At 38.1% G+C, this 72,089-nt stretch overlaps 1 protein-coding gene and 1 long non-coding RNA gene across 2 annotated transcripts; one reads left to right on the top strand and one right to left on the bottom strand.

The window, feature by feature from the left end:
- Positions 1-33,506: 33,506 nt before the first annotated feature.
- On the bottom strand, positions 33,507-35,201 carry LOC144652360 (uncharacterized). Its single transcript, XR_013570503.1, has 2 exons — positions 34,982-35,201; positions 33,507-33,703 (listed from the first exon to the last, which is right to left on the bottom strand). It is a non-coding gene; the product is annotated as an uncharacterized LOC144652360 (long non-coding RNA).
- A 10,852-nt stretch (positions 35,202-46,053) lies between these two features.
- LOC144652415 (uncharacterized) lies at positions 46,054-47,260 on the top strand. Its single transcript, XM_078512429.1, has 2 exons — positions 46,054-46,152; positions 46,245-47,260. The coding sequence occupies exons 1-2, from the start codon at positions 46,054-46,056 to the stop codon at positions 47,175-47,177; spliced, it is 1,032 nt and encodes a 343-aa protein (XP_078368555.1). The 3' UTR covers positions 47,178-47,260.
- The last annotated feature ends 24,829 nt before the right edge of the window (positions 47,261-72,089 follow it).

The raw sequence follows: 72,089 nt of genomic DNA, 5'->3' as shown, positions 1-72,089 counted from the left end.
GATGTATTGGAAACACGGATGCTTTTTCTTATGGTGGTAATATTAACTAATTTTACAAACATAGTCGACTCAGAACTGTGTACAAGACAACTAGCTAGTGGCCCATAGACAATTATAGGGTTACAGTAAACAGTAAACATTGAAAAATTGGTCAATTAACAGCAAACACTAAACCCCATTCAGACCATCTAAAGTGTTTCTTTACCTCAGACCCTGACATATAAGGCATGATTAGATTCAGATAGTAAAGACTAGCTGGCTTGAGTCATACAAAATTTTGAAGAATTACATGTATCTGCAGCAATTCATCTTTGTGTTCAGTACTTTACAAAAAGTTTCATTTTGGTAAAAACTAATAAAAGGATATATATTTTGATTTTGATTTTTTAATATCAATACAGGGTCCATCTGGCAAGTACAGAAAAAACATGCGAAACATCAGCACCAACAGAGCCAATAAGATTCCTGAAGTACCCAGTTAATTGACCTCTTCTCAAGAAAAGGTTTGATCTTCTCTGTTCATGACCCAAGGCTTTTGAAGGCAAAAGAAATCTTGGATTATCTAAAGGACTGGAAAGCCAAGGCTGAATCCCCCAAAGTGTTTCTATCAGATCAATAATTGTGGTTTGATGTTGTTGAATCCCAATGGTGAGACTTCTTCCACCAGAATGAATTTGACGACAACGAGGAGTCTTCAATTATCAACACACCGGAAGAAAAAGACATTGAATTCTGGTGCACAAGTTAAAGCTGGTTGTACTGCGGCACTTGCAATAAACTTGTACCAAGAAACCTTTTGCCATCGTACAGAAGACGTATGCCAATGAAGTCACAGACCAAATGTAAATGCACTTCCAGACCATACTGTGTGCCAGACGTGGATGATGTGCTGCTGTTTGTCAGAAAATGACATCAGAATACTGTGCCCCTTTGAGATTCAGTGGTGATTACACACGCCAATTCGATGGGTTTTGTCAACGGACCGGCCCCTTCTGCGTCACCTAGTGCGAGCAGTGGGTTGAGGAGAAAATCTACAACATCAGCAGATGTCAGAGGCTCAGCCAGGTGTACTTATTCCTTATGGCAAAGTCTGATTCGTTGCTCCTCTACATGAGATCCTCTGATTCGTTGCTCAAACAATTACCAGTGCATATTTCTTTCTAAGTTTTGCAAGAATTCAATTTTGCAAAAAGTGAAGTGCCATATTTCATGATTATTAAATTTTGCTTTTTTTAAAGGAAACTAGAATTGGAAATTAGGATTTTGTGGATTTGTCCAGCAATCATACCAGATACAGAGTAAAAACTAAAAGGCAATTGCAAAGAAACCAACAGATGGAAAGTTTGACAACTACACAAGTGAGATTTTAAAGAACTTAGCAGCAGTAATCATAATCATAAGTCATTGTATACTTCTGTCTAATAAAATGTTATATTGTAACCATTTTTTCTTTCTGAAGACATATCCTGTTTCCAAATTTCCAAATTAATTTTCTACAATTTAGTTATAATTTTTCCATTTTTGTGCTTATTTTTAGCTGTTGCAATCCACAAAGGCCTTTGGAAAATTTGAATACACTTTTTCCTCTCCTGGATAAACACTGTCCAAGCATTAAGGCTGTTGTCAATTAGTGTCTAGGTGGGGAAACTACCCAAACAAGTTAGGCCACTGCTGATGGCTTTAGCGAAACCATCTCCTGTCTGTGCCCTTGCTCCACCAAAAGATGGTGCCGAAGTTCTCTTCATGACCCTTAAATGTTAATGTGTTGTTTCAGAAAAACCCACACCCCTCATTTATACTTTACGCACAAGAAAGCATTGGAGCGATCCAAGGCATGTGACATGACCTTTGCATGGGACGATCCTCAACAGAGGATGTTAAGTTTAAAGAGCAAGCACAGGTCAGTTACAAGAAAACATTTGGCTACATTTTAATTTAGCAAAAACCCAAACCTTGAGTGCATTACAAAACTTACACTCGCTTTTATAAATAAGAATACCATAATATAGGTTTTCAAGGGCGGTTAAAGCTCTTCTACTCTTATTAGCAGCTCTTGCTGCAACGTTTCAGTGCTGTGGCTCTTTATTATCACTTTTAATGATGCAAAGCCTCCATCAAAGGAAGTTAGTTGTTTAGGCTACACAACAGTACAATGCTGATGTCGAGGCAGAATGTGGAGAAATGCGGGGAGGGCAGAACAGTGGTAGCTCAACTTGTACAACAGATTTTGCTGGAAAGAGAATGGAAGGAAATTTAAGGATGAATGGTGTGGTATTGATGTCTGTAGCAGACAAATTGCGATCCTTTCTTTCACCTGAAGGAGTCCAATAGGGCTTGCTGTACTGTCAGTTGAAAACCAACTCACTATGACTTTATTCTTTTTAAAGGATCAAGGTTCCTGTGTGGCCAACCAATACTTTCATGTGTACCTCGTTCTATAAATGATTGAGGAAATTACATGCTATTCATTTCCGCGCCTTACAAACACTGACAAACATGCTGTCACATGGATGGGGAGCATATGTTATGAAAGGAAATGTAAACGTTACTTAAGTTGGCCAATACTACATGCTCTACAAGTCATTAATTTTATCGTGAAGATTAAAACTTGACTAAAAACAAACAGAACCCTTTGGCCTCCAGAAAAGATTTTTTGCTTTGGTCCCCTGAAATTTCAGCTCATTTTCAATTGCATAATCATCAGTAACAACGACTAATGTCGCAGGAGACAACCAATAACTGGTGCCTCCGTGAGGACTGAAATGGAGATCCTGGTAATGAGGCTCGTGCCCATTTCTCCAGAGTAAACATGTGTTTAAAAGGTTGTTAGTTACGTTGAAGAGATGTTGTCGAACTTGTTTACTGGAATATCTGATTTCAGTACAATATACAGAAGTCTTTTCTTCCCAAACGCTGTATCAAACATGTTGCCTGACTTTACACAGAACCAGTTAAGTTTTGCCATTCCGGGAAGAAAGTGGAAGAGTGATGAAGAAAGTCAAGGAGAGGAAGCCATTAGCGATGGTGCGGCCAGCTTGTCAAATTTGAGCTCAAATTTGGGGATGTTATTTCCTAGCGTGAAACAAAGGGAACATGAACTCTGGAGGGAACTACATGATGTTTATTTACGTGCAAATAAACATCCCCTTGGGGCAGTGTACGTGTTTCAGAAAACGCAGTGTCATTTGTGCAAAAAGCCATTGGCAATCAAGGCGTTGAGAATATCAGAGGTGGTCATGTATGATGAAATAAAAGGAACATTCCTGGCCTCAAAAATCCCCAAAAGTGTGCAGTGACAGAAAGTGAAATGTCACACAATTCTATGGGTATTACACAGTTGGCCTTGACAGGTAATACGGCGAGGACTGGGCTGATAATGAGTATTTTTATCTTCGACACTAAGTGGTTTTAGTATTAGCCTATTGGAGAAGTTTGAGATTGAGGTTGTTTTTTGCAAAGATCAGTTTAAAAGAAAAGGCTGACATCTATAACGAAATCCATGTGTGCAACAGTAGACCAGAGCAAGCAGCTGATGCAGTTGAATCATCTTTAAGGTATTTATACCTTAACAAAGGTCAAGGCCAGTCGATCATAAAAGAACAGAAAATAGATTTTCCTTAATATTTTGCCAATTGGTAAATTATCTTAAAACAACACTGTGACATTAGCTTCCTCAAATCACCAACTAGTTTTCAAGCTGGAGAGCGCAAGAAACCAACACTTCTGGACTTTGCATTTTGAGACCAGGAAGAGTGGGGTAGGACTAGAAAACTGTACAGTGGGGCATTGTACAAGGCAAGTGATAACATGACTGTGATGAAAGAAGCATTGGATCTCGTAGGTTAACTAGCATCAGAGGATTTTAGTTTGTCATGCCTTTATACCTACATGATGAATTTTAAGCAAGGACCCGCCCAAGAAAAGAAACATCACCGTGGAACTAATATTAATGCTAAAATATCTTTACACACTGCTTCATCGACAGGCGAAATAAGGAAACCTGTAAATGCACACTGGACAAATTGAAACCTAACTGCAATGTTGCACATCAGAACTCAAACAGTTATCTCATTGATTCCAGAGATGCAAAGTGTACTGTTGTCGGCTACATACCTCCTGTGCTAAAACGAGGTCAGCTGTGGAAAAAGTATATCCTGATCACACATTTCATTAGTAAAGAAATAATGTGACACCAGTTTCACATCATTTTGTTAAAACCACGATAGCAACACCTCCGCCTTTGCCTGAAGGGTGCTTTAGTGTCTCTAATACCTCTGCCTCAATTCTTGTAACCCACAACAAAAAGGCAGTATCTTTTACAAGCCTGAATCAGTTCCTTGAGTATTTAACCATATTTTCCTGTTTATGAGTCACAGCGAGTTGACAGACTTCTTTAAAAATCCTACAATTTGCAAGTTCAGATGGTATTGATTTTCGGCTTTTGAAGTTTCTCAATCTGGACAAAGCTACACAAAGATCTTTTGCAGAGTACTTGAGCAAAAGAAAACTTGTAGAGAGAGTGCATGCCGTGGAGAATACTGGTTTTTTTAAACATGGAGTGTTCAATGCACAGGAAAACCACAAGCACGCAGATCCTGGAGGCGATGGCTGAAGATGTTGTTGACTGTTTCAAAAAAGTACTTTTGGGGGCAATCCATTTATCCCGAGAGAATCTGGAAATGAAGAAATGTAGTGTATTGAATTTGCCGATTATTTTCTTTTTACCATGTAATTTAATATTTTTCTTATACTGACAATTTCTTGACAATGTTCTTCTTGCTCAAGAAGAACTGTATCAGATGTTGAGTAAACGTAATGATGATTGTGACAAGGCTTTGGTAAAGCAATAGGGTTTTATATTCACGTTGGGGAAATTGGAATGGCTACACTAGTTCTAACAATTTAATTTTGGTGTTGATTTTTAGTGTAATAATTATAATTTCTTTTGGAAACCAAATGCAGCATTGCATCCAAGCGAAGTCATATTGCACTGTTCCTCTGTGCACTACCCAGAGATCAGTGACTGCTTGTTTTTTATTATTATTATTGTTATTATTATTTTTATTATTTATTTCAATAGAAAAAATACACACAAATAACGTATAAATATACAAATCCAATAATTCAAAAAAAAGTATAAATAAGCACACTAGCACACTAGATCAAAAATTACAATACAACTTTAAAAAAAATGATTTTCCTAACGTTATTTCTCATCCTACAACACACTCTTATTTCTAATAATTCGCTTCAACTACATTTAAATTTTTCGAAGTTGTATTTAAATTTTACATTGGCTAAGAATTCATTTAATGACAATTCTCCATTCAATAATTTATGATTGTATAGATAATATTTCGCATATAAAAAGGTGAATTTTAACTTTCTTATAATATCTATTTCTTTGTTTATGTTATCCTTGTCCTTACCAAAAACTAATTCAGTTCGAGAAAGGGTGAGAGAGGTGGCATTTTCTTTAGTAAACCTTTTTATAACCTCTGTAAAAAATAATTGGCTCCAATTACAGTTGTAGAAAGTGTGAATTATGGAGTCATTCAATTCACAATATGGACACTTTACGTCCTCTGCCGCACCAAAAAGAAATAGTTCCTTTTTGGTGACTACTGTTCTGTAAAAGAGTTTGAAGTAAAATTCCCTAACCTTATTATCTCTTCATTCGTTTCTTTTCCTTCTTTTCTTTTCCTTTGTTCTTTTTCTTTTTTTGGGTTTTTTTTTTTCTTTTGGTTAGTTGTGGGGTCTCTGGGGAGGGTGAAACATAGTGCTAGACAACAGACCTGCTCTGTCTATGGGGTATGACATAGTACAATCTAAAAGATGCCTGGGAATTGCAGAAACTACTTGAAAATAAATGAGAAAGTTGCATCTAAGATCATATTTCTGAACAAATTCTGTGTAAGAAAGGAATTTTCCATCTGATTTAAGAAGGTCTCGCACGAGATAAATTCCTCGATAAAACCAGATATGCTCGTTAGAGCAAAAATATAAAAGGTTCTCAAATGTTTAACACCGGTAGAGATTGTGCGACCTGTCACGCCTTGCTACCTCCTACTGATTTTGTTTTCCAGACAGAGCCCTATTCTACCAGTGAAACCACTTAATTAACACAGTCAAAATGTTGTACTGTACAACCCTTCTACGGCTAAGTACATGCAAACTATAATACACATTTCTCCAATCTTTGAAAGAATGCATAGAACAGAAATATGCCTGTCCATTCTAACAGGATGCCATTTTACACATAATTTTTTTTAAATTAGAAACTTTTAGAAAACACCACACAAGCTTTGAAACCAAACAGATCGAACCTACAGTAACCTGATTGGACTGGCAAGGACCAATCAGAACGCACCATTTTCGATCCATCTAACGGGGTCATAGGTGGATATAAAAACTCGAACTTGTCCAAAAAACTACGGAATGGTACAGAGCTTAAACCTCTACCATTCCACAAATAGCAACTGACGAGAATCGTAAGATTCGAAACCTAGGTCTTGCTTGAAATCTTACAACGCAACATATCGTTGATCTAAATGGAAAGCCTAATGGAGGACCAGTACCATGCAGAACTCTCTCCAAGCGTCCTTGGAAAAAGTTCGCTGAATACATCATACGACCAGCCTGGCTGTTCAAAAGAATTACAAAGCAACAAAGAGGAAGATGCGTATGAAATTCCCATTTTCCAGCCTCGAAAAGAGGACACCAAACCCAGTAGTGGGAACAAGAAGACAACCAAGAAAGCAGATAAACGGAAGGCCACTGAAGCACTCCCTACCACAGAAGCTAAGATCAAAAAGACGGAAATTTCCATCAGGAAAAAAAATTGCATTTAGAAAAAAAGACTTGTCCAAAGACATTAAGATATTCTGCACGGGCCAATATTTCGGCAGACAAAGATTTTAAACAAGATATAAAGACAGTCAAAGAGAAAGCAGAGCAAGGATTTATCTGTGCTCTAACAAGGTTTCACTACCGCCGTCTAGAAAAACAAAAAAAAAGCAAACAAAGGGAGGTGGTGCTGAAGTTCCCTTGAGGACATTTGTAATGACTGTTAATTTCTCCTGGGCTGCGGACATGAGGAAGAATAACTTTAAACTATTTTCTTATTACATGTATATCATTATTATATTATTATACTGTCCTTTTTTTCAAATCACAAAGCCCTCAAATGGTCATTGTTACACTAACATCGACTAATTTTAAATTGAAGTATGACCTGAAAAAAACCTACAACTTTTGAAAGCAAACATGCAAAGCAGGGGTCGCCATATTCGTTTTGGAGCATATTCGTATTACACCACAAAATTCCTTAATAATTCCCTTGCGAGTACTGCAACAAAATTTAAATAGTGTAGTTGATAGCTTAGAAAACTGAAACAACAGGGGTTAGGTCTACAGAGTTAAATGTTAATGTGTTGTTTCAGAAAAACCTGTACCCCTCATTTAGACTTTACTCACAAGAAAGCATTGGAGCGATCCAAGGCAGGTGGCATGCCCTCTGCACGGGACGATCCAACATCACCAGAAGACGTGAAGTTTATAGAGGAAGAACTTTTTAATCAGTTATTATAACAACCCCCCCCCCCCAAACAACAACAAAAATATAACATAGAAAAACCAGTTACAAGAAAATATTGACTACATTTTAATTTAGCAAAAACCCAAACCCTGAGTGCATTAAAAAACTCATACACTCACTTTTATATATAAGAATATCATAATATCAATTTTAGACTGGAAAAGATACAGTGCATTCCACTGGTTTTTCTTGGTGTCCACCAATTATTAGTGCAAATTTTGGTTACGCTAATGATAAAAGGTACAATTCATCTTCCCATTTGTAGTTTTAACATTTTTGTTTCTAATTGCATTTTTACAATTCACCATATTCTTTGCTAAAGTTATGCATTGACTTTATAATGATGATCAAGGTGGACTGAAGCCACCAACTTAAAAATAAGATCGGATGAATCATTCTAGTTATAATAACCAACTTTTTTTGCGTTAATCCTTTTATGTTGCAAAGTTTCACTGTATACATAATCTAATAGCAAGTAACTATTGAAGTTATTATAATGTTATATGTAAGCAAGCCTTATGATGCCACAAACCCCTAACCCCGAAAGATAAGCCAACCACACGCTATCTACAATATGTAAGCTTAAACTAATAAACTGTGATACTGCACAGTGTTTCCCATTAGTCCGGCGGCTTAGCTCGAAATTTTAGTTGAATTGTGCACTTTTTGATACAAGCATGAAACTTGGCACAATGAAAGTGGTCACCAACAGAAATTTTTTCAGATATAGTGCCAAGCCCGAAAAACACCGGTTTCCATGGAAACCTTAATTTATTAACCCTATTCAGACCGGGCTTTTTTGGATCTTTTCAGACCTCCGTAACTTCACGAATATTTAAGCAATCACAATGAAACTTAGGGAATATATAGTATGTCCAAACACCTATCTTTTGGTATACGTCACGTGGGAAGATGACGTCACATGACGTGACAATTACATCATAATGTCAAAACAGCCGCCATCTTGGATTTCGAATTTTTTTCCAAAAACGTCATAAAACCGCCCAAAATTACTGCAAAGTACTCAAAATCAATAAAACTGTGCTTAAAAACCGTAAAAGGATGAAAATAATTGCATTAAAATTATTGTTCATTAATAGAAACACGAAAATTACAAAATTGGGAAACATGCCTGTCAAAATGCCGTTGCCATGGTGACGTCAAGCTCCTGATACAACAACTTACCCTACCAAATTATTTCCAGATAAATTTTAGATAAACTCGCAAAGTTTGGTAGCGTTTGGTTGAATTTTGAAAAAGTTATAAGCGTTCAAAGTCAGCGCAGGCACTTTCCGCCCCTCCCGGTCTGGATAGGGTTAAAATCAATGAAATTTCGTGAAATATTTGTTTGTCCTGGCTTATAGACAAATACTATTATGCCAGGTAGTGATACCAAGTCGCACGTACAAAATTTAGAATGAAATGCTGTTATTTAGACTGTTCACAGCCCTATATGTTCCTATTTTTTTTCTGAAAGCGAACGGTTCACCGATCGCGAGAGACCTGGACGCTAGCTCAAAACGAAAGACGCGAGGGAGCAGAGGGCGGGGAACGAAAAATCTTTTCCCATGCAATAATTTCCTATTAAATTATTGGTATCAAACAGATGGTAAAAAATAACAATTGTAAGCCTAATTAAAAGCATTCATATCTGTATTTATGAATAAAAATCAACAAAAGGTTTATAAAAGTACAGGAAGAAATGACTTTGGGGGGAAGGGGCAGGGGAACCTCTCGGCTGAAAATGTCATTGCTGTTTACCAGCTGAAAATAGGAAATTGGCGTTGGCACTATATCAAGAATTGATTAGTATGCGAATGCTTGTAATCCTGCAAAGTTTGGTGCTTGTATCAAAAATCGCACAATTCAGGAGCTAAGCCGCCGGACTACATGACATACTGGAGATGAAGTTAAACCGAGATTTGGGAATCACCGGCACATTTCTTGACTGGCTAAAGAGCTACTTATGTGGAAGACAACAATTTACTGTATTAAATGGAGTCAAGTCGCAACACTCACAGGTTTCCTTCAGCATTTCTTGAGCACATTATGAGCGTTGTTTACGCTCAAATAAGTCAGCGTCAGAATTTATAAAGAGTATTAATGTCAACTCCTGACTGTAATTTTGGTATTTTTAGTTTTTTGTTAGTTTATTGAAATCATCTAGTATAGTAACAGTTGTAGTTAGTAATTAATTAATTAATTTTACTGTTAATATAAGAATTGTAATTTTAGATATTTAATTGTTATTTTAATCTTAGCATAGGTAATTTTAAATACACAACCCCACAAGCTTTTAGCTTTTATTATTATCGTGTTAAAATAAAGTTTTATCTATCTATCTAGAAACTACCCGTATTTTACATCGGAAAAAAGGAATATCATTGATACTGAATAATATTTTATCTTATTTTATTTTCAGGATTTCATTTCCAGCGAGGTCGCTGTCACATGCCACATATTCCATCCCTGGGCTACTCTCATTGCGAAGTAATTCGACTCAAACCATATGTGTTCTCTGGGCTACTCTCATTGCGAAGTAATTCAACTCAAACCATACGTGTTCTCTGGGATACTCTCATTGCGAAGTAATTCGACTCAAACCCTACGTGTTCTATCCTGACAAACCTCTTGAAGTTCTTTTCTACAACAAATCAATATACAGCATAGGAGCCAGGCGCGGAAAACATTGTTCAGTCGTTTTTATTTGTAGGCTTTGTTGTACCAATTACAAATGTTTCAGAAGTGTTTAGAAGTGATTATAATCTCGAAAAAACGATATCAAGAGAGTATCCAAGTTTAAGATATCGTAAACTCAAACTAAAAAGAAGGTATGACAAGTGAAATGTTGCCTTCTAAGACTTAATTTATATTAAACATTGCAACAACCGCCGTGTCAGTGTTTGAACCCATGCTTGTTTGCCCTTGTTTGTTTACCAATAGAATATTGTTGTTTGTATATTTTTTCCAAAATTTGAGCTTCCAAATTGGGGGTGCGGCTTACCAAATTGGGGGTGCACCTTATACACAGGATTTTACAGTAGCTGGTATCGTAATAAGTTATAGTTGCCAACATCAAAAGAATCTTGAAAAACTCGAAGCAATTGTGGGTGGTGTTTCTTTTTTATGAAGAGGGGAAGGGAGTAGAGAACTTCAGGAAAAAAGTTTTGATGCAAGGTAAAGAAAGAAGAAAAGCGCTTACATTACAATGCTTACAATTATTGAAAATTGTCTTAAACGACAAGATTCTGATCCTAAATGACCCTAGCTGACCCTCAAATATTTGATTGTGTAGCATGATGTTAAACACTATTTGTACTAAGAATACATGATATTTAAACGGTCAAAGCAGAGCAAATGCAGATCATGCAGTCCATGCAGCCCAAGCTATCCTGAAATCTGTCAGGAAAGCAAGCAAACATAACGGTGCTTTTGTTAAGAATGAAGATCAATGGTTAGATCCATAAATTTACCATTGTCCATGAAAATAGCATTCAATTGTACTTTCTAGGAGATAAAGACAAAGCGAAGAACTGGCTGGCAAAGAAGATAAAGACAACAAAAACCCGATCAGTTTGTTTTATCTTTTTTAAAATTCCCAAGAAACTGTAACTCAAGTTGTTTATATTTCAATAATTTTACTCTTTTGGACATGGCAAAGAAATAAGCAAGGTGATTTTATCAAAACCACAGAGAAGCTATTTAAGAAGAAAGGAGAAAAAGTACCTCTGGACCCTTTTGGAAGAAAATGAGTTACAAGAGCATGTTAGATGGGGCAAGTCTGCTCTGCCAGAATCCCCAGAGAAAGAAGTCGATATTTTGGTAAAACTGACATGAAAATTAACAGGAAAATACCCAGCTGTGACATTCTTCTAAAAGAGTATAGCCGCAGTACACCATAAAAGGTGTTTCTACCGATTCCATTTTTTTATTGGAACGGCTTCATGGCATGGTGCAAGAATTTCATGAGGACCAACTTCTTCAGTTTGTAATGTTTTTGGCTGGGGGAATTAGTGCCTTTCATCATCAGCGTGTGCTGGAAGTTGTTGGTAAGAATAATATAGATAATGAGAATTTTTCAGACCTTGGAAAAGTCATTTACAAAATAATTGTGGGTAAAACACATAGAAATTGAAAAAATTTCAAACCAAAAAACAAACAAACAAGTAAACACTAGTGATTTCACAGCAGGTGTTTGAAGAAAAAGCTGTCAATGCTTTGAAATATAAATGAAATTAAGAGTCACAGTAACAACAACACAGACACAATTAAACAAGGACTTCTCTATTAAATTTATTTTGTTGGAATGAAGTGGGTTATGATAATTACAGCAGTTGCTAGGAATAGCAACTTGAGCATAACTAGAAATTGGTCAATTTAACATACTCACATGGAATTAATCACCTTGGCCATGTTGGGTACTCCAACCCCTATTGATACTGTTTTCAATGATGCATGGAACGAGCTACTCAATCCCCAAAAACACGGCCATTAATGCCTGACAAAGACGCAAGGAAAAATATGACTCTAGCATCCTAAGGTTTCAGAATGCATCAACACATGCAGAGCATATCTCTTTGGTAACGTCCCTTGGCCTTGCGATGGCAATGCAGATGGTTATTGTTGTTATTATTTTTATGAAAACTTACTGTTCTCCCCAAAGAGAAGCAAACATGTCAACAAAATGTAGCCAGTAGAGACATGCAGCGAAAGGACAACTTATGAGAAAACTCAGAGCTCAGGAAGTCACTGTTAAAGGAGTTGTGATCAGGATTTGATGAGTTAACTGAATCTTGGAGGAATGTAGAAACAAAACATAACATGTATGCAGTATTTCTTAAAGATAGTGAAGTAGGAGCCAGTAAAGAATGGATATTAGAGTTGCAGTGATCGTTCAGCAAAGAAATGCAGCAACACATTCAATATGTCAATGCTACAGTGACTTGAGAGAGGGCCATGAAACAAGTTGACCAACAAGAGCTGGCCAGCAGCAAGGGCTTACCTCAGCAAGTACATCTCCAAGCTCTATGACCAGCCTGCCTGGCTTGGAAAATTCTTCCTTGTGGCCTGAGGCAGACTGTTACATTTACATTACAATGTGTACATGTATGTGGTGCCCAATTGCATTCTAGCCAAAGTGATTCATGAATACTCTGCTCGATTTTGATGGACAAATGGAAATGGATACGTAATAGAAAGAAACTTGCCAAAGGTAAATCCATTTGGAAAAAAGAAACTATTCCTGCTGTAGCTGTCTTTTAGACATAGGTCAGCAAAACTTGGAACACATTACCTCAATCAGTCAAGAGCATATAGGATTGCCAGACATTTAAGAATTTTCTTTTTAGAAGTATTGAGAATATATTTTAAATTGATCTGCTCTCCTTTTTGTAATAAGGATATAGTTAATTATAATTACTTGTAGGACTCTTAATTGATGTATTTAATGATTTTATTCTAGCATTTTTTCACGATTTTTACCTCATGGTAATGAGGTTTAAGTGATCATTCTCAATGTCATGTGTTTCACTCACTCAAACACTCAGTCACTTACTTGCTTACTTACTAACTTAATTCATGGCCAACAGATGCAATAAATGTTAAGAAGCTGAATGTGTTGTTGTTGTGAGTTCACATCCAGTCTTTACATCATACAATTTAAAAACACACCAAAGTATTTCAAACCTGAACTGCGTTTTGTAGTTAAGGCATGAAATGATATGTAAAGGTGACAAAAGCCCAACCAGAAAAGAGGAAGTAGCTTAGCTAAGCCTTTTGGAGGCCTGGGGCAAGGTACAAAAGGAGCGTACATAAAGGCATAGAAACGGTTGCAAAGGGAAACATTTGCTGCGCTTTAGCATTCTCCCGAATTAAGAACCTTCCTCCTCCTTCTCCAATACCAAAAACCCCTGACAAACTGCAACTGCAGGAACTTGGACTGACCATTGAAACCCAAGTTTTGAAGCTGTCATTTTTTTTAATTTTTAACTTTTTTAATTTAGCTTTAAAATAGATTAAGTTAGTTTTCAACTCTTAATTTTAGCTCATTATAAGGCACAACTGAGTGTTTATATAGAATAACCCAAAATGGCCTGGCCATGTTGGGTACTCCAACCCCTATTGATACTGTTTTCCATGATGCATGGAACGAGCTACTCAATCACAAAAAAACACAGCCATTAATGCCTGACAAAGACGCAAGGAAAAATATGACTCTAGCATCCTAAGGTTTCAGAATGCATCAACAGATGCAGAGCATATCTCTTTGGTAACGTCCCTTGGCCTTGCGATGGCAATGCAGATGGCTATTGTTGTTATTATTTTTATGAAAACGTACCGTTCTCCCCAAAGAGAAGCAAACATGTCAAGAAATGTAGCCAGTAGAGACATGCAGCGAAAGGACAACTTACGAGAAAACTCAGAGCTCAGGAAGTCAATGTTAAAGGAGTTGTGATCAGGATTTGATGAGTTAACTGAATCTTGGAGGAATGTAGAAACCAAACATAACATGTATACAGTATTTCTTAAAGATAGTGAGGTCAGAGCCAGTAAAGAATGGATATTAGAGTTGCAGTGATCCTTCAGCAAAGAAATGCAGCAACACATTCAATATGTCAATGCTACAGCGACTTGAGAGACGGCCATGAAACAAGTTGACCAACAAGAGCTGGCCAGCAGCAAGGGCTTACCTCAGCAAGTACATCTCCAAGCTCTATGACCAGCCTGCCTGGCTTGGAAAATTCTTCCTTGTGGCCTAAGGCAGACTGTTACATTTACATTACAATGTGTATGTGGTGCCCAATTGCATTATAGCCCAAGTGATTCATAAATACTCTGCTCTATTTTGATGGACAAATGGAAATGGATACGTAATAGAAAGAAACTTTCCAAAGGTAAATCCATTTGGAAAAAAGAAACTATTCCTGCTGTAGCTGTCTTTTAGACATAGGTCAGCAAAACTTGGAACACATTACCTCAATCAGTCAAGAGCATAGAGGATTGCCAGACATTTAAGAATTTTCTTTTTAGAAGTATTGAGAATATATTTTTAATTGATCTGCTCTCCTTTTTGTAATAAGGATATAGTTAATTATAATTACTTGTAGGACTCTTAATTGATGTATTTAATGATTTTATTCTAGCATTTTTTCACGATTTTTACCTCATGGTAATGAGGTTTAAGTGATCATTCTCAATGTCATGTGTTTCACTCACTCAAACACTCAGTCACTTACTTGCTTACTTACTAACTTAATTCATGGCCAACAGATGCAATAAATGTTAAGAAGCTGAATGTGTTGTTGTTGTGAGTTCACATCCAGTCTTTACATCATACAATTTAAAAACACACCAAAGTATTTCAAACCTGAACTGCGTTTTGTAGTTAAGGCATGAAATGATATGTAAAGGTGACAAAAGCCCAACCAGAAAAGAGGAAGTAGCTTAGCTAAGCCTTTTGGAGGCCTGGGGCAAGGTACAAAAGGAGCGTACACAAAGGCATAGAAACGGTTGCAAAGGGAAACATTTGCTGCGCTTTAGCATTCTCCCGAATTAAGAACCTTCCTCCTTCTTCTCCAATACCAAAAACCCCTGACAAACTGCAACTGCAGGAACTTGGACTGACCATTGAAACCCAAGTTTTGAAGCTGTCATTTTTTTTAATTTTTAACTTTTTTAATTTAGCTTTAAAATAGATTAAGTTAGTTTTCAACTCTTAATTTTAGCTCATTATAAAGCACAACTGAGTGTTTATATAGAAGTTGCACTATTTAAATGTTAATTATTATTATTATTATTCTGTCAGTTAGCAAGCTTTCCATATCACCTCATACTTTATTGTGCATGAAGTTCAAACAACACCTCAATTCAACAATAGATTGCCTTTGGAAATACAATGTACTATTTTAAAACATTTTTTAGACTTTTCAAACTTTTGTATTAGAATTCTATCACTCTGGTTTTGCTGCATCAAAAGCTAAACAATGTATTTTTAATTGATACTGCCTTTTCTATTGTTTCAGTTAAACAAAAATAAAGATGACGTCTGAGGGACCTATCTTAGCAAGACCACCATCCTATATATATATTGTTCGCAAAGTGCCACGCTTTCCTTGTGGTATCTGGAACTCGATACTTTGCACTTAACGCATGCGCAGATTAGTCTAAGCGATTCACTCAGAGTTAGCAAGACGACCATCCTTTATATATTGTTCACAAACGGCCATGCTGTCCTTGTGGTATCTGAAACTAATTACTTTGCACTAAACGCATGCGCAGATTACCTTTGCAAAACACAAAACAACAGCTTGAAAAAGAAAACAAGTTTTATATTTGATGGAGAAAAACTATTTTATCATGCTTCTTTCAAGACTTCCAATGTTGCTTTTTCTAGATATTTAGTTAAAAATCAAAGATGTATTTTGAGGTGTCATTTTTACCAACAGGTTGACTGTCAGCACTTTGTCCTGTATCCAGAAAATGCTATCAGGGCAAAGAAATATGCAGATTTACCCCTACCACACCCACGATTTTGAGCCTAAAGTTTTAGCAAAAAGGTGGCAATTAGTTTTTGTGTTACTCTGTATAGCGTTTTCATTAAAATTAATGCGCCAAAGAAAATCAATACAGTTATCATGCCATCATAATCAGGGGAGCATGCTCCGACCCCCCTTAGCCAAAGGGCCTTGCATGCCGCAACTAATCAAAGCAGCCTCTCTTCCAGTTGACGTTTTCAAGCCCCACAAACGAGAAAAATATTCTCAGAAGGCTTGTACATGTATTTTTATTGTTACCTTTCATTTGGATCTTGGCCCTTCCTTGTTGCAGTGAACTTGATCAATTCAAATCTTGACTTCCTTTTTACACAGCCATCTTGTATTTTTGGCGATGGCAGCTAATGAATCCTAAACAAGTAAACAAGTCAAAGCAAAACAATCACAGCGGGCCCTTTCCAACTAACAATCACATGGCATGGCATGATTGAGGGCAAGCTGTGCTCTAGGTTCCAAGCTTGGTGAATGTCTTTTTGGGACAGTTGATTTTATTGATAACATGCCTAACGTGGGAGTGATATTTTTGAAATTTGGAGTTCAGATGAAGTAAGGAAACTGAAAAAAAATGTTTTCAGGCTGCGATTTTGAAAGCTGGTCATAATGCCCCAAGACAAAACACCCCAACATAACACCCCTAAGATTTTTATGTGGAATATGTTTGCTTCTATTCTAAAACCTTTGGTGGTGCGCGTTTTATGAGTGATAAATATACAAGCAGTATTTTTTATTCCTTGAGGGAAGTTATAATCTTACGTGAATTAATTATTTCTAGAAGCTTTTAAGGGGGCCCTTGCCAGGGGCATTGACCGGTTACCGCGTTAGCACTGACATGATAATTAATAGCCCGGCCAATATGAAAGCTACATTGTACAAATCCTGGCATAGTACATCGAACGTTCGAAAATCGAGCACAATCATGGCAATCAAACGAAATTAACCACTAGACTTTCAGTGAGTTCGATTTCCGAACAAATCGAACTCAATCGAACAAAATTAAATGGATTGTGTTCTATTGGCTCTGGTAAACCAATACAAAGCAAGCCCCTCAAAGCAGGTTTTTCTTGTGCTTTTTTACAATTTATTCAATAAAAGAATCTCTTTTTTTAAACTGTCCATGACGAACAAAGCTATCATTATTCCCGCGGGCATGTTCCGAAATTGTTGTACCCTTTCCTTTTTAGCTAACTTTTACAATTGCGGCAAGACAACTCGAAGGGTTACTTTTATGCAAAATTAAAAGCAAACTACTAACTGCGACACAGGCAACGGCATACAGTAGATGGATGATTATGAAAAATATCTTAATAACGATATACATGATTCTCTCAAATTCATCTTGGACAGTAAGAGGTGAACGAGCGTCAGTATATTGGATGTATGGGAGCATCTTATAGTTACTGCCATGATAGAAAAGATAAATAGTAAATGCAACAGTAAAATTATTTTTTCCTCAGGTCAAAATCAAAGTAAATGATGAGATGTTCGCGTACATTTAATTCTTGAAAGAGAGTTGAGTTGCATTTCGGAATGCACAGCCTTTCTCGCCTATTTTTCTTCAAACCTTGAAAAAAATCCCAATCCTTTATGTTAAAGCGGCTTTCTCAGTAGCCTTTACTACGCATCTGAAGCCATTTCTGCGGTATTTCTTCGTTTACAAAAAAACATGTGCGCTACACTCTGGGCTGAAGTAATTTGAGCTTCCAAGATCTGGTTGTGGTTTTTCAACGCCTGTTTTACACAAATCACAACTTCGAAAATCCAACGTTCGATTGGGTTCAATTGATTTTTTACTTTTCGGTGAGTTCGATTTCGTTCGATTGGCGAACTTAATCGAACTCAATCCATGAATTGAGTTTGATTGAGTTCGATTGAAATTTAGTTCGATTGGGTTCGATTTACTATGCCGGGTACAAATTGTGATCGTTTTAACATGGACAGACGTGAACCGGAATTTTAAGGTGCCCCATAGACTTGCTCCAAGTCGCTCGTGTTCGGGTTAACATGTAAAAGGCTACGTCAAAAAAGAACTGCTTTTGGTTTGCTGTAACGACAAGGGTCCTGAAATAATAATAATTTGCAATAAACTCTAACTCGAGCGAAACCAGCGCAAACCACGTGTGCAATGTAACTTCAGGAATTTATGATCAAGAAAAAACGAAATATTTTCATCTTTTGAAACGGAGACTCAAGTCAAAACCTACGCAGAATATGAGACATTCTGAACCACTGAAAATACGCGAGAAGATAAGCACATTACAACTTACCTAAACGCCAATTCACTGCAATGTGTCTGTAAAACAGCTCAGTTTAAACCTCGGAATCCAAACCTCGCCCCCTCGACACGAGTTGAGACTTTTCACCTGGGTGGATTCAAGTAAAATTGTGATCATTTATGGAGTGTAAAGCGTTGAAATAAGGTAATTTACCTCGTAAAATAGACTGCTTTTGGTTTGCTACAACGAAGGCACTCCAAAATTTGCAGCAAACATATTTATCTTTGAACCTACAAGCTCCCGCAGCCTCATGCAAATGTCATTTGATCCCAAGAAGTCATATTTTCATCGTGTCGAATGTTCGAGCCAAAAAGCTTACTGAATGAAACTAAGACTAAACATTCCTATGCGACATGTTGAAGCAACGGAGAAATAGGAGAAGACAAAGACATTAAAACTAACCTGAACTCCAAAACATAACGAGGTGTCTGCAAAAACAGCTGAGTTGAAATCACACCTCGCTCGCACAGTCTAACTAAGGATGGGCCGATACTCGATACCAAATATTCGATACACCGATATTTTGACAATTTGGAAAAGTATCGATACTTTCGGAAAATATCGCACTTTCGATACGTTTTCGATACTGCACACGTGACCTGAGCCTGCGGTCTTCTGGTCAGCACCTGAGGTTTAAAAATGCAATTTTGCTCAAAGAAATGTTGATGTTCTCGTCAATATTTGATTTTTCTTGCCTTGACTTGATGTCCACACATTCCGTGATGAACAGTGAAACAAAAAGACCAAAAGCAACATTCTTGGCTAACATTTGTGATACCAAGTTTGTCCTTTGTATGGTCACGTGACAAACCAATGACGTCAGGACGGAAATGACGTCATAATATTGATATCGATATCGATATCGAGAAAAAAGGCAAATATCGTATCGATATCGTATCGTTTTGAAAAACCGGTATCGGCCCATCCTTAAGTCTAACATGCTCTCAACTAGTACTTCATGTAAAACAAGCAAATATTCCCCTAAATTAATCTTGAACCCAGGGCCTCCGCTACCAATTTCTATCGAAGAACTCCTCCTGTCCAAGACTTGCGCGTTTGATTCGAAGGAGGGAGGGAACGAAAAACGGAGGGATAGAAAAGCAGAGGGAACGTGGGAGCATGAAAAACAAAACGGCGGAGGATCGTGGCGGAACGAGCCATTCCTCGATGCAGGAACAAATAAATTCTGCGTGGTCACTGGCGCGCGATTTCAAAGCAAGCTTACTGTATTTATTCGATTAGAGCAGTTAAACCAAAACCAAAGTAATCAATTTGGCCAATCACAAAGGACACAGACAATCCAGTTAACCAATCAAACCTCGAAGCAAATACATGTAGCCGGCACAAAGCGCGGGAAAACGTCCGCGAGCAAGTCACGATTGGTTTTGGTTTTACTTCTGATTGGCTGAGAAAATGGCGCGAGATTTTTTAAACCAATCACTAAGCGTATTGAATGCAAAACCAAAGCAAACGCAAATCACTTTCGACACTCAAGTGAAAACCGCTCTAAACGCCGACGTGCTAACAATAGTAAGGTAACTGAACAATTGAATTTTAAAAACAGAAACATGTTTTATTGCTTGTCTGAATTGGCATCTACAATATCTTAAAACACTGTTTTAATCAAGGAAAAACGTCTTTTAAGGCTTGCCTAAACTTGATCACTACTGCATTTGCATTTTGACTCTTAGTATTTCTGCCCTAATGTGTAGCGTTTATTCGAGGGAGGCGTTTAATCGAGTGAATACGGTACTCAAGTATAAACTCTATCGACATGAAACGAGCGACTTGGAGCAAGTCTATGGGGCACCGTAAAATTCCGGTTCACGTCTGTCCATACTAACTATGGTCTGTCTAACCTATATATTCTGCACTAGAGTGGCTTGGTGGCGAATGTAATCAAAAAAGAAAATGCTTGTTAGTGCACTATAGTATGGCGGTGACAAACAAACCCCACGTCTTTCTTTGCACGACTTGTATAGGACAGACAGACAGACGGATGGACGGACGGACGGACAGATGGTCTTCGGCGTCTTTCCGAGTTTTAACCCCTTACCCTTTTATATATCATTTTGACAGAAATTGTACCTCTTTCATATACCTTAAACTGAAAAAAGGTACCCCTTTCATATACCTGAAAGACGTGGCGTGGACTTAAAACAGGACGTTTTCTTGTCATTTTCATGTAGCGCTTAATAAATTAAAATAATACAGCCATAAATTGCGTCCGTTCGAAATATTTTAATTAAAGGCCCTTTTAAATACCTAAGTGACAGATTTCCATACCCTTTCATATACCTAAATTCGTGAAATCCCTACCCTTTTATATACCTGAAGCCTTAAAAAGGTACCCCTTTCGGGCGTAGCCTCCCCGTATAGGCCATTATAGGGAGTACCCCCCCTTCCCCCCCGGGTATAAAGTTTCAGCAGTTGAATCGCGAGGAACACGCACTTTATGTACTCTATTGTGTCCTGGAGAAAACAAATTTCAAAACTTCCTTTATTCTTGCTACGCAACAAACTAACACGACGCAATTGTTTATTTGGTTTTGCACTTTGGGCTCATTCAAAAACAAAATCACAGTTGTTTCAAGTTTGGGAAACGTTGCGAGAGAAAATATACATGTAAATGCACTTCAGTGTAAACTTTGGTCTACACTGGGACGTACCTCGTTCGTATTCGCACCAACATTATATTCTTTTTACTTTATAGTTAGCTTTTATATTCGTTGATAAACCCAAGTGTACGGAATGACGGAAGAAACTATCAAAGAAGGTCATAGAAGTGCTCCGGGTGGGGGGTACTCGAAAAAGTTTTGTACGGGGAGGCTCCGCCCGGAGATTCAACCCCTTACCCTTTTATATACCATTTTGAAAGAAAAGGTACCCCTTTTGTATACTTTTTATTGCAAAAAGGCACCCCTTTCATATACCTACACGACATCACATTTACCTAAAACGGGAAGTTTTCTTGTCATTTTAATGTAGCGCTTAACAAAGTAAGACGATACAGCCAAAAGTTGCGTCTGCTCGAAATATTTAATGTATAGGCCTTTTAAAATATCATTATGGCAAATTTCCCTACCCTTTCATATAGCTAAATTTGTGAAATCCCTACCCTTTTATATACCTGGAGCCTGAAAAAGGTACCCCTTTCGGGCGGGCCTCCCCGTATAGGCCACTATAGGGAGTAACCCCCCCCCCGCCCGGGAGAAATGCTAATGTAGTTTTGCTGGGGGACCAAATTCGCGAGGCCGGACAGGAACCAGATCCACCAGACACTGGTTGTATTTTTGTTGTTGTGGTTGTTTCCTTGTTTTGGGTGTGGGGAGCCTATAACCAGGCGAGCTTACTGTTTAACAACTATTCCATCACCGAAGTGGAGGTGGCTAGTGGTGGATATTTACCGGGCCGCGAAGTGGCGAGGTAAATATTCACCCCGGAGGGGTACTCGACATAATTTTGGGTAGGGAGGTGCGGCCCGGCCTCCGAAACCCTGACCCTGTTTAAGACACGAACCTCTGATTTTCCTACCCTGTTTAAGACAGAATGCCAATTTTTGATACCCCGTCTAAGACATAAAAAAGTACCTCACTGGCTTTGTTGTGGTCGTGAATTAAGCTAAGTATCAATGCCGAAATCAACGTAAGTCGGCAATACGGAAAAATTGTGAAAATTCGGCTTGTTACAACTCTGCAGGCATATAAGCCTATCCTGTTTGACTTTGGTCCATGCTAAGATACCCTGTTTAAGACAAAAGTGGGTGAAATATATACCCCGTTCAAGACAAAAAAGCCTGAAAACCATACCCTGTCGGGCCGCACGTCCCCATTAAGCCCTAATAAGGGAGTGCCCCCCCCCCCCCGGGATATTGACCAGTAGCCACCGACACTGAGGTGGATAGTTGTTTAGGTATTTACTAAAACATTGAGATGATATAGCTCGAAAGCATTATTTTTGTCTTGTTTATTCCTGTCAAAGATGAAAAAAGTAGAAAGCAAAGGATATTCGGAGATTGAAAAGGCAATCAACGCGCGCCAAAAAAGCCAACCACCGTTTTAGTATGTACTACAAAATGTATATTGTGTATGCATCTTGCATGTGTCTGACATCGAAACTATTGTTTTATACACGCTGTGTTCACCTATGATTTCACGTTTAATGGGCGATTAAGGTGTATTCTTGTACAAAAAAGCACAAAAGACAGTACAGAGATGAATCGAGAGGAAGCCTGATTACACTTTCCACCCGGAGTCTCCGGTATTTCGGTGTAAATGGTTATCACCCCAGGACACACTGTTATACCCATACAGGATTAAAGGGGCTATGTCACGGTATTTGAAGTCATTTTTCTGATTGCTTTTAACGGAAATCGAATGAAACCTCAAGACAATAGTTTTCCATGATAGAAAAAAATCAACGGAGAGACAAAAACGCGAAAATAAACAAGGATGGTTTTAACTGACGAAGATTAAGACGAACTATGAGCGACAAACTTGAAAACTGAATTAGTAATTTTTTCACGTTGAGTTGTCCGTGAGGTAGCTCCTTTAACTCTTAAATTGGTAAATTTCTTAGTTTTTTTTTCATTGACTGATTTTATCTCTTCGTCAAGAGAACACGATATGCCTGGACGTATTTTTCCTAAATACATTTTCCATACGTGTTTCGTTTTTTTTTTTTACCTTCAAGATGTATTTAAATAATAATAAATAATAATGTGTGGAGAGAATGAACTCAGAAAAAAATTCTGAGTTCACAGATGGGATTTGAACCCACGACCTTCCGTACACTAGTCGGACGCTCTAACCACTGAGCTACTGAGAACTCTAGTGGTGAGCAGTGGTCATTTGTGGGTGAAAAGATTTATTTAGCTCACGATTTATACATCCCATTAATTACATTAAATAGCTACTAGCTTTAAGACACATTGTTATTGATTACTAAAAAAACATAACTTATTTCTAAAGGGTTGCTTAGTTACACTACATCGCTAATTACTTATAAATACACTGCATCCTTGAGCTTACAATACAAATTACACTCCATCTACAGCACACTTAGCCTGCGTAGCTGGCAGGATTCGAGTGCGAGTGCTTGCCTTGAGAGGGAACCGCGGAGCCGCGAGGGAATTGGGGAGGACTCGGGCTTTTCACTCGGGAATTTCACTCGCTCGCGGCTGCGCCGCTCGCGCACGCGGGCTTCGCCCGCTCGAAGCAAGCACTCGCACACGACTCCCGCCAGCTACGCAGGCTACAGCACACTATGTTACTTAACTTTACTTTCTACAAACACCAATTACAGCGATACATAATAAAAAAAGACACGCTACCGATGATATGATAAATATTTGCTTCTACAAAATTTTTTTTTAGCGAGTGAGTGTATTTTCACGCATGACGATGTATTTTTCGAGCTCTATTTTTCCTGCACGGAGACGACAAAATCCGAAAATCGATATTTCTTGTTATTTTTAGCGCAAATGAACAAAAGAAAATTGCCTACGAGAATAAGGTGGTTAATGGTTTGAAGCGAAGATGAGCCTTTTAAGACGCCATATAATATGTCGTATTCTGTCAAGACGGTCACACTTTGCTCTTTGCATCGTGAGCGGTACCACACAGTGAATTCGTTCCAAAAAGATATGGCCAATGAACAGCGCACAAATAAATGAGAGATAGATTGTTCTGTGTCAGGGCAAAATGGACAAGAAGGTAAATTTCTCAGTTGACAGTTATGCTGTCAGTTAAAATTTGTCACCAAGGTTATAAACGCGTTTCTTATGTACTAACCTTGGCAAGTACAGCTATTTAATTCCTATATTAAAGACAGGCGCGTGGGAGGGGGGTTCGAGGGATTCGAACGAACCCCCTTTGGAGAGGGTCCTGAAGGGGTAAAATGGGAACTGGGATTTGCCTATTTTGACTGGGATTTGCGTTTATTTTCTCTGGGAAAATGGGATTTAGGTCACTGGGAATGGGATTCGGAAACAAAAAATGGGAATGGGAAGCATGTCAGTACATGACGAAACCTGCATATTTTACGCTCTATAATATTCTTAAAGTCCGGCATAGACAGTTAAAACGCTGAAAATTAACTCTGAAACGAAACCACTACACTGCACGAGTGTACATCAAGCGTCGATCAATTTTCGTGTAAGTGATTAAGTTACTCAGTGGAACTGCTATGACTGAGCATGGGCACAAATGGAATATTTAAAAGAAGTGATAGTAAGTTTTGCAGGGTAGTGGTAAGTAAGGAATAAAAACTTGATAGCTTTAGTTAAAGCTACTGAAAATTTCTATCATCCTCTACAAGACAAACGAACAAATGAAAAGTGATGTTCTCAACAGTATTGGTGATAATATAACTAGCAGAACATGATTTTGGATACTCCATTCCCTGAACTATTCCTTCTGCGACCCAGGTGCGAGACGGGGACAGTCTAGGATAACTTGCATGTGCATGCCTAAAACAAACCAATGAAAAACCACAGAGACGTGTGGCGTTTCTTACATGCAACGTGTGCGCTAGGGTAAAAATAGTTTGCTAAAATGAAAAATTCAACTACGCAACAAATTAGCGCGACATCTACAAGAAAAATCGTCATAACCTTTGTCTAAAGCCGTAATACTTACTTACTTATCCTCATCGGGCCCATGAGGACTCTTGAGGCCGGCCCGAAAACTAAAACTGCGCCATCCATCCCGGTCCGCCGTCGATGCGACAGCAGCCCCCCACGAACACCAACCCAGCCGGTTTCTTTCTGTCTCCACGGTAATGAATCTCCGTAATGAATAGGTATTAAATTTTTGAATTTAATAGGTACTAAATTTTTGAATTTAATATCTGTGCGTGCGTTTCCAAAGGTGCTGTCGATTATGGTTTGGTTTCTTCAGCTCCCCCCTTTTATTGGGAGGGGAGGGGGTGGGGCTGACAGATTTCTGAGAATGTGCATGCAGGTCAATATTTCTGGACTCGCTCAACGACGCCTGTACCTGGGTTCACCGAAGGGAGAGTTCAGGGAGTGGACTACATTTAGGACAATCAAAACAACAAATATATTATGCTTAAGTCCGGTTTTCCATACACTGGGAATTTTACTACTGGGAATGGGATTTGGACAAAAATTAGGCTGGGAAATGGGATTTGGGCAACATTTGGGCTGGGAAATGGGATTTGGTACCCCCCCTTCAGGACCCTCAATATATTATGCTTAAGTCCGGTTTTCCATACACTGGGAATTTTACTACTGGGAATGGGATTTGGACAAAAATTAGGCTGGGAAATGGGATTTGGGCAACATTTGGGCTGGGAAATGGGATTTGGTACCCCCCTTCAGGACCCTCAATATATTATGCTTAAGTCCGGTTTTCCATACACTGGGAATTTTACTACTGGGAATGGGATTTGGACAAAAATTAGGCTGGGAAATGGGATTTGGGCAACATTTGGGCTGGGAAATGGGATTTGGTACCCCCCCTTCAGGACCCTCTTTGGAGGACAATAATGGAGGACTAAAAATACAAACTGTTGATTTTCAGCTTGAGTGCTGCAGCTTTTAAATAACCCTGCAAGAAAACGCTAAAAATATCGGGAAAGTATTAAATTGTTAGGAGAATGGGTATTTAGTGCATATTGACGTTTCAACGCTGCTTTTAGTTCATTGAACGTTTAGTGTACTAAACTGGTATGTATGAATGCATCAAGTTAACAAAAAGCCGAAAATATTGTTATTTGTTATGTTGTTATTCCTGTTATTTTACTCTCCGTCGAGTTTGAAATAGTGACGGGCACAGTGCTGAAAATAGCATTTCCGGGCCTCTAGATTTCAAAATATTCTGGGGTGGGGACATGCCTCCAGACCCCCTAGAGGCTCGCGCATTCGGCGCTCGTATTTAATAACCCCCTTCAATAAATATTCCTGTCAGTACGAACAGCTGTACGAACACCCTTCCAAAAACCTCTGTTACGCGCCTGAAATGAAAGATCATCGCAGTAATGTACTCAACGTAAGCAGTTGAGAAAAGCAAGCCTGAAAAAAGATTCAGGCTTGAACGGGACGAGCTGGTCACTTGTGAGTTCGTAATATACCCGTGGATGGAGAAGTATGCGTCTAGATGTCTGGCAACACAAGGAAACATATTCCGAGAAGCGTGCAAATGAATCGTCAATACTTCTTAGTTTTGAAGGTCCCCTGTTTATAAGTCATGGAAGGGACGTGATTTTTGTTTAGTTTCACAGTAGTCTGTTACAGGCGTTCGGTTACAGTTGGGAAGCGGCGCGAACCAAACGCCCGGAACAGGCTATTTTCACAGTGTAGGTTAAAGAACAGTTTACTTTGGTTCGGGCTTTGCTTACAGTCAATTCTACTTCAGATTGCTTGTGGTAAGTCCCAGTTGGGCTTGGTTGTGGTTATTTACTTCCATGACCAGGGTTCCTTTCGACGCCTTGTCACGCAGACAAGATCTCAAGATCACGGGAACTCGCGCGCGTCGTGACAGAGCGTGACGTCCTTCCCAGGGTCTCACAAAAACGCACAAGAAGCCAGGTTACTCAGCGTCACACGGGACATTTGCAGCCATTTTGCTCAAAGTAGCGGAAGTTTTTCCCCGGAAAGTTTTTTATACTGGAGCATAACTATGGCTAGAGAGAGCTTCAGGTAAGCACGGAACCTCTTTAGCACAAACTTTCTTTTATAATGGGCGGTTGCAGGAAAAAATTGTCGGCATTTTTACGTGTTTTCCATGCTTACAAACAGTCCAACTGCGAACCATGCAAGCAACATTTCCATTGTAGGTCAGTTTAGCTGCGCATTTTGTCCTTCCTTCATTAGTTATCATCCTGTCGAATTTTTACTTTCAAAATATTCCGCTAGTCTATAGCAGTTTTAGCATTCTTACTTACTTTATATCACATCAAAGGTTGTGTTTTGTATATTACAGGTTTGGTGAGTCCGCGGAGATTTCAACCAACTCATAGACACTCACAGTAGCCTTTCATGACAATTAGATATTTTCAGGAGCGCTATTACGTTCGTGGTCTTTCCTCTTAGAACTGAATGGCAGTTTTGAAGCGGAGTTCACAATTGTGATATGGTCAACCCTGAAGGTTTGTGCCAATTTTTGTTTTCCACTCTAAAGTACCATTTTGACAGTCCCTTTAGTCACATAAGTCACATCGTTTTTTATGTTCCCCAAATCAAATAGAGATTACTCCATGGAAAATGCGCGCGTACGATTTTTATTCACGAGTTGAGTAGTATCAGAAAACGAACGAGTGAGCGTAGCGAACGAGTGAGTTTTCTGATACAACTCTACGAGTGAATAAAAATCGTACAAAGCATTTTCCATGGTGTAATTTGTTTATTTTATAGATACTGAGGTTTTTGAAAAGCAAATTAAATCGCTCGACTTTTTATCAGTTACGTGCGTGTTTAGGAAACCCATTCATCTGCCCTAAACTAAAATAGCTAAAACATGTTTGTCTTTCAAAATCACATCTTTAATGAAGTAGCACAAGAAATGAGACGTCAGTTTTATACTCTCACAACTTTTACAGAAACAACTTTTGATAGAAAACCTGACTGAGACTTGTACAAAACTTGCAAGTCCCAGTTCAATGTTTAAACAGAACAAAACAGCGCTAAACGCTGAATAACTCAACGTGAACTCGAGCGAACTTTTACCAAATTAAATCAAGAAAAACAGTCTGCCAAAACCAAGGACAAACCTGCAGTGTCTTAGTCATCATCTGAATCAAAACTCGCTACAATCCCTCGGAGTGAAGACGGCCCGTATTCTTGTCCTTCCTTTGTGCGAATTTACTCAAAGATTTATTCAACTCGGCAGGAGGAATTTCGGTTATCTCGCTTCGTGTTTCTCTTTTTGTTTGAAGAAACGTTGTGACAACAAGGCCGTCTTGTTTCGTTTTCTTTTTAGTGTTTTGGTTTTCCTGTTCTGCAATATAAACCACTCAGTGGAGCCGTTAAAGACACAAACAAACCTTGAACGTGTCTCCGCCATGTCGCCGGTGTTTACGACGAGAATCAAAATGGCGATACGGTGTTGTTCACAAGTTGTTTTTCGTCGTTCGCGCTTGTGATTGGACGAACGACGTTTTTTCACTAGTGAGTTTTCATCGTTCGCCTTTCCTATTGGCTAATGCATTTTACGTATCATTTGTACGCAATCGTTTTTTCGTGAGAAAATCTCAGTATCTATGATATAAAATAAAATTCCTGACTTTTTTTTACTTATTTTAAAGAATTTTTCCCATGACCAGTTTCTGACCTGTGGAAACCTAATGATTGAATGAATAATATTTATAGAATTTCCTTCAAAAAGTGAAGATGATCATCACTTTGCCAAGCAGATGGCAGAGCTTGTATAATAACAGATGTCTTTTCATCTGTAAGGATTACAAAATTAATAGTTTTGATTAGCCTTATGAAACATTTATAATGCATAGTTATATACATAATAATTCAATCAACAAATATGGGGAAGGTTTCTCTTGTTTATTGATGAAGAAATTATTAGCTGCTAACAATTTATTTGTGTGAAAACTAGAAAAAAGCCCAGTGAACAAACAAAGGCATAATTTAATTATCAGGTGCATAAATAAATGCAATATTTAATTTTTGTCCTGTATAACTAGTAACAATGAACATCAACAAAACAATGTTTCTTGCCTTCATTCAAGCTATCAAAGTCTGGTTTGTCAAAAGCCAGCCCAGGTTCCTGGGCACTGATTGTGTATTCAGACAGCTTTGGCATGACAGGCCTACCGGTATTGGTCTGTTTTAACTACCATCTTCATTTCCATCATAAGCTATTATTTTCAAAGGAAAAATAGTCAAATTAATATTATGAAGTTAGAAAAACCTGACCCTTTATCTTTTTGGGACAACCAATATCTTATTTTAAGTAGGTTCTGTACATTATAATATTGTAGGAAAACAAAAATTGCCAAGTAAGACTTAACCAATTTATAACATACATAATAAATTATTGTAATTATCATAACAACGATTTAGTTTTCTTACAATGAATGGTTTTGTTTTATTCATTCTCCAAAATTTCATTGTGTTCCTATAGAGTAGTACCCATTATAAGAATATGAAATTACCTGCTCATAATTTTTGAAGCCAGGATATTCCTCAAATATTTCTTTAACACTTCCATTGCCCTTCAGACTTTCTATACACTCTCTTCATTTTGAAAATGAAGCCAGCATTAATGGCTTTATCTTCCGCAAGTCTGTTTTTTTGCAACCATTTCTTTCTTGAGGTGCTCAAGATGAGACAAATGAATGTGAGAGAAGTTGTAAATGCCGGTTTAACGAAACTTGGTTTCAAGGAAATTTGAAAAATTTAACAAGCACAGTTTTTACAGAAAATTACAGTCGAACAGCTTTCTGTGTCTAGCTTCGCACCAGCAACTTAGTGAGACCTGTATAAAGCTTTCAGCAATAACTGAGGTTCAAAACACCTTCTACAGACTGTTTCTTTTGACTTTGGGGAAGGACTTACCCGGGAAACAGTTTGTTGGGGTCATCTCAATTCACCTGTGAAATTTATGTGCATATCATGTAATTTGAGAAATGTTTATTTCAACAAGCTGTGGCAAGTCCAGCATATTATTTCATTGACTTTGAGGAACATTTGTTGCGCCTCCTGTGTGCAGAGATTTTAAAAAGTAACAACAGGAAAAAATCATATTTTCGGAAAACGCAATTTAAAGTAAACCATGTTGGAAACCTGTCATCAAGTTAGTTTTTCGCAGAAAATGTGGCAAAAGGTATGTCGTGACCGCCAGCCTGTTCACGATGAAAGTCGCATATGAATACCACTGCGACGTCTGGGAACTTGCTTTCTATGGCATTTATTTCTGCCATTGAATAAATCATAAAATAAAATCCATCATAAAATATCATATCCATCATAAAAATCCATCATAAAATGTTTGGGTTTCCATGTGGGATTCCAGTCCTTGATTATGTTTAGGGCTTCTGAGATGCACTCCTTGTCTTCGTTTTGACTAAGAAATTCAGCCACCACCTTGTACCCAACATTGGTGTGGACACACACGAAGAACAAAGGAATTGCGTTCTTGGTAGTTTTGTATGTAGCGTCCTTGGCGACTTGGGAAATATCTTCGATTTGACTTTCTCAGCTTCTGCTGAACTGTAAACTTTTCTTTTTCAACGTATTGCTCCAGGCATTTGCATATCAGAAATAAGAGATTGCAGTGCTGGTTTAGAATGGTGTTTGTTGATTCAGTTCTGGAAATTTTTCAGTTCATATTCTGATAAACAGATCAGTACCTTTCTTTTCTTTCCTTTCTTTCTTTAACTCTAAGTTCATCAATTATATTTAAAGTTTAGTTCTAAAGTGCAAACTTCAAAGCCATTCGTGAACATTTGTAAACATTTCTTTTTTAACATATTGCTCCAGGCATTTGCATATCAGAAATTAGAGATTGCAGTGCTGGTTTAGAATGGTGTTTGTTAATTCAGTTCTGGAAATTTTTCAGTTCATACAGTATTGTGAAAAAGTAATGCAAACGAAATGCGCGAATTTCGTTCTTTGTTCTCCCGAACTTTCGCGCGAAAGTTCGCGAAAAAATTCGTTGCGAACTTCGCGACATTTCACGACATTTCGCGCGAACTTTCGCTGGAACAAAGAACGATATTTTCTAGAACTTACGCTGCCTCACCGATAATTCGCGAAATTTCGCTAGGTGAGACAATAAATTTCGCTAGACTCTCAACAATAGTTCGCTTTTCTACGTGCAGACTCCGCTACGGGATCGTTCGGTCGGATGGTCATGTAACATACACGAAAGATATCTTTGTTTTGCTCGCAAATGCATGCCGAATTTAAGTAAAAATGGTACGTATTGATCATTAAGCGAATGAAGGACGCAACTAACATATATAAAGGGTACTCACGTGGCATTTGCGAAAGGTTTTTAAGCAAGTTCGCTGGCTTGGCTCGATTTGACATACAGTGCTGTCGATGTATACATATTTCGAGTAACTTACCATTGTTTACGAAGTAAGCAAGCTCTGTTTCTTGTTCATTACCTTTTATTTAAATGGAGGCTCCTAAAAAGCCATTTGGTTTAGTGAAGAAACGTTAAGAATGAAGTTTTCATTCGTCTTTCCTTTGCTATTTACTAGTAGGCTGGAACTGCGATCATCCATCGGCTCGCTCTGGAATATTAATATTTTGTCGGCATGCGTGATCGTCTTTTGAACGGTCGAGATCATTCAAAATCTTGCATGTATTGAACAATTTCCTCGCAATCTCTTCCACAAGTAAATTTCTGCCTGAGACTGTTTCTTTTCCTTCAGCTTTTTAAAAGTTTTATGCAGAATCACCGCTAACGTGACACTTCAAGAGAAGAAAGAAAGAATCGATTGTTTTGACTTGCTTTGGCGACGTCAGAAACTGACCAATCAGAAGCGGCTGTTCTCACGAGCTTGGCAAACATTGTAACACGATCTATCAGAAAGCAGGTGGTGTGCGCACTATGACCGCAATGCATTATTTTGATCAATTTCCAACATGGTGGAAGATTGTTGTGATGCGAGCGGTTTTTCGGGTGCGTTTGATCATCGTTTGCCAAACATTCGCTGGCCTTTTCTCTGCTTAAATATTAGATTTGGATAGGTCGGGAATAGGTAAGTTAGTTTTTTGCGTCGAAAGTCTAACATTTAAAGCGTATCATGGTAAATTTGGTCATTTTCTCGAACAAGGTAAAATGGCCGACTTTTCTCTTCGTCTAGTAGGACGGACGTTTTTGTTGAACACGGCTTTCAGCTAGTGGTGCTTGGCGTAAAATTATAATACAACAAAAGCTTAGACAATTTCCAATATGGAAAACATAATGCACCAGTATGCACCAGTCGATTTACGCCGTTTTGACTGAACGAAAATGTCCCTTTTTGAGTGTTAATCGTCTGTACTATTGAAGTTTCCTGCGTCGAGTTGGTATCGAGTTCAGCACTTTCATTCTACAAATTTCCAATGTTTTTGGAAGTTATGTTGTTTGCTTCAAAATGATTTAATTATGTGTTCTTTGGGACTTAGGAGAATCCAATTTAAGAGAAAAAGTTGCTGTAGATGATCAAGATGAACGTCAAAAGAGCGCTAGTTTACTGAAGAAGCAAGCGAATTATTTGTTTGTACTGTACTGATTCTTATGTCACGGTTGAGTTATAGTTCCTTTTGAACACCCAAAATAATTTTTCAGTCTTTTCCGGTTTATTTAAGGGACTGAGAAGATAATAAATTGCTATTTTGTTGCATAAATTGCTTCTACCCAAGTGGACCAAGTATTGCCTGTTCCAGGCTCTAGCAAGATAATAGGTTGCATTATTTGAGCTTCAGAAGGTCACTTTGAAATGTTTTATTGCATCTGTTGTAACTAAAAATTGATTCCACTACAACATTTGTGGAGACTTCATGTACAGCAAAATAATGTTGTGGAAGTGAGAAGTTCAATAAATTGTTTAAATCTTAATGAGGTTCAAATTGGTTCTGTTCATTACTTTGCAAGTGGTTATCCTGCTTATTACAGAAGAGAAAAACCCTGGTTAGTTTGTCTCTGTCTGACACAGGCATCTAACTTTTTGGCCAAGAGTATTTCATTTAATTTGTTGAGCTTGGTAACAGGAAAAAAATAAGTCCTGCCTCCTACTCATTTGATGTCAAATTATTAAGTCTGTATATTTCCAGCCAAGTTTTCCAGCAGGCTGGAGCTTATACCAGTTTCAGGAGCTTGAAGAGGCTAGGAGTATTCTCCCCCCTCCCCTCCTGAATGGGATGTAAGTTAGTCTATCACAGGGTTACCCCCAGCAGTAATCTTGCCAGTACCCATTTATACACCTGCGTGGAAGGAGGCACTATAAGAGTATAAGTGTCGTGCCCAAAAACACAACACAATGACCGCGGCCATGGTTTGAATCAGGACTGCTCAATCCAGAGTCTGGTGCACTACGCTTCCATACCACCCTTAAATTATCAAGACACTAATGGAAATATTATAATTATAATTATTATGAAATGACACAGTGTTTCTTTCACATTGTTTTATTTATGCAAATTTTAGCAACCTTCAGCATCTGAGGTTGTCACTTGATGTGTTTCTTTAATATATCTGGTTGGTTTATTCTTGATTATGAAGCTTCTCCTGGAGAAAACAATTCTGTCTCCAAAGTTATCCTCCAGACCTGTGCATTTTATAGTCAGTTGCTGTTGCAGTGTAATATCCCTGAATAAAATTAAAGAAAAAACTTGATTATAAACCAGTTCTGTTATAATTGAAGTTGCAGTAATAAATGGAAGTACCATAAACAATCATGGTCTGTATACACACAACAGTAGCAGGGGGAGGGCTTCCAGTGAGATATTCACAGAAGTTAAAGTACAAGCTGTTTTTGCAAATAACTGTGGTTGGCTCAAAATTACATGAATTAAAAGAATGCACTTGGTCCAAATTGGCCTACAACATTAGAGCTTAGCAGCCCTGGAAGCTATACAGGGCTGTCATTAAGTTTTCAAGCAGCCGTAGCATTTAAGTTATCACCCGCAGCATTTTGCTCTGTGTGCAAGTGTAACATACCTACCAATCAACATTTTCACCCGTAACATTGAGTCAACTCAGCCGTAACAGGTGTTACGGGTTACGGCCCTTAATGACGGCCCTGCTATAGTACATCACTGGTTACCCCTAGCATTGTATGAGGTTGCCCTAGTATAGTTGAGAGAGTCACTTGTGAGATAATTATAAGACTGCTCAATGACACAAAACACCCCCAGTCAGCCTTCGAACAAGGTCCAGAGGATCTTATTTTTCTAATGGCAGCTAGTAATCAAGCCTACATTATAAGGTATGTAGCCAGATTAAAAGTGCTAATAGAAACTCAGCTGATATATTTTCTGTTTAGACTCTAGCACTGATTTACTTCAGCCCAGCAGACAATTTATAATTTGCCTCAGTGAGATTTTTTAGCATCAAATCAAACCCAAACAATGATATCAAACTAATTTACAAGAACACAATTTTTTAAATTAATTTTACTTAATAACTGTATTTTGAAATCGTAGTTAGTTTGTTGCAGGAATTATCTTTGTTGATCACTTGAAGTGTCAATTTACAGCTGCTAAACACTGTACATCAGTCATTTATATGAGAGCAAAAAATAAATAACTTTTGAAAGCTATAATCCCTTAAGCACTTTTCGAAATAAAGAATAAGAAATAAGAAACAGAAGAAAAACAATTAGGAAGATTATTAGCTTTAATGGTTAGTGAAAAGTATGCCGTGAAAAGTAAAACAAAATAAATCAGGACACGTAACATAAATTACATCAACATGTGACAAATATGTTTTCCTCATTTCAAATCAAGGTACGATATACTTGTTCGTAGAAGCTAAAAGGGCAACCGCCTTGTGAACATTACATGGTTATATTTAGGCTTAGCACATCCTACATCGTGTTTAAATAAAGGTTGCTTATCCAACTATGTTTACAAGCATGATCCTTACCTCTAGCTTTGATGCAAGTCCCGTCTAGACACACAAAACCGATATTTTAAACTCCACACACTGAAGTCTAAGGAAATCTTTGATTCCAAAGATTGACAACATGTCAAAACTAAGATATACATCGAAAGAATCACAAAAGCGGCGTTATTTTGAACAGAAATAAGTAATTTTGACGTTCACAAGAGATCCTCACACGATGGCCGCCATGAGCAAATGATGCGAAACCGAAACAACTACCAGCGTGCATTGCGGTTGTAGCACGCACACCACCTGATCAGAAAGCGGCTAGATGTAATATTTTTGTTCAAAACTACAAACTTTTAATACCACGACTTCTTTGCTAAAAGAAACCACTTCGAAAGTTTGATTGAATTCAGAATACTCGACAAATACCGACAACAGCATGGCGTTTCCTGTTGATAACATCTAAAGTTCATCCGCTTTATCTGCTCACTGGCGACTTGTGGAATATTTTGCAACGAACTGAACAGTATTCATCCCGTATTCTCTGGCAATTTTGCAGTTGTTTTGAACGGTCTCTACCTCAGCAACAACTTTCATCGGAAGATTTAGTTGTTTGAAAACTAGTAGCTTTTGGTATGATGATCGATAACCACTAATTCTTCAGAAGAATGCGTGATTGTTTGAGATGGGATTCTAAACTCAGGTGAATTTTTTGTCACGCGTATGTACAGATCTAAATAAATTCACCATTTATTAGTAATTTCTTTTGTTGTTTTTTCGATTGCATACATGTAGTTGTGATTTAACAAATATGTTGATTTGCTGCACGTGGATTGTTTTGTAGTTTGAAGGAAAAACTGGGTCTCGGCTTATAGCCAAGTGTTTTGGGTTTATTTTTTGTCAGACTCGAACTGGTTCTGAAAACCGAAAGTTTAGGGTCTCGGCTTATAGCCGAATAAATACGGTAGTAGCAATAAACACAATTTCGCGCGGGGACAAGCACTACAGTGGGAAGCATTGTGTGTTTTTACACGACATTCATATCGTTCTCGGTAGTTTTTCTCGCGAATGTGAACTTTTCGTCATGAAACTTCAATGTTTTTGTCATTTGGGAAGAAGTTTATATTTACGTTTTCTTTGTGCACTAACGAGGTAAGTTTAAAGAACAATTTTACGATGTAATTAAGAATTTATATCTGTAAACACGCTTTCTCTGTGTTTCAGGCCGGCACAAGAGAACGATTGAGAGGGAAGATTCACATTTACATCATAGCGAACTTAGCTCGAAAAGACTCGAAACTTCGCGCGAAAGTTCACGAATTATCGCACAAAAGTTTGCGACAAATTACCGCACACAGCGGAAAACTGCGCGAAAGTTCACGCAAATCGAAACAATAGACGTCGCGAAAATTCGGCGAAATGTCGCAAATTGTCGAAGAGATTTCGTTTCAAGCGAAATTTCCTCGAAAAGCCACGAAAAGCGCGAATTTCTTCGAAATTCGTTTGCATTACTTTTTCACAATACTGTATTCTGATAAACAGATCATTGCTGGACTGTGGTAGATATGGAGGCGATCTTAAAAAAAATTATTGTCCTTCACTCTGGCATCATGCAAGCTACTGGAAACTTGCTTCATACTCTTATCCTCTTGAAACTAAAGTAGTCAGCACAGAGTTTGATAGAATCCTTGTAAACCTCTAAGGATACTTGACCTTTTGGTACCCATGTAAAAATGTTAGGCGGGATCGGGATCCCATGTACATCCCACCTGGGATCGCGCCTAAAGTTAGCGGGATCCCGGGTTGGGATCTTAACCGGGATTCTGAAACGTGCTGGGTGGGATCCCATCTGGGTTCCCGCCAACCTCCAGGCGGGATCCCACCTGAGATCCCACCTTACTCCACACGGATCTCAAATTATTCTAGTTGGGATCCCAATTGGTATCCCGCATGACCATGCATGCGGGATGGATCAGGTGGGACCCCACTGATTCCAACCAAGAATCCTAAAAATATGCATAGGCAGGAATTTATTCTGCTTGAATCTGCTATTCCACTCAGGACTTTTTATGTTCCCTCCCATATTGCAAAACTTAGAGTTTGTCTTAATTGAAACACTGCATAATAAGCAGTGTAGAGAGATGCAGTCAATAACAATTAAGTCAATCATATAATTATAAAAAAGGAAATTTATTATTAAGATTACTTTCACTTCAATGAAGTCTATGTATAATTAAATCTTAGAAGACAAAAATAATAATGTAGAAATTGAAATATACTAAAAATAAAATAATAAAATCCTTAATAAAAAATTACAATAAAATCCGCAACTATAATTCAGTAACTTTGAACAATGTACACAGAAGTCACTTAATTCTTATTGCTGGCTTTAGATGGTTTGTTAAGATTTTGACACTTGTCCGCAATCTGAGAAAGTTTATGGGCCAGTTTATTTTGGCCTGGGCCACTAAGAATTCAGAGATGCTGGACCGAGTGGTGACCAAGCACTGAAGTTAATTTTCAACCCTGGGATTTTATCAACGTCTGGTTTTGGAATTTCCCCAAGAGCGCTCACAGTTGTTGGCTTTGTTTGAGTTATCACGTAATTGCCATTCTGAATTTTATCATGTATTTGGTTTTCCAATTTTTAACGAATGTCACTTGCGGTGGCTGAGGTGTAATTGTTTGTGATATCCACTAGCTCGAAGATGATACCATGAGGGGTAATATGAAAACCATTTGTAATGCCGTCTATGATAAAGTCTCTTTTGTGATCAGTTATCACAAAAGAGATCTATTGTCGATTTTAATGGGTGGTAACTGGTGATGTTTGAAGTCATGCATTGTTCGTAGTCACGGTTGTGTGATGCTCCTGTTGAGGGTGTTTTTTAGTTGTTCTATAAACTTAAGAGCAAGAACCCTAACAACACTAGACTACTCAAACTTTCAAACACAAACCAACTACAGGTGACAAAGGAATCTTTTCATATCCTTATCCGTTAGGAAGTAGACTTTCTCATATCTTAGAAGCAAACCTTTTCACATCTTAAGAATTTTTTTTTTTTTGTTTCAGGGTTCATGTTAAATGGATCTTTCATTCAATAAGTGTTTAAAACTCTTTGCCAACATACATTTTTATCAGTTATTTAGCATTATTCTTTTTTTATTAAAAGGACGGTCTCTGTGGCTTTTTCTCATGTGAGTTTTGCTGCCACACCACTTACAAGCCTTTCCTCCTACTTCAAGACTTGCTTCTGCATGGGGATAAACAGGTTGCAGCATGGGAGGGGGTCTTGCAGTTCCATCAGCAGTTGCTGTCTTTGTCAGCATTACAGCCTCTTTCTCATTGAAGGGGTCTTCTACATAGTCATCTCCATAAGTATGCCTGATACGACAGCTCTTTACATCTTTCTGAAGTAAAACAATAAACAATACATGGTAAATATTCATTGTCATAAGCGATAGCTGAGATATAAGAGTGTGTATTTCTAAGAGTTCAGCAAACTTGACCGTATATGCAAGATAATCTGCAATGTTGGAAGTGGTTGTGGAATTTGTGGTGACATAGAAAGTGAGATGTTTCCACGTGCCGCTTTTAAGACAATTCTCTTTCAACAATCCCCAAGATTAATTTTTGAACGCCGGCATACAGGTTAAAAGGAAATTTCAGAAAACTTTTGGTCTTGCCTACTTTTGCTCCAGCTGATGCCCTAGTGCACGACTGCAACCTTGCTTTAGGCATGACGAAAAATCTGCAACTCAAAAGAAGAGAATCGTGGTAGGAACAGGAAAAATTAGAATGAACTTAAGCTGACACATGGTCAAGCACCTATAAATAAATATAACCTGGCAGACCAAGCCATGTCAAGGCAAAGAGTAACTGAGTTGACTGGCTCATCAATGCCAGAAAGTAAAAGAAAAAAGGTGCCAGTATAACTACATATGAATCTCAACCAAATTATAAACAAAGATGAGGGTGTAACCTCTATTAAAACAACTGCTAGGATAACTGCATATCACCAGCAAAAAATTGACAAGGTAGCATAACTACATATGACTAGCTGCAAATTAACTAGTCATAACTACCTACACATTTTTCCCCCTTTATCTGACATTTTAACATTGACACATTACATGAAAAGAAATTACATTACATTACAAGTATTTTTACAAATATGATTATTTTATAGATATTTTTTTACGAGCTAATAAATTTATTTTTGGATATTTTAAAAACCAAAACAAAAACTTACAAAAATAAAAATAAAATAATTGTAATATGTGGAAGAAGAGGGATAAAGCAGACATACACAAAAAGACCTACATTTGACTAGCAAAAATATACTAGGCCAAATAGCTGGCCAAATTAAGGGCTTGCAGAACTACATATGAAAAGCATAAATATATCAGACAGACAGAAATGACTGTCCAAAATAAGGGCTAGCATAAGTACATATGGCTAGCCAAAATAACCAGCAGTTATTTAGCCAAAGCCATGATGAGATTGTTCTTGTCTTAGATTTGCAATGCTTCATTTTCACTTCAGGACATACCGGAAGAAGATGCTTGTCTTTTTTATTTGTTAAGTGTGTCCTTTCTAGCGGTAAGCAGAATGGTCTCAGAGGAACATTTGTTGCGCCTCCTGTATGCAGAGATTTTAAAAAGGAAAAATTCATATTTTTGGAAAATGCAATTTAAAGTAAACCATGTTGTTGGAATCATGCCATCAAGTTAGTTTTTCACAGAAAACCTGATATGTTGGCAAAAGGTATGTCGTGTCTGCTATGGCCTGTTCATGATGAAAATCGCATATGTATACTGCGACGTCTGGGAACTTGTTTTCTATGGCATTTATTTCTCCCATTGAATAATCCATCATAAAATATTTGGGTTTCCATGTGGGATTCCAGCCCTTGATTATGTTTGGGGCTTTTGAGATGCACTCCTTGTCTTCGTTTTGACAAAGAAATTCAGCCACCACCTTGTACTCAAAATTGGTGTGGACAAACAAGAAGAACAAAGGAATTGCGTACTTGGTAGTTTTGTATGTAGCGTCCTTGTCGACTTGGGAAATATCTTCAATTTGACTTTCTTGGCTTCTGCTGACCTGTAAACATTTATTTTTCAACGCATTGCTCCTGGCATTTGTGTATCACAAATAAGATATTGCAGTGCTGGTTTAGAATGGTGTTTGTTGATTCAGTTCTGGAAAATTTTCAGTTAATTTTCTGATAAACAGATCATTGCTGGAGTGTGGCAGACATTGAGGGGATCTTAATAAAACTTATTGTTATTGAAGCTACTGGAAACTTGCTTCATACTCTTTTCCTCTTGAAACGTTTTGACGCTTGACTGAGCCATGCTCTGTACATAAATGCATTCTGAATAACATAGGTTTCAACTGTCTAAAGCAGTCATCACAGTGATTGATAGAATCCTTGTAAATGTCTAAGGCCAAGTGCACGCTGTTGGTTAGGAAAAGCGTAACATCGTGTATTTAGTATCGTATATCGTGCATCCGAATAAAAAATCGTGTATAGTGCATCGTACACCGTGTGTGGCTAAATAAAGTATCGTGTATAATGCATTGTGTATTGTGTGTCAATAATACCGATAGCACCGTTTATCGTGTGTATCGTGTACCGTGTTTATCTACTGAACAAATTATTGTTCGTAAAATATGGATAATTTAAATAGGCAAAGAAAACCTGGCCCAAATTGTAGCGTGAAAATTTGCTTGGATCAAATCGGGCCGACAAGCTCCATTTACATAATCGCCTATGATTACAGCATCCCGGGCACGGCGTATAGTTCACTAGCCACAAACTGAAAAGGTTTTTTGCAAGTTTGTTGTAAATCAGAATATAAACATTTCGAATAATATGTAAAATAAACATTACTAACTGAAAAACAATCTACTAATCTACCATCATTCATTGAGATTTCTCATGCATTTAACAATCATTGATTGTGCAGTTTGTGTTACAAGATGTCCAGCATACACCAAACAAGTCCCGATGACAAGGTCATAATATAATGTTCATTGTAAAGTGAGAGTCATCAACTTCAATTACACCTACACAACAACAAATGTAATTTGGTCCTGGACAAGTTTAAGGTCTTTGCTTGCTTCCACTTCTTCTAAGCGCTTACACTTCACACTTCGAGCCCACTCTCCTATTGGCTTCTTGTGTGCTTTGGCATCTCCTTGGTCTAAAATTGGTGAAATTTCCCATCTATGTGCTTCAGTGAATGAACATAATATTTTTCACACACATAGAAGAAAGATTTAGCTTCAATTTGGTGTTGTTTTTTTACTCCAAAACAATATACCGGACCGCTTTTGTCAATCTTGAAGTTAGCTAATATTCGCCCAGTCGTTTAAGTTGTAGAAATGGGTCGGTTGTCGAAGATCGTATCTTTACTTTACGTAATATTTTCAAACAAAATATATCTGAAAATAAACTTCAAGAGATACCTAAACAGCTGTGTAAAGGGTATACTGAGTAGTTGTTTGGTATGTTTACTCGAGTGTCTTGAAAACACCTTAAATTTCATCAAAAATAACCGCCACGGTGGACGTGTCTTTCAAATTTTCAACTTTTCTTAATTTTGAAAAAAGTTAAAGGAGACCGAACTGTCATTTTCGAAAATAGTTTACTAAAAGGTTTACTTGGGGCAAATAAAAAAAAATTGAAATTCCTTTTCTGTCGGCCGATTGTGGAAAAATTCAGAATCTACCTCTTAAGTTCTTTTGATTCAGTTTCAATTTTCTTTTTCTTCTCTAGTTTCTCTAGGATGGACTTTAGCATCATGGCGTCGCCTGCTTCATTGCCCACGTGCATCACTTCTTCGTCTTTGCTGCTTAGAACGCGAAACCGCTTTTCGCTTGGTTTCTTTTAGCTCATTGAACTTGTGCTTAAGCTTATTAAACTTTTGCTTTATACTAGCCTGACGATGTTGACGAAATTGGCTTGTAAAACGACATATCGCCGGAGCTCAATCAAAATACGTCTAATCCATTGGGCCTTGATGCAAATACGTTGGGTGACTCTTCCATGTGTAGGTGGCTATAACAGAGGGGTAATGAACATCCAGGTCTGGAAAACCTCCACCATTTACCGTCAGTCGTCCGAATAAATCAGTTGTCAAGTCGATGGTAGTACAATGGCCTTTTTGCTTTTGAAATAGCAATATGATTTTCGTCATAATCACTCTAAGGAGGTTATGGTGCAGATACTAAACTGTTTCCTACATATTTCCAAATCAGAGATGTTTAATAATAAAAAAATAGGGATTTAGTGTCAAAAACTGGATCAACTACGACGGAAAAGTTACGGAAGCTAAAATTTTAAATACCGGTATCTTCTATGTTTGATTTACATTGCATTTCTAGAAACAAAATTTGCCCATTGTACTTGTAGTCTGATTTGTTTTTGGACCATTTCCCCATCTTAGAAATAGCAATATGAGGAAAGAACCTGAAAGCAGTAATAGGTAGAATATACAGGTAAAACACGTTTTTAACAGTAACAAGTTCACCTCCTTATTTGGCATAGCAAGTGTCACTTTGCATACTGTTGGACCAGGGATGTACCCATTTTGCTGCCACAGCTCTTCCCCTGAACCCTGTACTGAATTAACTTGTATAAAAAGGAGAAATAAATTCTCCCTTTGCAAATGAAAAACAGTCATTCGGAACCAAAAAAGTGCACAACTTTAAAAGTTCAATAGTTTTCATTTTATTCCGACTCAAATTTACATTGCCAAAACTTGACTCAGAGTTGATTCAACTTGTTAAAAGGTTTAAATTTTGACCTAATTGTGTACGCAAATAAGTTTTCAATGCATGAAACATTTGAAGTTTGCACGGAAACCAAATTGGATAGCTGTAGTTGGAAATTGTACATCATCGTAACATCACAATTCTAGGCAAAGCAGTATAAAGGTATTTGAAAATAAGACAAGCACTCACCAGTCATCCACCAAATGTGCCTCATTAACCACAAAGCACCGCACATTTTTCTGAAACGCTAGCATCTTCAGAATAGACTTAGTGCTTTTCTCCAGCAGAACCTGTGGGTGCAAAAACAATATTTCAAGTTTCCTCTCTCGCATAAGATGCCACAAAATCTAAAGATTTTTTTGAGCTGTCAAGAATTAGCGCTTCAAGGCGATTTGTTTGCTGATTTGATCGCGCATCAAGGCATTTAAAGGCGAGATGAATATGGTGATCATTGAAGCTTTTTGTGTTTTGCTGCAGCCGCAATGGCTGCAAGCAAAACACATTGAGAGCTGAAGTTTGTGCCGTAAGGTACGTAAGGTGTAAGTGCCGTAACAGAGGAGAAATCTGAAGTACCGATGTCAATCAAATCCATGAACAAACAAAATCGAAACCAATGAACCGTAGCGCTGATCGCATTCGAAGTTACGGGCCAAAGTATTCGAACGCAAACCACGTTGGACACGTTGGAAAACAGAAAACCGATTTAAAAGTATATCGCATTGGGAAAGAAAACAAACTGTGGCGCGACCACTCCAGTTTTATGAGAAAATTATTCTGCAGTTTTCATCATTTACGAAAAGAGCGAAGACTTGGAACCTCGCCGAAGGTCATAAATATTTTCTCCAAAGGACCGGTTAGTGCACAGTTTGTAAACTTTCGCTTTGAAAATAAACTTACCCTCACCTTGTCTACACTGTCTACAGCATACTAGTACTGTATTAACTCTGAACTTCATATTTTAAAATAAAATGTATGAACGTGTAACTTGTCACGCAAAGACAGCTGGTGGTAGGCTGCACCGCTAATTGTAGCTGTATTCGAGCTATATAAAAGACAGCTAGAAACGAATTAATACTAGTAACATCACAATGGGAAAGAAACTTATTCAGTGGTTCACACCGTCGAAAACAAAGAAATATTAAAGGAAGTTCTCATTCACCAGATTCACTGCATCAGATGCAACATTCGTCAGTTCGTGTTTAAATGCGTGGCGACCAGTTTGTTTACTAGTTATTAAAAAATAATACGGTCTTCATTTAATAAACAGTTCATCCTTAAATTTCAGCTTTTCTACGACTGATAGGTAGGTACTATAGTATAAGCCCCGCTAAAATAGCTGGAAAGGGAAAGTTTTTTGAAAAATGAATTTTTGACTGCCACGCTGGCGCCACATGTTTATTTTGTGAAGATTAATTAAACGCCGTGAAAAATAGAATTTGATGTCCAGCGAGCCACTGCATCTTCGGCTACGCAGTCCTCAGTGAATCCTCCAACTTCACAAATTTCTAAAACTTTAAGAAAACGAACTTTCGCAGAATCAACAATTGGTCCTTATCGATCTTCCGATCTTGTTGTGAAGACACTGAAATTCGACGAGTGTTCATGCGTGAAGGGATGACTGACGAATGATAATAATTATTTGTAAACTTTCGCTTTCAAAATGAACTTTGCGTTACGTTCAACGCCGTCTTTCTGTTGTTGTACGCCGGTGCGCGTGCGATTATTTATAATTTCTGAATTTTGATCAGTAAAATTATCAGGATTGAATTAACACAAAGTGACTACAATATAGTGCAATTATTAACCTGCACACAAGTGACAGACAATAAAAGACGTTGGATTTCAATCTCGACTCACTTGTCTTTCATCAACATGTTCCCTAAGACTTTGCTCTAGCAGCAAAACACATGGACCCATTGGGGCCCTATTTTTTTTGATAGCGATCATCTCACTTCTACAAAATTAAAGACATCTCTCATCAAATGAAATGCAAGTGATTTTTTATATATGTGGGCAAAACGCCTAACACATCCTTTTTTTGAACACACTACAGCTTCGATAATGGCCTTTTTTCTTTTTTAAATGAAAGTCACTTCCTCTGCCAGCTTTTGAAAGGGCAAAGAATATGGCTCTATTCAACAGATCTGCCATTTTGTTTCCCAGAGTTCTCGGTCGCGTGGCCAAAGAAAACCGACCTAAAGCTCTGGGCTTGAGAATGAAGCAACACATATAAGAGAACTATGTAATCCTCATGCTTAAAATGAAAAGCCTTGTAAACGCCTATGTGATATGTTATTTTAATTTTACTTTTTTCTGTAATTTCATATATTGTGCTATTGTAATTTCATTATAATTTCATATATTTTGCGATATTGTATTTTAGGTAACACCATCTATTTAACAAATAGATTCCATTTTGCCATGCGTCTGTTCAGTTATAGATCACAGATGACGTCAAAATGTGGTATGAACAGAGAAGTGTAGCGCCTCGTGGGTCACTGATGTTCATACCACATTTTGACGTCTTCTGTGATCTATAACTGAACAGACCCACGGCAAAATGGAATCTATTTGTTTTATATAATAACACAAGACTTCAGCACACTTCAGTGTGAGCAATGCCGCCGTAAAGATGAGCTAAGTTGTTTTGATTTAACTATTAAGTTTTCGTTAACACGAAGCACTGTTATAATCCGATTAATTAAATAAACAGAAAAATGGTCAATTGAAAGTCAATGAAAACTCTAACCTTTATTCCGATTTGGAAAGTTGTTCAAATCTGTAAACATAACCGAAGCGTTCAACCAAAATTCGTTTGTTTCCCGTGGCGTCGTCCAATTGCACAACATCGGTCAAACTTTCATAAAGATTTCGGATAATTTCTCGAATAATTCACTGGCTTCTTCAAGCTTGTTTCGCCCAGTTTAATGCTTCGAAAGGTGAACGATGCTTAGCGTATTGTTTCTCACTGGACATTTGTAATTAAGCTGAACTTTTTTGCTTTGTTGTGGCCTCGCAAGTTTGAAAAACTTTGCCGACAACTCTGATCTGGACTATGAACTCTGATCACGCGCGCGAGTCACACCACCGCGTGACGTCATCCATGTGTCTGTACTCTGATAGATCATCAGTAAGAACCAATCAAAATGCGCGTAGAATTCAGGTTATTATATAAATGGGAATACCAATAAATTGTTGTTTTTCTTGTGTTCACTTTTTGTGTGCTCTGGCTCTCCACCAGTTGGACAAAACCGTCTTCCTCAGAAGACTGCATTGCTGTGGTGTATTCTGCCTCAGTGACAAGTTTGTTTGATCGCTTTTTATGCTTAAAGCTTCTGTACGTGACGACTGGTCCCTGAGCTATGAGAAGCTGGTCTCGGATGGTCTGAATGGTAGTTTGATCAAGGATTTTATGTTTCATGTATTTTTAAATTTTAATTTGTGCATGGCTCCACAAGCTTTGTAGCTCAAAACTTTTAACGTGTAATTATTGTTATTATTATTATTATCGAGAAAATAATCGCACAGGATCATGAAACACCGGCTGATACCGCTGTCAAGACACTACAGCAGTGCGTGCGAAGAGAAACCAACGAAGCGCTTCAGACTAGGCTTGGCAATGTCAGGGAGTCTCTACCTCAGAAGACACAACGAGCCATTGATCTCGCAACCGAGAAAGGTGCTTCTAACTGGCTCACGGTCCTCCCATTAAAGGACATGGGCTACAACCTGAATAAAGGCGAGTTCCGAGATGCTGTAAAGCTCAGGTACGACTGGGAAATTGACGACAAGCCGACAGTGTGCGTGTGCGGTGACGCCTTTACAATCGATCATGCAATGATTTGTAGGAGAGGCGGATTCATAATTCAGCGCCATAATGAACTCCGTGACCTCGAGGCTGACTTGCTTAAGATGGTCTGTAATGATGTCGAAATAGAGCCCGTCCTTCAAGAACTGACTGGAGAGAGGCTACCAAGCGGCGCTAACACAACGCCAGATGCTCGCCTAGATATACATGCCCGGGGGTTTTGGGAGAAGCAGAGATCCGCGTTCTTTGATGTGAGGGTGTGTCACCCCAACGCGGATTCCTACAAGGACCAAACCCCCAAGCAGATATACCGTAACCATGAGAATGAGAAGAAGAGGGCTTACGCAGACAGGGTTCTTCAAGTAGAACAGGGAACTTTCACTCCATTGGTGTTTACATCCACCGGAGGAATGGGCGAGGAGTGCAAGAGGTATCACAGTAGGCTTGCAGAATTAATCGCCGCAAAGAAAGGGGAGGATTACGCAACAACGGTGTCTTGGATCAGATCAAAAGTCTCATTTGCGATCCTCCGATCCGCCTTAATCTGCCTAAGGGGATCAAGAACTGTAAAGAGAAACAGGAACATTGACATTTATGATATGGACTTTCAAGTAGAGAATTCTCGTACTGCAATTTAGATCGAATATTTTTTTTTAATATATAGTTCTTCTTTTATTATTGCTCTCGAAGTCGCTTTTACTATTTTTCTACATTTTTAAAGACACTGTTTTTATTATTATGTAAATAATATGTTTATATATAAAGTTCTTATTTCGAATAGTCAAATCATTGTAATTCTTTTAGAAATTGGTTAATAAAGTTTTTATTAATTTTTTTATTATTATTATTATTATTATTATTATTATTATTATTATTATATATTCTCTTTTTAGCCAGATACATCTGAGATTCAACTTTGTATGATGATGATGATGATTATTATTATTATTATGATCATCATCATTATTATCTTTATTATTATGATAACAGTTTTATTGCAAGTGGCGTTTGTTAAGTCCTTCAAGAACTAAAATTAAACAGACAAATTGTTCATTCTTATAAATAAATTGAAGTTATTATGTTTGACATGCGTTATGCTTTCAATGTAAGGTACTTATCTTAAGACCAATGGAAATTGAAAGTTAAGGTAAAAAACGCGTATTGGCCAGGGCTTCTTGAACAATATTTGTACAAATTAAAGACTTCACTTAAGTGCTAGAAATAGAAATTCTTAGTGTTGAATAAATTATAGTGATTCTGTTCCTTGATAATGAAATCAATGAATGTGAATTAATGTCCCAGTATTGTTGATGTTGCTCTTCATCTAAAATGACCTCAAACATTTTAACAACTGATGGAGGTAACTGAACAAACGTTTCATACGTCTCATGACACTCCACCCAATGAGTACAGGTCATGAATCTTGGTTCTTTGCGACTCTGGCTGATCCAGGCTTATCACTTTTTCCAAGCACCTCTGCCACTTAGGGGAATAACTAAAAAAGTTTGCACATTCTGTAATTGTGCCAGCCATGATGCAAACTACACGTCTTTAAGATAACGTGATTATAGACATGCGAATTGCAGTGTACGTCCAAGGCTTTAGGGTTTTTCTAGAAAATTAAGCCTTGTACACCTCTAACTTAAAAGGATATGTTTGAGGCATTGTCATAACCTTGACTGGAAAATATGCACGCCCCACTGATCAAGTTTTCCTAGGATCAATTGCGAGATCACCTCTCCAGTTATTCGTTCTGTAGACTGGAAGTCTAAAAACTCTTCGCGAAAAGTCTAAAAATTCTTTGTGTTTGTCAGACAAATGTCAGCTGCTCAAGGTTGGCATTGTCAGTCACTTCGTCACACAGATTTGAAAAGTACTTGACTTCTTTGATTTCACAAAGAATGGAATCCCTTATATGATCCCCGATTAGTGCTATGATCTTATTTTGAATGGTCAGTTGAATGGCAGTTGCACTGCATGTTGCAAGATGATTGTTCAATATTTCGTCACCAGCATCAACTCAAAACACCAGCAAGGCAAGGAAATAATCCCTATTTATGTCTTCACTGGCAGTGCTATCATCTTTATGACCGCTTAAAGCAATGCACTGGCGTCCACAAAAGTGGATACACTTTGCAACACTTTTTATAATTGCTCCCATATATATGCCGGTTGGGGAAGGATACTGCCTTCTAACCCTTGGTACCACACAGGATGGCGCAACCTTTCGGTTACCCTTTCCAAGGTGACGATATTTTTCCAAAATAAACTGCGGGTAAGCAGCTTTCCTGAAAGATGATGTGCTGTTGTTTTCACGGTCGTTTCTTGTGTCTGCTCTATTCCTTATGCAAAGTTCTAGAACTTCAGGATCCAGACACAACTTTTGGAAACGCGTTTTGGTTGTGATGCAATTCCTGTATCCACAGCATCTGTTCTCAATGTCCTGTGCCATTGGTTGACATTGCTGGCACTTGCATCACTTTGGTGTTGGCTCACTGGGTGGCCGTGGGTGCTGGGAGCCTGTGAAAGGCCTGCAGAATCTTCTGAGAATGCGTTTGCATTCCCCGAGTTGTTATGATCTTCATCTTCCATTATTAGAAGACTGTCCACATAGCCCATGCTTCCCACACCTTGACTCAGTGTTGTTGCTCGTCTAAAGCATTTAGTCCTACAGCTACTTTTTGACTCGAAAAACTAGAATACCGGTAATGAGCAAGTGAAATATTATATATGCCATCAACGTCCATTTTCATATTAGGGAATTGACTTGACTTTGTGAAATATTTTATTTCACAGTCTGATTCCTAACCATGTGGCTACTAGAGCCCAATTGTCAAGCGCAAATAAAGACAGACAAAGTCTTTACCTACTTTTTATCTAAGGATCAGAATGGGAGCAAAAATGTTTCCCTATTTAAGGACCCAAGAACCTCGAAAACCATACCCTGTCCTGCGGCACATACCTATATAGCCCATATATATATGGGAGTACCTCCCTGGGAAAAAAACCATGGCATATATATAAAGCTGTATCTAGAGTGATTTCATTTGCAACAGTAATACTGTAACTGTTTGCACAAATTCCATTTTGTCTTTTTGTTGTAACAGAATTGAATGCTGTCAGACAGTTTTAACTGGTTTAATGAAATCACTCGAAACTGCTATATTGTGCCATTAAATTGAGTCTTTATATTTGTACTGTTTGGTTGTCTTTTCCCCAGAGCCCATTCTTTATTATAATAACATGTCCAATATACTTGCATTGTCCCATATCACAGATAAAATTTCGGAGCACATGTTCCAGCTTGACATCCTGGACTTCACCAGCCTGCATTGCCCTGGTGACTAAAGGGATTTTTTGTTTTGGCACATAGCCCAGTGACTGTAGCCTGAACTACAATGGCATTTTCGTCCCTCACATTTATTTGATGGAAATGAATTCTTAATTTAACTTCTTCATTCCTTGCTCTTTTATTCTGACACTCCTTAAGGGCACTTTGAAAATCGTTATGAAATGTACATCCCTTCAGCTGAAATCTCTCAGCATACAATACATTCTTTGTAGGTTTTTGGCTTACAGCTAGTTCATTGATTTCCTCTGCACTATCTTCGCTTTCAGATTCCGAACTCTCCTCATTTATGATACTGTTTTATATGTTGCTATCCTTGTCTCATGGTTGACCAACACTTTTCCAACCTGAGGATGGTGGGAGCAGTTGCAGCTGCAGTGTTTGAAATGGAGCCATGGCAAATATGGAATCTGCTCCTGTCCATCCTCAGGTTCCTTTGGTTTAAGAGGAAGAGTAAACAAAGCCACATTTTCCAATGTGTTAAGATCAGTTATCAGGGAATGTACCCTACTACTGTCAACCTGAAATGACAACAATAACAACAACGCAAAAGCTGTTGAGATCATGCTTATATATTTTTTAAAATCAGTGGATTGGTGTATATCCATGAAAAGGGAAACATCACAACAAAAATCATTATAATTTACCTCAGTCTTGCCAAAAGTTACAAAAGTAAGAAAGAAATTAATAGCATTTGACAAAAAGAACAAAAACGTTATAACATCTCTTTACCTTAACAAGACAGCTTGCTGGCGAGTTGAGGTCAATTAATTTTTGCTGGACATTTTCGGTGTCAGGAAACAAGACAGTTAACCTCCGTCTTTGTATATCAGGAAACGTACAGTACAATGTCCCAACAGAACATTATATCTGAAGCATGGAGTGGAGCTGATTTCAATAGAGGTCTTGGCGGCTGCATCTACACAATAGACGTACACCATGGTGCGATCTTTGAATGCCTCCACCATTGTGTGGAGCATTTCCATGGCTTCCATATTCAAAAATACAACGCATAAACAGCCAGAGAAAAAAAGATACATGTCATTTGTTTGTTTTCTAACAATTTCTATCCGAAAAACTGCAGGCGAACACAACTTGGAAGCGCAATAGCTTTTTATTCATTTATTTTTCTGTAGATTACTTTTGTTCCTAAGCTTGTGTGATCTGGGGAAACCCAACGCAAACACACTCGACTTTGAAGGGTTTATTTAGTCGCATAGCATTGAAGTTAATTTGTGTTAATTGATAAATGAAGTTTCTCAGATATCAAACCAACAATTTTTAAGATCAATATAAAAACCAATGCAAGTTCAAGTTAAGAGTGGACAGTAAACCATTGTTTACAACAGTCTTTTGGGAAATGGCAGCCATGTTACGTGACAATGCAAAAGTGAATTAAATAAAAAAAGCAAATTTACGATAGGCCAATTAAACCACAAATTTTTGCTAAATCCACCTTTTCATTTATTATCTTCTCTTTAAATAAGTGCCCAGCCGGGTTTTAGTCGAATTAAACGGTAACTGATTGTCAAAGGCTATATTTCAGGACGCAGTACTGTTTGGTTCCCATGAGTGCGACATTTGGCGGATATCAGTAAAAGGATAAACCCAGCGTAAATACACCAAACTTTGAAGGCTTTTTTGAGATTTAAAATATTGAAGTTAATTTTATTCAATTGATATGTAAGGTTTTTCAGATATGAAAGAAATAATTTTTATTATTGATTTACAAATATCTCAACGTCTGATGTTGCAAATTAGCACCTTTTTTGACATGATATTTTCAAGGCTCGCAGCCATTTCGTGAGGGCGAAAAAATGGATCATCTTATGAAAACAAAATCTTCTAAGACTGTTTATAATCGTTAATCCTTACCTTGGAATTTCTTTTTAAGATTTATAAGGACACTAGACAGGTTTTTAGTTCTTGACCAGTGAAACAAACTAAACTATGGTGTCGGGAAAAAACAGCATCTCAACATGTTTCCAGTTTTGGTTGTTTACATTCTTGAAATTCAAGGCGCTCCATGTGCGCAAAGAATCATTAGGTGGCCTTCCCACCCCCTCCCCCCTGACTGTTTCCTTTTTCATCAGTGCCTCTTTGTATTGTTTCAAATGATTTTTAAAGGAGGAATGATAGCTACTTCCTTTCAATTTAACTGTTTCAGTTAACAGCTCAACACTTCCAGCAACTGTAAGCCAGTTCTTCACTTTCATACATTCCTTTACCTTTATCTGACTGTAACTGTTGGGGGACCAGTTCAGCATCTTGGGAATAAGCAATTGCTGGTATGTCCCTCACATGTGGAAACTTGGTGCTGTTACAATTAACTTGGGTAAACGCAAGTCTTGGGATAATAGTCAGGTCAACATCAGGTTTTTCTTCTGGATGTACTTCATGTGGTGCTGCTGTCAGGCCACTTACATGTTTAAAATCCCACAAAACGACGACATTTGATTCCTCCCCATATTTTGTCTCTTATGGAGCAACTGTAATGTGCAAAATAAAATACAATAGGTGACAAATCGTGACAGTGAATGTTTTACTTTCCTGCAGTTTTGCTTTGTAGCAAGCGATAAATTTATCTGGTTAAAGTTTTTAGTCTGTACAAGTTAATAAGAAAGAGCCAGAGTTGAAAGGAGCAAAGCACAAACTTAAGACTGGTTGAAGTTTGCGTACAAAGCGTGAACCAAACAACCAGATTTCAAATCAAATCAAATGTCATGTTCTTTCAATTTAAAGATTTTTTATTCAGGATATAAAATTTGAAAAAATCAGTGTAACATTTCCTGACAAAAGCGTGACTCGAAAGTGCAACCATAACATAAATTAAAAGTCATCTTAAATGAGAAATATTGTTTAAGTTATTATATGTAAACGAGGAAACATAAACATTCTTCTTAAAGAGATGATTTATAACTGTTAATGAAGGCAAACTACAGACAAATATGGCCACTTTCATCTCAAACATGTCTCAAGCAAACGATTGTCACATGCACAAGACACTTGGCAAAATCAACAGTGGGAAATGTCACTAAGGAGGGGGTGAGTTAAATATGTGACAAATTTTGAGAATTCAAGGATAATTCTACAGTATCTGCTTGATTTATATGTATTGCATAAAAGGATTTAGTCACGATTTTGAAACTAAGATAAAGGAATTTTATTTTGTTAGTTTTTCCTTTGAAAAGAACAATGGCACAAGTTTCAGTTTTTCTTTTTTCAGTGTTTCCTTTAAGCAATCCACCTTCCAGGGTGTCACACAGCTACGGATGACTTCTTCACTGACTGGTAAGGAGGACAAGGGCGGTTTTCGCGGCATAAGAAGCAGGTGTTCTCAGCATTGATGGAGTTACCAGCGTCGCGGGCATCAAAGGCTAAGACAGGCGAATGCATCCATGTCGATGGTAAACAGGTCATTTGGGAGGTCTTGAGAAACAACAATGACAAGACTATCGTTTTTTGGAGGGGCAGTGTTAGCAGAAACAGTCAGCTGCAAGTAAAGAAGAAGTGGGTAATTAGTGGAACTACCTGTGTTTGCATAAAGCTGTCACTTTTGCTCATTGCAATTTAATTTTTGTTTCAGAGCCCGAAAAAATTAAATATAAATTCCAGCAAGCAAATGCACTGGCTATATGCCATTGTCACAAAATAATACACCCCAAAAGAACACTGGAAATGAGACATTAATGAAACGAATGTCATGTAATTTGGACGGAATGTGGAACAAATAGTGCAGTCACTACAACCACAGTCTGGCCGGAGCTTGCCATTGTCACAAAATAATACACCCCAAAAGAACACTGGAAATGAGTCATTAGTGAAATGAATGTCATGTAATTTGGACGGAATGTGGAACAAATAGAGCAATCACTACAACCACAGTCCGGCCAGAGCTTGGAGCTTGGTTTTTCTTCGTTTAACATTTTGAAGGTGACGTCTAACGCTTTCAGCAGTTCGATACCAGGTAAAAGGGATGGGAATATTTTCATAATTGCTATAATTACTACTATTTACGAACTTACCAAAGCTGCTTGGCAGGATTCCTTCAGTACTGTTACTCGAACTCCCTAAGCGCTGAAGCCATATTGTGCTCTATTGCTCCTGTTGAGTCCTCTATCTTTTCTACCAGCTTTCTACCAGCTGGTCTGTTGTTCCAATGGTAATTTGTTTTCCAGATTACCTTAACTTTATCGTTCACAGATATGACGACAATGTGTACGCGAGTATAGTATTCCTCATTGCTGACAAGGGTAAATGCCGATACTCTATAATTGCGTTCTTTTTATAGTAGGTGGTTAGGATCGAAATCTCAATTCTGCTGGCTGAAGGCTTGTGGATTGGCTACTTTGCTTAAGCTTATTAACAATTGTATGTTTTCCTGTGTGAGGTTACATTTTTGAATTTTTTTACGCAATTAACCAACGAATAATATACAATAGTCAATTTCAGTCAAAAAAGATTTTACAGCCTTGATTCACAGCAATAGACCCACAAGTAAGGTGATATCCCACAATTATTGTTCTTCATCACATATCTGTTGAAGAGGTCATAAAGGAATCACTGCACTCCAAACAGCAACATGAATATTTTTAAAGATCAAAAAATATAAACACGAATAGCTCAATGTATGTCACTTTCCTCTCTTATGCATGAAAAAGTTCCTGTTAGAACCTGTTCATCATGAGCAATCGGTAATAGACGTCATCTGTTTCCAATGAAATTTCACTGCTCGCAACCAGCTTGAAAGTTTTCCACAAAAACAACATATCTTCTGGGCTTAAAAGAATTCTATGTGCTTTGATATGAAGCAATGTTTGGGCATGAGCACATAGTCAGAATCTTTTCCCTGGCTTGAAAAATGGTGATGTTCGGGCAGTTCGAAATAGCTAGTGTTAGCTAGCTTATCACAGATCTCACAATTTGATGTTTACTTGCCACTTGTGTTGAGGCCAAATTTAGTTCTGTTATATATCTAAAAAATCTTCTCGGTAAGAACCGATACAATACACCACTTCAAGAGAGATTCAGCTCTTCCCATTCTTGCTCCATCACCTACTGATTGTGGACCACCACGCAACACAAACTCTAACTGCTCTGGCCAGGCCATTTAGATTTAAAAGTTGAAAAACTTAAATCCACACAATGGAGGACGTATCCATATGTAATGTTTTCAGCTAGTTTCAACGGGCTATATTGGTGAGGAGTCTCTGGGGGATGCAAGCTTGTTTCTATTGGTCGGTGGCATGACCTTTTTTTCAACTGCAGCATTCTCAAGCTTTAGCAAACGTTGTTCTAGTCTGTCAAGGATGTCGCTAATTGTACCTTGGTCTTCAAGTTTGTTGTTGGGAACATCTTTATTGAGACCACATTTGTCTCAAGTTGAAAAAACAGCACTGCCTGAACCAAAGGTATGACTATTAAAAATATACCGCTTAGGTTTCTTTTCCTGAGCTAGTAACTTGTAAATGTCCCTTAGAATTGAAATTCTTTTCACTAGTTTCATTCCTTCTCTACTTAAAGCAGTTGGAATTTTGCTGCCCTTTGGCAATCCCACTTGAATAATAAGTTCATCCTTTGTGCCCAATGAACATACCCATGGAATCTAAAAACTGCTTGAAGAAAACGCACTGGCTGCTTGTTCAATTGAAATATGGAAGATGGGACCTCGGAAAGGTTACCACTGCATGTGTTGCAGGAACCCATTCAACAACTTCTCCTTCTGTTGCTTTCGCAATACGTACTACCAGTTGGTGTTTCTTCCCCGTATTTAAAAGTTTTTTCGAGCTACAAATTGCCACAAGCTCCTCTCGAGTATACTCGCCAAAGAGGGGATGTTTGGACCAAAATTCTTTAGAAGCATCTTCCTTAGCTAATAGATCTGCATCCTTGCTTGCAAAGGTAAAAAATTCTTCTGCCTGACACAGTGAAATCTATGCTTAAAATGCAATGGTCGATAAAATATCTTAAGTAGGTCTAGGGAAGAATACCTTCTGTTGAGAAATAGCTTTGTAATTCTATCCCATTCTTCTTCAGGTATAAATCTCTTTAACCCACCTGTTTGAGACAAGATAACGATATATACCATTCTACCATTCTCATTGACAGCACTGTAATGGAGGTCACAAGATTCCTTTCGATCATTGGACAGGGAAGAGAAGAATTGAGTCTCTCGTCATTGTCAAAAACTAGATTTTCTCCAACACCACCGAAGCAGTGAATTGGTGTTTATTGCCGCTTTAACCGCAATTTTCTCCAAGTTCTCTTTGTAGGCTTTGGTTCCAGGAACTGCAGATTAGGGAATTTGTTTGGAGCTGAAAAGTTCATGCCTATCCAGGGCTTTGTTTTCTGCAGCATGGCAACGCTCTACAAAGTTCTGTTTTCTGAAATATTTAGCAAAAGATTGCTGAACAGCTTTGTCCAGATTTAAAAACTTGGCTAGTCTTGCAAGTAACATTTGATCAATGCTACTTGCTGGTGCTTCTGATGGTTGATTGTCGACAACATAAATGAACTTCCTTAACTTGCAGTGTTTTCCAGTTCTGGTATGGACATGAGATAAAACACGTTGTTTAACACTCTTAACATGGCTTCTGGCTCATAAAGCAACAAGTTTATCAATATCAATGACACACCTTTTCCTGTTCTTGTAACTTTAACCTTGTACCTACTGATGTGGAAATTTACGTGTATAAATGGGTACCGGCGAATTTACTGCTGGGGGTAATCCCTGTGATGGACTGGCATCCCATCCAGGGGGGAGTAGCATAACTTCTAGTCACTTACTGGCACGGAAACCGGGATAAGCTCTGGCTCTATGGGCCACTTGGCTCAGACACAAACTTTACCTTAACCTTCTTCTTCAAACATTTGATGTTGAAGGGAAACACATTCTTTTGCAGCCTCTGAAACCATATATTTATTCCCTGATTGAACGACTCTGCTAATCTGTTTGCTTGAGGCCAAAGCGGAGTTACTGTGTGGTGTACTATGCATTTGAGCTGCATATACTCTTTGAATTTGTGCCTGTGAAATGGAGTACTCTTCTCAGGGATACCATGAGTTGTCTTGAGGAAGGGCCATCTCACATTTCAAGGTGTCCAGTTCACCCCGAGGAAAACAAGTTTTTGGTGGGCTGAACAACCTTGTACCTACTGATGTGGAAATTCACATCTTGAAGAAGCTGTAGGAGGGTATCAAAGGGCAGTTGGTACTCTGCTTCTGTTTTTATAGTAACCAGGAAGTCATTTAGATAAACAAAAGCAGCATGAAAGGGCCATCTTGCCATCTTATGCTGTACTGACTGCGTTAAGTGGTGAAAAATTGCAGGCGAACGTTTTGCTCCAAAGGGTAGATGGGTGTCATATAGATAGGTGAAATGATCATGTCCCTCAAACTGCCAACATTAGCCATTGGCTGCAAAATTTGTGTGATGGATAGGGACTTATTGATAAGGTAAATTTTTGCCATGAAATAATTGGCCCTAGCAATTTTATTGCATCATCTAAAGTTTGGCATTACAAGGATTGCAGCTGAATGTAATCATTGAGACCCCTGCCAATTGGTCTAGAACAGTCATGCATAATGTGAACTTTAGTAGAATCAGGTTTCGGAATCACTCCAAATGCGCTTACTATAATAAGGTTTTCAATTAGTTACAACATTATTACCCTCTGCAATTATTATTATTTTTTGACCAGTCATTTGTCAATGTCTTTATACCTTAGCCAGAGTTTAATTTACAGAAAAGTTTCTCTTTGCATTACTAGAAATGGACACTCCCTCATAAATAATGACCATTCCCTTAATTTGGCACAAAATGTTATCGGCTATTACAATGGCAACTGTAGTGTTAGTCTCATTTCAAATGTATAATTGAAGAGTTCGGTGTAAAAAGGGCGAAAGCGATTTTTGGCTATAATTCAACATCGTCAAAACAGCTTCAAGCTTCGCATGTAGGCTTGTTTTCATGTGTAAAACAATGTCCTGTATTTTTTTTCGCTGGATTTTTTTTCATTTTCGAGAATTGTGACCTCACACGGGAAAACGTACACTAACGAAAATCCGCGAAACGGATAAAAACGGACGGATAGTAAACGGATAGTAAACGGCTTCTAAACCATTTAAACGGACAAGCATAATAATTAAACGCTTGTCACAAGCGTTTAAACAGTAAGGCAAAACATTTAAACGGAAGCCGAAAGCGTTTAAGCGAAAATAAAACATTCAAAAGGATGCCGAAAGCGCTTAAACGGCAAAGCAAAACATTTAAACTCAAGCCGAAAGTTTTTAAATGGCAGTGCAAAACATTTAAACGAAAGCCATTCTAATGGCAAGGATGAAAAAGATCTTCAAAGCGGCAGACAAAACTGAAAGTATTTAGATAAAATTTGCAAAAGTTTGAATGGCCAAACGCGAGATAATTAGTTGCGTGTCAGACGGAAATTTTGGCGACGGAAAAAAATTGTCTAAAAGCTCGTTCACACATACTATTCCAAGTTGAAATTTAACTGTTACCTACATCTTAAAGAGCAATTTAACAGAATAAGAGGACTGCAAGCGAACTCTGCATTTAGGTATTTGCATGCAGCAAAAATTAAACAACGGCAAGTTTTTTATTTACACAGGAGATCGAACGTGACGATTTAAACCGGCGAGTTTGCGGTAAAAAAAAAGTTTTCACGAAAAGCTAACGAATCAAAAGTTTGTTTCTTAACTTGGGATCGAATAAAAGTTCTACAGAAGATTGAGAAATCAATGACATGTATTTGCGGGGAATTTGATATCTTTCGGGCGACATTCTTTAAAACGCCGACAAACTTGTGATTATGCAAATGTCGGCTTCTCCTGTCCCGCCGTCCCAGACATGCGGTTTGCTGGTAAACAACTCCAAAAATGAATTGTTTTTTTAATTCTGAAACATTCAGTGTGAAAAAGTTGAAAGAAACATTAAAGATCAAGACGTTTACTGTGTAATAATACCATTCAATTGCGTGAACAGAAATTTCTAGGAAACCGTGACATTCTTGGCGATGAAAGGTCAAGAAGCCAAGCGTGATTCGCCGCCGTCTCGTCTCGTCTTTGCACGTGAGAATGGAAAAGTGGCTTTCACTTTCGATATTGTGAATGATGAAAGCTACCGTATTTTCTCGACTTGTTTCGATTATTTCGAATCACTTCACTGTTTTAAATCAAGACCTTCAACTGGAGATGACATGAGAATGTATTTTACCGAAAAAGTTTACCAAAAAAAGTTGCGCTTTACTGGTAAGTGAGATGGATAAAATAAATGTTTATCACAAGCTTCGAAATGTCACAGTTCATTTTATTCCACGCGTGTTGAATTTATTAAAGCTTGTACGGTATAAATAATTTTGAAACGAAGTCGATTTATTTAGAAACAAGCGTACCCCATTTTATTTGTGCTTGTTCCGTACCGTAGTTTGCCGTTTGTGAACATCGATAAACGCTGATAAACGGTGAAATAAAGTAAACACAGCGTTTACTGTTTAAATGGTTTAGGATACGAAATGGACGGATGGCCTTATCGTTTAAACGGCATGTAAAAGATAGTGTTAACCGTTTAAACAGTTTAGGACACCAGATAAACGGATGGCCTTACCGTTTAAACGATTTTTATGAATCGTTTAAACGAATGATAAACGGATAATAAACGCTTCTAGCGGTTAAACGGAAAATCGTTAGTGTACGTTTTCCCGTGTTAGGTCACAATTATCATATTCAAAAACCGTGCTTTTTGCCGGCGGCGCCGTTTTGATGAGTAATAAACAAAAGAATCCTTTTGTTTCCAGGAACAATAAAATAATAAAACAATGAAACCGGCGAAGCTTGACCGGTTCCTACGTAAAATACCTACCGTATAACTAACAACTGGCAAATAACGGTGTTCCAAACAAGCAAACGGCGGGCGAATTGTTGCTCTGGGTTCGTCATCAAGCTCTGTTCGAAACAATCGTCGATTTTGCGATCGCCAAACTTAATGGCGAGACAAACGCGCACGCATTCCATGCGGCATAATAAGATTTTAAATTTGCATCCTGATTAGCATGTCGGCTTCGTTAGCTCAGTCGATAAGGTGTTCGGTCGGTGAGGCGCTGTGTATCAGGTCCGCCGGTTCGACACTGGGTGTTTCGTTTTTTATAACTTGTCTTAAAGTTTTTTTTTTACCTAATTGAAACGATCTTCAATTGAAAGGCTCCCGACAAGAACCTCGCCTGGACTTTTTGGCCATTTTTGAAAGTGTTCAGGAGTAGCTGAATTTTGGCATGTGGACTTATTTTACTAGATAAACAATGTCCTGGACATTTTTTGTTGGTTTGCGCGAAAATTAACGTATTCAAGAAACCTTGAATTTCGTAGCGGCTTTGATATCACCAAGATTTTATCCATAAACGCTGTCGAACTGGAACGCGAACGCGATTGACTACCGCTTCTCTATTTCATAATAAACTTTCATGTTTTAATTAAGCGTGTTCATGTAGCGCAGTCGGTAACGCATCAGACTTCTATTCCGACCATACTCAAAAACGAATTGGTCGCATGGTTAGAATAAACACGGTAATTTTTCCAATCATTTTTTTTTCTTTTTTCTCGCATCGCTCTGGGTTCGTCATCAGTTGATAACGCGACGGTTTGTCGGAAAAAAACGAGCTTCCTCTGGTTGCGTTCTTCCGAGAAAAGACATGTGAACAAAAATGGCGCTAATATATAAGGTTTAGATGGCTTCGGCTAACCTTCATGTACTTTGTTCCCTCTCAATTAATCCCCGTTTTGTTTGAGACCAAAAGAAGATGAAAAACCGGCACTATCTTCGCGTCAATACCTGCGTAGAGAGAAGAATCGAGATATTGTAAATAAAAGTTTGAATTTTGCATTTACTACACAACCGAACACAGTAAACAGGTAATGAGGCATTGGCATGTTGGTCAAAAGACATATTTTTATTACAAACTATGCGCACCAAAGCCGGACACGTAAACCCAAAAAAACCACTTTGGGAAAAATTTGGGACCGTGTACCCCCGACCAATGCTATGGTAAACAAAGCAAACACAAAACGTAAAGAAAACCAAGGAACATCATGGCTTCAGTGCTGGTTGACAAAGATAGACTAGCTTTCAGGGTCAGAGTGACTGTGACAGAAGTGTGCTTAAAATATCATAACTGATTGATTCAATGGACTTCCGTTGCAAATTGGCCAGCAAATCAGATAACAGGAGTTCACTGTTATATTAATGACTTTTTGACACGTTACAAATCTTTAACAAACGATGACTGACTGACTGTATTATTATTTTATTCATTTTGTAAAGTTATAATTATTTTATTTCATTTGTATTCCTTAAAAGTAATTTACTTGTTGTATTAGAACTGAAATCTTCAGGTTGAAGATAAAGTAAATAAAGTTACTAACATTGTATTCAATCGCTGCTTAAAAACGGTTGTATCAGTTTTCTTGCATTGGAGTGGAAAACAAACGCACAAAACTTATAACATGTTAGCAAAGAAACCAAGGCTTTCTTGATAAAACCAGGTGATTGCCAGAACTGATTTAATCGACACAAACAGGACGATTTCATATTTGGCTCCAGAGATTTTTTAGGCCACTAAAACGGTCATTAACAAAGACTTTGGTTTCCGGTACCCTGGGTACCACGCGCGCGGCAGATTAAACGAAACCACATAATAGAGTGCTAAACCGACGCCGGAAACCGCGTTACCTCTCGCACCCGGCATTTGAATTTTAAACAACAAATCTTCGTATTCGACCAAATTTCTGTCGCTGAACAGGTTGTGTTCCTGCAGGCTGTCATGTTGGTGCAAAGTATACAATTCGATACAATGTAGAAGCACGAAAAGTTCCGCCCAAGGCCCAAGCGAGGCCCGCAGCGCTAATCTTGACAGTGACCAGCGAATTGCGTATAACGCGTTCGCGCCACGTTTATGCTAGCTGCAATGCGGAAGTTGTAAATTTTGTTCTCCACCAAGAACGATCAGAATGCGAAAAATGTGTCAATCACAACAGTTTGTCGAAACAACGGAAGTTAAAAATCTGTTCTTCAAGAACGATGAGAATGCGAAACATAAGTCAATCTCAACAGTTTGTCACATAAGATCAAGGCTTCTGTCACATGGAAGATTAAACTAGGTATGGCCGACGTTGTTTAGGCGTTGATTTTGAGAAGATTTACTGTGATTGTAAAAATTCCTTACAACACTGACAATACAGCGAGTTCACCGACAGAGGAAAATCTCATCTTAATTACACCGCGTGCTCGATTAAATCATGCATTCCTTGCGTGACGCGTTACTTCAAGTTAAAAGCATGCATGCCACGCAGGACATATTTCTTATTGACACACAATTTTGCGCGAGCTGATAAAATACCTACCGTATAACTAACAACTGGCAAATAACGGTGTTCCAAACAAGCAAACGGCGGGCGAATTGTTGCTCTGGGTTCGTCATCAAGCTCTGTTCGAAACAATCGTCGATTTTGCGATCGCCAAACTGAATGGCGAGACTAACGCGCACGCATTCAACGCGGCATAATAAGATTTTAAATTTTCATCCTGATTAGCATGTCGGCTTCGTTAGCTCAGTCGATAAGGTGTTCGGTCGGTGAGGCGCTGTGTATCAGGTCCGCCGGTTCGACACTGGGTGTTTCGTTTTTTATAACTTGTCTTAAAGTTTTTTTTCTTAACTAATTGAAACGATCTGTAAAAACACAGTTTAACGGAAGCCAAACCTTGACGCTACTTTCGGAAAATAATTCACAGAGTACAATAAAACTTATTGAAAAGTTGAAAAATTAAACTTAAATCAAAATTCACGCTTGTTTTTATACTCTATAAAGCTATCCTAAGTCAAAAAAATTTCTTAAGAAAGAATTTTCGAAACGCAAGAGCTAGAATTCCTGCTCGTTGTTTAGCTACCTTATTACATGAAACCGTGTTTACCAGCCGCAAGCTTAAACAAGATCTAAGCCTGCGTGAGCCTAAGCCTAACATCGTAACCCAGCAATGTGTTGTTTATTTGTTCAAGTGTGACCAGTGCGATGCTGGTTATGTGGGTTACACAAAGGGCCACCTTCACACGCGCGTTGAGGGTCACCATCAAAAGGCGTCATCTATATACAAGCATTATTCGAAAGAACATAACACTGCTGTTCCGAACAATTTCATAGCACGCTTCAATGTAATTAAGAAATGCACGAACAAATTTGACTGCCTTGTTAATGAAATGTTGTGTATTCAAGATCTCAAACCAGCACTGAATGTACAATCCGATTCTCTTCGTGCTAAAGTATTTATGTAATTAGCTTGGCACTCTTTATGCAAATTCGCTTTCAACTTAGCCTTTTCACAACCGCTTTTTATCACTAATTATGTAACCTTGATAATGGCGCAAGATGCACCGAAACGTTGGTTCTTATCATTTATATTTCTTATATCATGTATTTCCAAATCGTTTCTTATAAGATATTAAAGTGATGCGAAAAATAAGTGTCGCGAACATGACATGACGCGAAAATTGAGTGACTCACAGTAAGTCAATAATCAAGAAAGAATATGTTTAGTACCACTGAAGGAAGGAATTTTCAATATAAATGGATGTTGTCGTCAATTGACTGAAGAAAGATAATTCACGGACAAGCATGACCTACTTGTAGACATTGTGAGACCTGCTCTGTTAATAGTTACTGCTATTGCCGAGATTTAGTCCCGCCCTTGCGTTTTTTTTTGATAATATTTTCTTATTATGCGCAAGAAATAAAAACCGGAGTTTTTATCGGCGTGCCGGTGATTTATTTCCTGTAAAAATCGCACTTTAGAAAATTTTCTACGCTTCACAAGAGCACTCGGAACCTAAAGGACAACGGTCGGGAAAGAGAAATTACCGTAGATTACGGTGCTGGAAATTCTGTAGCGATTTAACCAATTTCGCGGAAGATATTTCGCTTTTCTGCTCCCAGGAACAGAATAGCCGGAATATTCTCATTCCAGAATATTCCCAAACGAACGCACCCCTTAATTGGTCAAAATATCAAAGAAACAGGTTTTTTTTTCAGATCACGCTCACGCACTCATATTTTTATCCAGTCATGATTGTCTCGTAAAGTTGTTGATGTCAGTCGTTGCACTTCGTGCATACCGGTTTAAATAGATGCATAATGATAAGCTTAAGTGTCCCCCGCGACCTTAAAAGAAAGAGGTGGGTAAAGGGTATTCCCGTATTAACACATGATCGCCAATTTAATTCCAGTGAAATATGAAAGGGTTGAATCCTGATCACATAGTAGCCGTAACTGATTTTCCAAAATTCGTTCTTTCATTTTGCATGAAGTGCAAGTGTCAATATTATAATAAATCCGTGAAGCGTGTTCTATACCCCCTCCTCCCCCCCTTACCACCGTCAAAAAATAGATAAATGAAGTATCTTTCTCATTGAAGCTTCAATTTTTTTTATTTACACTTTTGTACATTGTTAAATCAACTAATATTTTTAATAACCCTATTTGATGACCATGCTTGTGCTCTTAAAATTAAAAACAGACTTGAAACTGTCTATACAGTCAGGTAAAAATATATATGAAAGACTACACTGTAAAGCGACTGTGCAATTTAAACATTTTGTAAGAATTGCATAAAAAACCTTGGAGGACCTTTTTTCATGGTTAGCGATGTTGTCATCGCCTTATTAATTTGCTACATTTCTGGCCAAAACCTAGCAATATAAGACGAATCAGTCTCTGCCCCCTATATTACAAGATCGAACAAGATCAAAAGACCTATGTATACTAATATTTGACAACTTGTTAATCATAAAAATAGCAAGCTAAATTTCTTAGATCCAACCCCTTTTCAAATTTTGCCACTAATTGAGCGTACGCTTTCAGCACTGAGATGAACCAACCCCTAGTATAGTCCAAGGATTTTTTGACACGTCCGGCTGCGACGCAGGCTATTTCAGCTTTGTAAATCCCGAAATCAGATGGTACGCAGAGTACTTAATCCCATCAATAACATTCTAACAGTGGACTTACTTAAAAACCTTAACTATCGATTGGATTAAAGAGCATTCAATACTATTTACAACTATTTACAACAAGATTATTCTTACGCAGACAAGACCTACAAAAACAATGGTTCTTCGTGCCAAACTGACTACGTTTCTTACTAATAATAGCAATTTTTTATCTTAATCTCAAGTGTCACGCTTAGTCGTACAATAATGCAAAGAAATCCAATCTATCATTATTATCGCTAAGTATAAAAGTTTAATGATTTTTCATGGTTTAAAATAACCATCTTTGAACTGTTTAAAGTCACAGATATCGTCTCGTTCACATTTAGAAAAAAACTAAAGAAAACTTCGAATTTAAAAGTTTAATACCTTTGAGGCTCTGAAGCATAAAGCACTATACATTTAACTGTACTCAACGAAAGCACACCTGTATGGTGCAAGCTTCTAAAGAGCTGTTCTCTTCTTAGATCTAGTGAAGGTCCATGCGGCCCAGGGCAATATGAAAGGAGCGTGAATGCTGGTCATAATTTGGATTAAAACTCACAAAGGAGAGCAATCTGGGCGCGGCTAGAGCTTTCTTTGACGTCCAAATGATAATAAATTGAGCTTTAGCGTTTCTATATTTTAGCACATGCAGCCACTAAAAGGTGAGAAATACTGGCTTTTTGACAAACACCCCGTCTGAATTAACGCCCCTAGGCAAGCGAGGAGCATTCTAACCCCTTCCAAGTGGACCCTCCTCCAGACTTTTTACATAGATTTTTTTTTGTTGATCTTTTTGTGGCTTTTTTTTGTAACTTTTTTTGTAGCTGTTTTTTTTTTCGGTTCTTTTTTCTCGGCCTCTTTCAACTTTACTTTTGCAGCCAGCAAGGGTAACGGAGCCTTGTAGAGAGCGGATGGTAATGCCGGGAGGGCTGATCTTTGTTCAAATGGAATCTTTTGCAACGGTTTGGAAGGGTCATGACAATCCTTGACCCATATTTGGTCAGGGTGGTATGTCATGACCGCCTCCCCATTTTCGTCTTGATCTTGTCCCCAGCCAACATTAAACCATAGTATCTTTTGGAACCGTACGGGATTTCCACTTTGCTCTTTAGGCGCCATGCGATACTTCTTGATTAGATGGTTCTTCCAGTCTTTGAAGTCTGATTGCTGCATCACGCGAAGTTGAAAAGGATTTTTCATATTGGCCCCCTCAAGCACCGGCGCCCAATCCTCTGGCAATAGGACCGTGGAACTCTTCTTCCTCTTCTCGATGAGAGAAAAGTCTCTGTCGTTTTCGAGGAAGGAGTGCCCACGGACCATGTACCAGTGCTTGAGGGTTTCAAATATGCCCCTTTTGAATAGGTCGATGTAATAGTACAGTAAGGTGTGGTTTTTATTCTGGCCACCGCAACCGTCGGAGTTAGAAATCAAAGATCTGAAAAAGATTTAATTCTGTTATTTTTTTCGTTATGTATCAACTTAGATTTCAATTTCCCTCCTCTAAATATTAAACTTGAAAAAATCGCTGATTTGGTTTAATCAAGTTTTTGGATAACGTATTTAGTAAATAAGTCCCTCCAGGCGGCTGGAATATAAGAGGATTATGCCCGAGGCTGGAAGATTGTGGAAAAATGAACAGTTGGCCGGGAAGCGAAGCTTCGAGGGAAATTGAAATTTTGAGGACAATCTTTCACTCAAGGGCGTTATCCTCCAATATACCAGCTACCAAAAGGGGTTTATTTATTTTTTAACCCTCCGATCAATTTTTACAACGCAAATTATCGCCAGGAAATTTACAGGATTAAATCTGCGTAAAAAACCCAGCGTAACAGTGGTTACGATAAACCACTAATAAAGTGACTACATTGCTTTGTTTTGTGCTTGCCTAAAAAAATTGGGCGACGGATTTCATATCGGACTTGTTTTGTACCACCGTCCACGTGATGCGTTTTGCAATAGTTTATAGGTGGGCTATAAGGAACAATGCGTTCGTTGAGAATTTTCAGTGCTTTACGGTTTTGGGGCAGTTTGAAAAAGGATGCGACTCTTAAACAAAATACACTGAGCTTTTCCTGCATTTTACGACCGTGATAAAACAAAGCCAACGAATTAACTATCTTAAAACTCGAAAAAAAATTAACTGTCATCTTTAGTTTATTGAGAAGCATAAATCTTAAAGCTTTTTATATACCCAAGCTACAATAAAAAACTGTAGATGGTATGAGTCTTGCCGAAACACATCTTTTAAATGTTGTTTTGTGTTTTTTACAAGTGCTTATTGACGAATCCATTGCTTATAATGCTATATAAGAAGTTACCTTGCTCCAGTCCCATTCTCGGTGATAAATTTATCGAGGCAGGAGACGACCTCCGCGCTTCCCCTCTTGGCTGTTGTCTCCGACCACATGTTCATAAAACCTAACAGAAAAATAAACTTTCCTTTCCGGATTGGGTCGAATCTTTTATTTATTTATTTTTCATTTATTTATTTATTTATTTATTTATTTATTTATCAAGGGGCAACCGCACAAACAAGATAGTGACAGTCATTTTTGTGATTTTCGTGGTCGGTTAAAACATTTAACTTTATTTCACTGTTATTGACTCTCCGAGATCATCTGTTTACATGTAGTTAGAAAATACCATGAACGCCACATCCATGAAAGAGGAAAAGTAGAGCGGTACTACTTCTTCGGGGAGAGTCACGGAGACAATACGGAGCGGGATTTCCTTTTTGAGCCGTGTGCCCGTGTAAATGTTGTTGATCGTTCGGTAACAAGTACGAAAACTGATTTTATTATATGTGAAGAATGGATAAATACATACTACTATGATACGTGCGTGACAGTGCAATAAAGGTGCAAGTGCATATAATTATTATCTTAGGTGCAAATGAATGTGCAAGTGATAATTACATAGTGCAACACCTTTTCCCTTTTGGAAGATGAAAAATAATTATGAAATGTCTATACACGCTCCATAAATTAAAATTGAAACACTATTTGTCTTAGCTGTTGTTAGTCAAAGAGAGTCTTTAAATATCGAAAGCAATGTCCAAATTTATAGTCAAAGTTCAATTCGCTTGAGCGTTCATTCCATTTTAGAATATAGCCGCTGTATACGCGCGATGGAATTCTAGCGGGCATTATTTTTTTATAAAATAATTAAGATAGTACGCGCGCTCTCATTGGTCGATAGGTGTGTTTAGATGAGAGTATGTAAACACGGTTGTGACGTCACGCTTTCTGTGTTTCCCGGCACAATTTAAAAACATTATAAAACTGCCAAAAAGACTTGCAAAGTAATTTCAAGTACGATATAAAAGAAATTGAAAACAATACCAAATTTTGATATGTGTTCCAGCTTTCTCTTCCCATATGAGCCCGAGGAAAAAAAGCAAAAGAAAGAAGAACCACAGCGCTTTGCCTGGAGGGAGCTCAAGCGATCGACAAAATATGCAACAAAATACGCTGTAAACATTTTTCAAGTAAATTTTTGCGGTTAAGTACTACAAAAAAATTCCCTACAAGTCATTCATTATTAGAAAAAAATTATAGGTCAATGCAAACGAAACTATAAGCTACAAACTTAAACTTTGCACGGCCGATCGGTTGCCGTGTTTTTACCGGCAAATCTGCTTAAAATGCAATTAAAATGACGCTTAAAATATATTTTCTCTGAGACTTCCTTAGCATAAAAATTCTACTGTTACATTGGCCATAATAGTCGTGAACTTTTTTCATTCAAAATGGGCTTGGGGAAGACGAAAGAATGGAAATATTTGTCAGAGAACCAAAGCAGAATTTGTTGTCAATTTGAGGTTTATTCTACGTTTGGAGCACACTACAAAGACGGAGGAAACGACAGTAGAAGAAACTGGACCCGTTAAGATCGCTAACTGGACAATTTACCGTACAATAAATGCATACCATTGCTACCGACCTAGCTAGATCCGCTGATTCACACAGGACTTAATTCTGGTCCTACTACCTTTGCTAACACGATCAACAAAGCTTTCCTTGATCCCATGAGCATTTTCGTGCCTCTGGCCCCGGACGCTATCACAGATCACCGCCACTCCAATCCACCTTTGGTCTCTGAACACTGCGTATTCAAAAAACTCTCCACACTAAACCCAGCCAAGGCTTCAGGACCGGACATGATACCATCCTGGCTGCTGAAGGAAAACGCGGATTTGTTGGCCCCAGTTGTTACTGACATCATCAACTGTTCTTTTGCCGAGGCCCGACTGCCGCTGACCTGGAAGCATGCCGATATTGTACCGATACCCAAACAGGTGCCTGTGTATGACGTAAACAGGCATTTGCGGCCAATTTCCCTAACACCTGTACTATCGAAAGTGGCTGAAGAGTTTGTAGTCGATCAGCACATAAAACGTGCTGTCCTCGCGAAAGTGGACCCTCGGCAGTTTGGTACTATTCCAGGTTCAAGTACCACAGAGGCACTCATCAGTATGACGCATGCGTGGAACTGTGCCACCGATGGAAATGGGGCTACTGTGAGGGTAGTGCTATTCGACTTCAAGAAAGCATTCGATCTTATTGATCATTAAATCCTGATCCAAAAGCTTCGCCTCTTTGACATTCATGAGGCCGTCATCGCTTGGATCTTCGACTTCCTATGTTGTCGCAAACAACGAGTGAAACTTGGTCAGGATTGTTTTTCAGAGTGGTGTGATGTCCCGGCAGGTGTCCCCCAAGGGACCAAATTGGGCCCCTGGCTCTTTATTATAATGATCAACGACCTTGATGTCCCTGGTATTGAGTTATGGAAGTATGTCGATGATACCACGACCTCTGAAACAATACCCAAGGGACAAGCAAGCAACATCCAGACCGCTGTGGACACTTTTGCCTCGCGCGCTAGCTCTGACAAGTTCCAGCTAAACGAGGCTAAGTGCAAGGAACTGAGGATTAGTTTTAGTACCAAGAACATTCTCGAGCTTGATCCTATTGTTATTAATGGCAGGCAAATTGATACCGTTAAGTATGCTAAGATTCTGGGCGTAACCGTTTCGAGCGACCTTAAATGGAACCATCACATCGCTGAAGTTGTTAAGAAAGCTAGAAAACGCCTGTATTGTCTTTCTCAGTTAAAGCGTTCAGGCCTAGGTCCTAACGAGTTAGTACAGTTCTATCGTACCTGCATTCGCCCTATCACTGAATATGCCTGTCCAGTGTTCAATGAAAGTCTACCTGCGTATCTTTCTCGTGAGCTAGAAGCAGTGCAAAAGAGGGCGATGCGCATCATTTTTCCGTTTTTTACGTATGAAGAAGCGCTCGACAAGGCAAGTCTAGTCACTCTGTCAGGTCGAAGACAAGCCCTGACGGACAAATTGTTTAACAACATTTTAGAGAACAATGACAGTAGGCTGAGGAATTTACTGCCCCCACGGAATCTTAGTAGTTATAACCTCAGAAAGTCACGCCAGTTTAACCCTGTTTTTAAGACTAATAGATTTAGAAATAGTTTTATTGTCTCTAATGTACTTAAGTTTGGATTTTAATCACTCTTGTATAGTTCTTTAAATATTTTTACATTTTATCGTTAGTTTTTATAGCTTTATAAATTTGTAAATATGACATAATTCAACCTTTTAGGTTGCGAAGTTGTATTAATAAACTATCTATCTATCTATCTATCCATCTATCTGATTGTGCTATGATTCCTAATTATCCAGTAAAACTTCACAAGACACGATGAGACATTTCAACCGTGTTATCGGGCTGCGGCAAATCATTCAGGCAAGTTCACTTCACTTTCAAGAGCGATAAAGCACAGTGGCATTCATTTCCAGCTTAAATAAACTCCTCATCTTGAAGTTCTATCCTTACAGAGCTGTGTTTTTAGCATTTCTTTTAGTTTTTGCCAAACTTTCCGTATTTTTCTGCAAGATTTACGTGGAATCGCTTTCGTCGACACGGCGCTACTTGCCACAAATTTTACTTGAACTTTTATAACACGAATTTTGATTGGTTCATGTGTTGTCAAATGCGCGTTTTGAGAAAATCTATTTCAATCAAGAAATAAATAAACCAAATCCCCTCATTTTTCGAATTATTTTTGAGAAAAATATTTTATAAAAGCAATAGAGGACTTTTTTCCGTGTTTACATAGCTTAAATAGAACATAGCTGAAAACTATAGAAGCCCGGTACCCCGAATGCGCGAATTGTTTGTCGAATTTCGCTGAACAACTTCGCCACTATTCTCTTGTTTTGTTGTTTAAATCCTGCTTTAAAGCAGCAAGTTTTTATCAGAAACGTTTTACTTGCTTAAATGGAAGTACGATCGTGCCAAAGGAAGCGACAAATGAAGAAAGAATCGTCGAAATTTGTTGTTTTTCTTTGGAGTTGTGTACGCCACTATTTTGCCGTGAACTGCCCGAAAATGATTGGAAATTATTTAGCAAAACAAGCAGGACTCTAGAAACGCTTTGAGGTAAGAAACCTTTTTTTAGCCACAATCTGAAGACAGAACACTCCACTTTTGTTCTTTTTAAATCGAAATTAGAGGCGAATTTGAAAAACTTGCTGCGAAACGAACGCATGGAAATTTTTCATTTGAATGAAATTGAAGTACGCTTAACCAAACTTGAATGCGTGAATATTTCAACTAGATTTGTCGGCTTTGTGAGAATCTTTTGGTAGTCGGAGAAAGGACTATAAATAGGAAATATAAATGAAATGGTATCTTGGTTGATTTATAAAGAAGCCGCCAAAGAAAAGAATAAACTAAACTTTCACTTTACCGATGTTGCGTGCCTTTGTAAATGCCGTAAGCGGTTGCAAGTCCACTAGAAGATCGTTTTCCTATGTCCTATAAGAAAATAATGCACTTTTGAGGTCTATAAAAGCAGCTGAAAGCCCTCGCCTTCGGCTCGGGCATCCACTAGCAGCTTTTCTAGACCTCAAGCGTGCATTATTTTCTTATAGAACATGGAAAACCATCTTCTAGTAGGTAAATAAAGTTATTAAATCTTGCGGGGAGTCTACGTTCTCTTGTTGAACGGCGAAGTGGAGGTGCAAGTTCGTGTTCTTCTGTTGGTTCACTTTCAGACGGTAGGGATGCAGTTTCAAATCGGTCCAATCCTCTATCATAGTTGTCGACTGGTTCTGCCTTTGCCTCCCTGATTTGTGGGTGGTTTCG

This window comes from Oculina patagonica, chromosome 4, assembly GCF_052425735.1.
Source record: "Oculina patagonica isolate OP01 chromosome 4, crgOcupat, whole genome shotgun sequence".
NCBI lineage: Eukaryota > Metazoa > Cnidaria > Anthozoa > Scleractinia > Oculinidae > Oculina > Oculina patagonica.
Note: the sequence above shows the minus strand (reverse complement) of the source record. Positions and strands in the feature narration are given on the sequence as shown.

Coding starts and splice junctions, on each gene's coding strand:
- LOC144652415 (XM_078512429.1), top strand. CDS start 46,054: ATGCTTAAAGCTTCTGTACGTGACGACTGGTCCCTGAGCTATGAGAAG. Junction 46,153..46,244: donor TCAAGGATTTTATGTTTCAT/GTATTTTTAAAT, acceptor ATTATTATCGAG/AAAATAATCGCACAGGATCA.